The sequence below is a fragment of the Rhinopithecus roxellana genome, chromosome 13, assembly GCF_007565055.1.
Source record: "Rhinopithecus roxellana isolate Shanxi Qingling chromosome 13, ASM756505v1, whole genome shotgun sequence".
NCBI lineage: Eukaryota > Metazoa > Chordata > Mammalia > Primates > Cercopithecidae > Rhinopithecus > Rhinopithecus roxellana.
In genome coordinates, this window is record NC_044561.1 from 118,451,108 (window position 1) to 118,522,343 (window position 71,236).

At 43.6% G+C, this 71,236-nt stretch overlaps 3 protein-coding genes across 4 annotated transcripts; all 3 read right to left on the reverse strand.

Moving 5' to 3' along the window:
• Window positions 1-943: 943 nt before the first annotated feature.
• Window positions 944-10,878, reverse strand: KCNS1 (potassium voltage-gated channel modifier subfamily S member 1). Of its 2 annotated transcripts, XM_010384252.2 has the most exons (5): window positions 10,629-10,878; window positions 9,869-10,072; window positions 8,863-8,941; window positions 7,365-8,398; window positions 944-5,087 (listed from the first exon to the last, which is right to left on the reverse strand). In XM_010384252.2, the coding sequence occupies exons 3-5, from the start codon at window positions 8,936-8,938 to the stop codon at window positions 4,617-4,619; spliced, it is 1,581 nt and encodes a 526-aa protein (XP_010382554.1). In that variant the 5' UTR covers window positions 8,939-8,941; window positions 9,869-10,072; window positions 10,629-10,878; the 3' UTR covers window positions 944-4,616. The 2 variants fall into 2 exon arrangements, with proteins under 2 accessions (XP_010382554.1, XP_010382555.1); XM_010384253.2 differs by lacking the exon at window positions 9,869-10,072.
• A 7,959-nt stretch (window positions 10,879-18,837) lies between these two features.
• On the reverse strand, window positions 18,838-24,369 carry WFDC5 (WAP four-disulfide core domain 5). The gene is made up of 4 exons (XM_010384251.2): window positions 24,194-24,369; window positions 20,005-20,145; window positions 19,771-19,911; window positions 18,838-19,383 (listed from the first exon to the last, which is right to left on the reverse strand). Exons 1-4 carry the CDS (start codon window positions 24,276-24,278, stop codon window positions 19,379-19,381), a joined length of 372 nt encoding a protein of 123 aa, XP_010382553.2. The 5' UTR covers window positions 24,279-24,369; the 3' UTR covers window positions 18,838-19,378.
• Window positions 24,370-32,854: 8,485 nt separating this feature from the next.
• Window positions 32,855-46,803, reverse strand: WFDC12 (WAP four-disulfide core domain 12). Its single transcript, XM_010384250.2, has 4 exons — window positions 46,717-46,803; window positions 33,366-33,622; window positions 33,117-33,274; window positions 32,855-32,952 (listed from the first exon to the last, which is right to left on the reverse strand). The coding sequence occupies exons 1-4, from the start codon at window positions 46,801-46,803 to the stop codon at window positions 32,855-32,857; spliced, it is 600 nt and encodes a 199-aa protein (XP_010382552.2).
• Between the last annotated feature and the right edge of the window lie 24,433 nt (window positions 46,804-71,236).

Sequence of the window (71,236 nt, forward strand, 5' to 3'; positions counted from 1 at the left end):
AGGTAATCTTATGACCCATTGTGACCAACTACGATATCATCCATCCAGATAGAAAGTCAAGCATGCCTATAAGGACTCCATCATCAAGTGTATCCATGGGTATATGGGATTTGGCTCACGTAGACCCTAATGGTGTAAGTTGATTGCATGAGAAGTTTGCTTTCAATCAAGTTGCCTATTTTCTGATTAAACCCAATGACCCACTTGCAAATCTATTGCTTCCTATCCCTATGACTCTGAGTTCTGCTTACTTAGAGAGACTGTCACCTGGACTTTCTGAGCTTTTCTTTTCCCTAGGTGTGTATAAAGGGAGTTACAATCTTGATTAGGGTAATCAACCACCCTGTCAAGGGGAAATATGGTTACTGCTACACAAAGTAGGCAGAAAGGAATGCAAGTAACTCCATGGAATTCCTTGGGGAATCTTTACATGCCAGCAGGACTAACAAGTGCTCAGATTCTCTACGAATAAAGGTTTAGGTTACCCCATCAAACAAAGAATCCCAACCAACTAAAGTGCTGGCCAAAGGCAGGGGGCATGACATTGTTCACAGAGAAGGGATGTTATAAATGCCAGCGGCAGCCTTATGACCATTACAGAAATGAGGACATAGCAATGACCTGTTTTCCTCCTTGCTGTGTTTTTCTTTTCCTTTCCTCTAGTATATATAGGGTATGCTGGTGGCAGTTACATTTACTATTTATTCCTTATATTACAGGATACTGAGACAGAATTAGTGGTACTAGTGGAAGAATGAACTTATAGCTGGATTCATGAATAGGATATGCCCCATAAGATGTCTTTCCTTTGGGGAGATCAGTATATTTTCGTTATATATAAGAGAGTTTCCTTATGTTAGAAACATGCATAAGTCTGTGTGTATGGGAAAAGGATGGGAGTGTATGGTATGCTATTTTTGCCTATTAATACCTTTTGCCTTTATTTTGGTGACAATACGTGGTCTTTTCTTTGGGTAAGTACCTTTCCTCCAACTGCTGCAAATACGAATACGGTACCTTGCCCTCCATCCCTCCCGAGAGAGGCATATGACTCAAGTGAAATCAGACTCTCTCCTGGGATTGGAACTGTGAGCAGGATGATACAGGGAAGGAAGGTGACTGGAGGCAGATCATGTGGGTGGCAGTGTTTTAAACAGAAGGTTCATGAGTCTTGCTACTGAGGTCCCTAGAGCTCCCCTCATTCCTATATTTCCTGAGGCCTCGTCAGTCAGCTCTTCCTTTGATCAGGTGAATTTCACAGATATCCTTCTGTAGTGGGCCAAATGGTAGCCCCAAACATATGTCCATATTTTAATCTCTGGAACCTGTAACTGTTACCTTATTTGGGAAAGGGTCTTTTTGCAAATGTGATTAAGTTAAGGATCTTGAGATGAGGTCATCTTGGATTATCCTGGTGGGCCTAAGTGTCATCAAAAGTGTCCTTGTAAGACAGAGGCATTGGAATACTTGACATACACAGACAGTGAAGTGAGATCAGAGGCAGAGACTTGAGTGATGCAGCCACAGCCAAGGAAAGCCAAGAATGGTGGCAACCACCACAAACTAGAAGAGAAAAGGAGAGGGTTTCCCCCTAGAGCCTCCAGAGGGAGGATGGCCCTGCTGACATCTTGATTTTGGATTTCTGGCCTCCAGAACTGTCAAAGAGAGTACGTTTCTACTGTTTCAAGCCATCAGGTTTGTCTGAATTTGTTACAACAGCTGCTGGAAACTAATATATCTTCCAACAAATTCATTTTTTGCTTAATGTCAGTTTCTTTTGCTTATACCCCAAACTCTAATTGTTAACAGTTATTCATCACTTTAATTATTCAATAAATTATCCTTTTTGACCAAGTTTGTTCCAACTGAATTCCTGTCACTTGCAACCTGTTCTGGCTGGCACAACCACAGACAAAGACTGTGCCAAATCCAGGACTGGAGCCTGAGAATGTGGATTCCAAGTCACTCCACATATTACCCACCCTCTCCAGGCATTCAGGCAGCATGTCAGGGAGCCATCTCCACACAAGCAGAAACACGTCCTGAGGCCCAGCTCTTTATTTGCATAATGGTTTTCATTGATACATGGGAAGGGGAGCGAGTTGTTGCTTTTCTGCCAGGACCACAAACAGCCTCACAGTGGGCTCAGGCCAGATGGTTCTCTCTTGAGCTTTCTCCACACCAGTATTAGGGACCTGTTCGTAGGGTCAGAAAATCTGGAAGCCATTGGGTTTCTTGGTGTGTTCGGCAAGACCATAAGGGTGGTACATGCAGCCCTTCTGATCTGCCCCTAAGCTGGGTTCAGCCGGGCCTTGATGTAAGGAGCGGAGTGTGCAGAAGGGCTGGTATGTGTGTGGTGAATTCATGAGAAGCCCTTTCCTGCTTAGCTCCATCCTCTGTTCCAATCTGGAGACCCAGAATCCATGCATATGTAGGAGGCCCACTATGTACTAGGCCCTGTGTATGACACACATGTGCCATTCTCTCTGCTTGGAGTACTCCCCCCTGGAACCCCATTTGCTTAATTAGCAAGTTATCATTTGGATGGCAGGTTAGATTGTCACTTGCTCAGGAAAGCCTTCTCACTTTCTCGGGCCATGGTCCCTGATACATCATACACACCCGTACTTAGTAGAGCTCACTATGATGTATTTGTGTGATTATTGCATTAGAGTCTATCTTTCCTACTAGTCAGTAAGCTTCATGAGTATAGGGATATATTTTTCCACCACTGTATCTCTTGAGACTAGTAAGCAGTCCACAAGTCAGAAGCCAGTAAATCAGAGTGGCTGGGCATAACAACAGCATGTGCGTCTGTGGATGGCAGCGGGGGAGACGCTATGGGGAACCTGAGAGCGCATGCCTCACGCAAAGGCATTCAAATTCTTAAAATATAATAAAGTACTGTTGGACTAAGCCAAAACATGACTGCAGACCACACATGAAGCCCCAGTTTAAGACTCTTCCAATGAGTATTTGTTGAGTAAGCGAGTAAACCTACAAGGAAGATATTGTAAAAATTTTAAGAACCAAGCAGGGACAGGGCAGGCAGAGCTGAACAGACCTCCTTTTCAGTCTTGTTCACACCTTTTTGAGGGCCAGGTCTCTCTCTGGCTATCTTTTTTCCCCCCTCTGTGCTTGGCACCCAGTGGGCTGTAGGAATTATCTATTCAACATTTACCAAACACCTGCTCTGCACCAAGCCCAGAGTTCAACCAGACAATGTCTTCCATCTTGAGGCTCAGGGTGATGGGACAGAGACAGCCACAGTCAGACAACAGTAGCACAGTGCTGGGTGCTGTAGCCACAGTATGTGGAAAGGGCTACTGGACCCCCTCCTCTGAGTTTCTCAGCAAGTGGAGAGAAGATTCGGCAGATGGGTATGAGAGATATGCCCCCAACAGGGATGACGGGGCTGGAGCTGGCCAGAAGGGACAGGACTCTCACACATGGGCCCAGATGGGTACTCTAGGTAGGGCTGGACAAGGTAGGGCTGGACGTCTGTGTGATGGGCAGAAAGGAACTGCCAAGGTCAGACTGCGGGGGGAGGGCCTGGGAAGCCAGTATTCATATATGTCAGCCCTCTGCCACCAACATTTCAGAGCTGAGCCGGCTTTAAGTTAGAGACCCCTCTGCTCTACTTGGCTTTCATTGCCCTCTGGGTCATAGATTCTGACCGTTTGACAGAGGGGCTGGAATCTGGACTTGGGGGCAGGGATTGGACCACTTTACACAGCAAGTCTTGGTGCAGCTGGGTCTCCTAGACCTCAGGCCAGGGCCCCTTCAGATTTTCTTTCTCTCACATCAGCCCTGGGAGGAAGATTGGAGGATTATTGCTTAGCAAATCTTGCATACCAGCTAAAGAGGCAAGTACAATGCTATTGTACTTCCTCCCAGGACTCATCCTCCTTCCCTCCAGGACTCATCTTTGAGAGCTGACTCCTGTTGGATGCTCCTAGAAAGGAACCATAGCTGAGATCCAGAGCTCCTATATCCAAATCTCCTGTCTGGACCTTTCTCTGGCTCTGAAAGGGATTTCTTACCTTGTGGATCAACTCTGGGGATCCATGGATCCCCAAAACCCACATGCAAACTTCATGAGGGCAGAAGAAAGATGGAGTTGATGGAGCATTGCTCCAGGCCCACCAACAAGCCCAGATTCCAAACCTGTCTCTGCCACTTCTAATTGTGACATCTGGGAGAGGCATGGCTCATCTCTTAGCCTCGGTTTTCTCATCTGTGAAATGGTGATAATTATTTTTCTCCAACACAGGGCCAAACGTGACCTGGCTCATGTACAGGAGGAGCTCAGGAATCATTAGCATCCTTTCAACTTCCTCCCTCTGGCTCATGCCTGCTTCATGAATGGCTTGGAGGAAGGTTTATAAAGGTTTCTGAGTTGCTCGCAGAATCTCACAGAATCTAGGGTAGCACTGTCCTGCCCTGGGCCTTTGGAGGAAGGAATGGAGGAAGGAATGCAGCTTTTAGATCTCATTTCTCAGGACAGCATGAGTGATCTTGAGAGGCTCACTACCATGAAGAACTTTAGCAGGGGAGGAATCTTGGCTGGCTCAGCTGACTGTAGGGGCATGGCAGGGGGTCACAGATCCCTGGTTTTAATACATCTGAGGGTGTGGAGTATCACTGGGGGCCTGGGTCTCTAGATCTGCAGACCGTCCCTCCTGAGAGGTTTCTCGGGATGTCTCCAGAGATGCCTCCGACACCTCATCAACGCTGCTCAGCAAGTCCTCAAACTCCTGGTGGTTGCTGTTGCGCACGGCTGCCTCCAGAGCCTTCTGGCGCCGGTAGAAGTGGGAGAACTTGTTGAAGATGATGGTGATGGGGAGCGCCACCACCAGGATGCCCCCTAGGATGCAGCCTGAGGCTGCCAGCTTGCCAGCCACCGTCACTGGCACCACATCCCCATAGCCCACGGTGGTCATGCTCACTGTGCCCCACCACCAGCAGGCTGGGATGGTGTTAAAGCCCACGTCCTCCTCCTTTTCAGCTGTGTAGGCCACACCAGAGAACACTGACACACCCACGGCCAGGTACAGCAGCAAGATGCCCACCTCACGGTAGCTGTGCTGAAAGAGAATGTAGAAAGCCAAGTCAGAGTGGATGGGCTTAGAGGCCTGGTATTAGGCATATGGGGAAAGTGAGGCCCAGAGAGTATAAGGGACAGGTCCAAAGTCAGAGCAAGATAGAGCTGGTGCTAAGACCCAGGTCCCCTGACTTTAAGATCTTTGAACTACAGTTGGTAGCAAAACTCCCTGGTATTCAGCACAGGCCTAATTTCTATTGTCCAAGGTATCTGCTAGGCTACAGCTGTTTTTTCTAACTCTGGGTTACTGGTGGCACCACAGCCAGGGAATGAAGAGCTTGTTGTTGCAGAACCAAGAGAACCATAGTTTATATTCCACAATGCAAATAGTTGGTTTCATGTACTTTTGACTGATCTGAAAAGTATAAAAATTTCTTTTGCTCCTCCGGGAAGCTGAGAGGACATAAGTCCCCTGGACCACCTACAGAATTCACTTTCCTATGGCCATGTATGTTTGCTTTGTCCCTGAGGCCAAGCTCTAGGGCAGTGATTTCAAACAGGGTGGTTTTGCCCCCCTCCCCTCTACCCCTGAACGGACATTTGGGAATGTCTAGAGACATTTTTGGTTGTTGCAACTGGGACAGGTGTGCTACTGTCCTCTAGTGGGTAAAGGCTAGGGATGCTGCTAAACATCCTAAAATGTACAGGGCAGCTCCCAAATCAAAGAATTACTTGATCCCAAATGTCAGTAATGCAAGGCTGAGAACCCCTAGTCTACAGCAGACTCTCTCCAACTTTAATGCATGGAGGAATCGTGCAGGGGTCTTGGCAGAACCCAATCGTGTAGTCTTGGGTAGAGCCAGATAATCCACATGTCTAGGAAGCTTCCAAATGATGAGAAAGCTGCTGGTGGTCAGGGGCCTCACTTTGAGTAGCAAGGCTCTCATCTGGAGTATTTTACACCGGCATCTTAGACCCTGGCAGCCCTGATCAGCAATACTCTTCTCCCCTACTGAAGACAAAGCTAGTAGTGTTGGGCCCTGGCTCTCTGCATGGAGGAGACAGGGCAGCGTTCTGGGGCACAGGGATCTTCCCTGGGGAGATGCTGAGCTCGGGATCTGGTGAATGTAATTCCTTATACCTGCCCAGTGCCCTAGGATTCTGCCTAGGTCATCTGCCAGTACCCAGTATCCTGAGGGCATACAAGAGGCTTTACTAAGCCTTGGGTTGAAGGGATCTTTCTTTTAGCATTGTCTGGGGATTATCAGCAGAGTTGCATGGAGCTTTAGGAGAAAGAACATGAGGTGCTGGAGACAGGCACAGCTGGGTTCTTCTCTGGGCTCTACTGCTTATTGAGGAACCTCCAACAAGCACTGTCACCTCTTGGAGCCTCAGTTTCCACATCTGCAAAGCAGTGACAATAACACTTACCTCTGTTTAAACCTCTCAGGAACTCTCCTATACCCTCAGGACCAAGTCCAAAATCATATGCCAAGACTTCATGGCCCTTCGGTACCCTGCCCAGCTCACCTCTTCAATCTCATCTCTGGGAATCTCCTTCCCTCCATGTCCTCCTCCCAGCATTCATCCTGTTCTCTCTCCAGGCCTCGGCACATGCCGTTCGCCTTGCCTCCCTCTTCAAACCAGGCTGATTTCACCCCCTTGAGCGCAAGCTTGCCAGGGCAGTGATTCACCCACAATGCAGCACCTGGCACAAGGAGGATGCTCAGTAAACTGCAACCAGGCTTTAAAGAGCCAACCCTCCAACCTCAGCTTCTTCATCTACGGGAAGAGAATAAATAATAGCATCTTCCTGAGGAAGTTCTCCTAAGGACTAAATTGATAATGGATGTGAAATCGGCACAGATTGAGTGCTCAGTGTTAGCTCCTGGGGCTATTCCTAGACTTTACCTATTAAGAGTGACCTATGATTATCAGAGCCCCGATAGTGCCAGAAGAAAGGCTCTAGCAGAAAGTCAGCATCCTGCTTGGCACATCTTTATGATACATATAATTTGATGTTTGATAGATATATCAAAAGTGATCTTTGTCTTTTTTCTTTGCTTTGAAAAAGAAAGACAAGCAAAGCTATGCTCCAGTTTTCTCCCCAGGAAAAAGGTAAACCCTTCTTTACAGAGCTATTGGGATAATCAGACTGCATGTGAAACATACACCTGGTGTCCAGCCCTGTGCCTGGCACAAAGGACGGGGTCTCAGTTCAACGTGAGCCTGGACTTGGGAGGCTTGTAAGTTTACCTGCTAACGTGCCAGATGGCTACACCCGCCTATTCCCGCTCCAACCTGGCCTCAAAGGCCGTACCTTGAGTGTGGCTCCCAGCGAGCGCAGCCCAGTGGAGTGGCGCGCCAACTTGAGTACGCGGAAGATGCGCATGAGGCGGAACACCTGCACCACCTTGCCCAGGTGGCCGAGCTCCTTGCCGCCCTGGTCGCCCAGTGCCACACTAGCCAGCAGCGTGAGATAGAAGGGCAGCACAGACACAATGTCGATGAGGTTGAGCGGGTGGCAGAAGAAGTTGCGCGTACTGGGCGCCAGCAGGAGGCGCGACGACACCTCGAAGCTGAACCAGGCGATGCAGAAGTACTCGAGGCGTCGCAGCACTGGGTCGTCGCGCACGCCTTCCGGGCTGCGGCCCGCGGCCACCGCAGCCACGGCGGCCGCCGCCTCGCGGGCCTGGTACTCGGGCAGGCTGTGGATGCACATGGCGGCGATGGAGGCGAGCACCACGCTGATGGAGACGCAGCTGAAGAGCTTGCTCGGCAGCGAGTAGCCCGGGTTCTCCATGGTCAGCCAGAGGCGGCGGCGCAGGCGACCACAGCGCGCCGCGCCATAGCGCGCCAGCTCTCGCTGCACGTCGGAGATCTCGTCGGGGCACGGGTCCACGCTGCTCGGCGTGTCGCTGTCCTCGTCCCAGGCGCGCGGCTGGGTCAGCCGCCTCTCCAGGTAGCGCGCGCGGCAGCACGCGGCCAGCGCGTTCTCGCCGAGGCCCCAGTAGTCGGCCTCCTGGCCAAAGGCGAAGACGCACAGCTCGTCGAGCACGTGCAAGTGGCCGGTGCGGTAGAAGTGCAGCAGGCCCAGGAAGAAGCCCGGGTGCCGGTCGAAGTAGAATTCGCGCGCCGCGGCATCGTAGTCGTCGCACAGGCGCCGCGCCTGCTCCTCCGACGCCGCGGCCTGCAGGCGGCCCAGCCGCGTGCCCGGGAAGCGCGCCAGGGCTCGCGCGCTCAGCAGCCGCCGCACGCCACCCACGTTTACGCGCAGCACCTCGTCGCTTTGCCGCCAGCGGATCCCAGTGTCAGGGCTCGGAGACTCGCTCACCAAGACTTCAGTGCCCCTCCCTGCGGACACCGGAAGGGCGCGCTGAGGAGTTCCTGGGCTTCCCTTCCAGGAAGACCAGGTTAAAATCCCCTCCTCCATCCAACCAGCTAAGGGGTGTTGGAGACTCTGTGTGAAGCACCTGGTATGCAGGAGGCGCTCAGTAGGTGGCAGGTGCCCTCTGGACTCAGAGTCAGGCCTGGCTTTGACTATCCTTCATCCCCATCATTTGACTTTGGTCAAATCACTGACCCACCCCACCCCCATTTCATTTTTCTCCTTTGGAAAATAAATGCTGAGATCTACCTGGAAGGATAGGAAAGCAATGGAATCGCAGGATGTCCTGGCACCTAGTGGGTGCTCAATAGGATGTCTCCTTTTCCAGAACAAACTTGGATTTATTTACAGCAAAGTTCTACTGTGGGATCTTGGGCCCTCCAACCCTCTGAACCTGTTTCTTCTGCAAAATGAGGATAGTAACACTTACCTCCTAGGGGTGTTGGGAGCACCACTTTAGACCGGAGGTTCTCATAGTGTGTTCCCCGGACCAGCAGCATCAGCATTACCTAGGAATTCGTCAAAGATGCAAATTCTCAGCCTGCCATCGATTTACTGAATCGGGAACTCTAAGGGTGGGGTCTAGCAGTCTGTGTTCTAACAAGATTGGAAAGTGATTCAGATACATGGTCAAGTTTGAGATCTCCTGCTTTAGCTTATGTAAAACATCTGTAGAGTCAGCCAGACATGACCTTGAACTTTGGCTCTCTTGTGTCACCTTAGGCAAGTCACATCACCTCTCTGAGCCTCTGTGAAATGGAGATAAAAATACTCACCTCAAAGTGTGGTTATGAAGATAAAATGACCTAATGTCTTTCTTGGGCTTGGCTAACAGAAGGAATTTAATAAATTATTCACTGGTGTCACTGTCTTCTGGAGTCAGGCAAACCTGGGTTTATCTCCACCCCTGATGCACCGGGGTGCTGGAGGAAGCTATTTATCCTCCAGGTCTCAATTTACTGCACATTGTAGACAATAGCACCTACCTCTGGGGATGGCTGGAGGATGAAGGTAGATTATAGAAAGTGCTTAGCCTTAGTGGATACTCAGGGAGGATTTAGGTTCTTCTACCACCCCCTGACTCCTGGCTCTGCTGGAATTGGAGGCTAGTGACACCTCCTCACCACTGGCAATCTCATTTGCATTGTGGGTTCAGTAATGCCTAGACTAGGGATTAAGTGTGTGTAAAGCACCTGGGCTTGGTGTTGAATGAATTTGGGGTTCCACCCTTAGCTCTGTCACTATTAGCTCTGTGACCTCAGGCCAGTCTCCTTCCCACTCTGGGCTTTAGCTCTTTTACCCCTAGAATGGGGGTAATGTTGCTTTGGATGAATCATTATTGTGGTATCTGTTCAAAGCCCTGGGGAAACAGTAGATGCTCAATAAATGTTAATCCCATGTACTTCCCTCTGGTCAGACCTCAGTCTGCCACTTACTAGCTGCTGACCTTGAGTGCATTCGTTGCCCTCTCTGGGCTTGTTTCCCTATCTGTGGAACCGAGTAGCATCATACTTTCCAGGAGAGGCTCAGAGGATTAAATGATGCAAGATATTGACTGCCACCATGGTCCCTGGCACATAATCAATGCACAATAAACATGTGTGATGTAGCTCCACTCCCACCTCCACTTGGATCTCCACCTGCATTTGGCCTCAAAAAATGAAATTTCTAATCCAGTTCCATCACCCATTAGAAGCATAATATTGGACAAATCCCTTCATCTATCTGGAACTCACTTTCCTGCTCTGTGAAATGGGATAATTAATTCAACAAACATTTTCTGACAAGAACCTGAAGATCAGTAAGAAAGATTAAGTGACTTGTTCAAAATCACCCAGCTAGTCCATGGCACAGCTAAGGTTGGACACCAGGTTTTTTCATTTCATTCTCTCTCCACACACTTATTTTGAGCACCTCCTATCTGCTAGTCACTTCTCTGGGCTCCATGCACACCTCACTTGGTTTAATCTCTACACCAACCCTGCCGGGGAGGTTTTCTAATCCCATTATACAGATGAGTAAACTGGACCAGCCAGGGTCTCCAAAGCGCGGCCACCCCACACTGCTTCCTCCTTGTGGGGTGGGGGGGTCTCATAGAGGGGGTAAGAGCACCAGGAACCCCAGGCAGCCCCGCCTCCCACTCTGGCTGCCCCGGACTATCCCGGAGCCCGTCCCTCCCCAGAGGAGACCCCTTACCTGTCGTGGCACCTCCCAGGCGCCTCCTGTGTCTGTCCCAAAGGCACTGAGGCTGGGGGCCGCTGGCTATACTCGGTCTCGCCGCTGTCCCGCCGGCCCCGCGGAGCCTCCTACTGCAGGCGGCCCCGCTGCCCTCTCCTTCCGTCTTACTTGCCTAGTCCCCCGCGGCTGAAGGCCGCATCGATCGCTGCCGGAGGAGGGAGTGAGGCCGCTGGCGGCTGGAGGCGGCGGTTTCTATTCCTGACTCGGTTGGGGGGTGGTGGTGTCAGGAGACTGGGCCTACCTGCAGGGGCATCCTCCGGAGTTACGGGACCGGGAAGGAGGGGTCATTTAGGGCATGAGGATTCCCCCTAGAGAGGGATTTCAGCAGAAACTTCTCTGGCAAAGGAACAACAGTAATCATGATTTGCTTAATTGAGTGTTTAGTATGTGCCAGGGTACTTCAGCTGCCATAAGTGATTGATCTCAGCTATTCCTGGCACACTCTTGACAGGGCCAGGATCTTATGTCCCCCATTTTAGGGGTGAGCTCCAGTCACTTCCTCACACCGTGGGCAACTGAGTGAGGGAGCTGTAGAAGGTGGCCTCATCTCCCTTGGAGTCCCAGGTTCTTCCTAGGTGAGCTGTGAAACTTGAAACGATCATTTTACCCCTGAGGCGCAATGTCCTTACCTGCCCACGGGCTCCTAATTCCAACCTGCCAAGTGGGTTGTGAGGGCAAAGAACATATGCCAAAGAGCTTTGTAGAGGTTGTGAAGTTCCCACACGTGTACCTATTGTGTGGCTGCTGTGTGCCTGGTTGGGGAGAGGCTACTGGAGACTAGGGCCTGGATAAGAGCCTTTGCAAATATTGTTATTAACAATAATGATAATTACCAACATTTATTGAGTACTTACCTTGGGTCAAGCGTAGACCTCAATCGCACTCAAACTGCAAATTTATCTGTTCAGTAAGTGCTACTATTATTCCTATCTCACAGATAAGAACTGCTTTGAGAGGTGTGGTGACTTGCCAGAGGTCCCATGGCTGACTTCTGAGTCCTCTAGGCCAGCACTGTCCAACACCTTTAATGTGAGCCACATATATTATTTTATTTTTTATTTTTTGAGATACAGTCTCACTCTGTTGCCCAGGCTGGAGTGCAGTGGCACTATCTTGGCTCACTGCAACGTCTGCCTCCCGGGTTCAAGCGATTCTTCTGCCTCAGCCTCCTGAGTAGCTGGGATTACAAGCATGCACCACCACGCCAGGCTAATTTTTGTATTTTTAGTAGAGAGGGCGTTTTGCCATATTGGCCAGGCAGGTCTTGAACTCCTGGCCTCAAATGATCCACCTGCCTCGGCCTCCCAAAATGCTGGGATTACAGGCATGAGCCACTGCACCCAATCCACATATATCCTTTTAAATTTCTGATTGCAACATTTTAAAGAAGTAAAAAGCAGGTGAAATTACAGTTACCCTTGAACAGTGGGGGTAAGTGAAACCACTCCTCCATGCCTAGAAAATTAGAATATAACTTTTGACTCCCCTGAAACTTAACGAGTAATAACCTACTGTTCACCAGAAACCTTACCGATAACATAAACAGCCGATTAACACATAAATAATATCTGCATATATCTTAGGCATTCACGACGTATCTAACTTTTTCTTCAGGCTTTTGATAATTCTAGGCTACATGGTTCATCTGTAAGTTTTTTCAAATTGTCACAAATCTCCAAAAATTTTCCAATGTATTTATTGGAAAAAGATCTGCAAATAAGTGGACACTAGCAGTTCAAACCTGTGTTGTTTCAGGATCAACTGTATTTTTAGTAATATCTTTTATTAAATCTAAAGTATTATGATTTCAACATTGGAATCAGTAAAGAAATTATTGAGATATTTTACATTTTCTTTTTTTTGTACTAAGTCTCTAAAATACAGTGTACTGATTTTTCTTATTGTTACACAACAAATTACCACAATTTAGTAGCTTAAAATGATACAAATTTATGATCTTATGGTTCCTATAGGTCAGAAGTCTGGGCATGGCCTTACTGGACCCTAGGGTTCTCACCAGGTTGAAGCCAAGGTGTTGGCCAGGGTTGAGGTTCTCCTGTGAGCTTCAGAGTTTTCTTCCAAGCTCACAGATTGTTGGCAGAATTCATTTCCTTGTGGTTATAGGACTGAGGTCTCTCTTTTCCTGCTAGCTGTCCACTGGTGATCAATCTCAGATTCTAGAAGCTGCCTACAGTTCCTGCCCCATAGGCAGTTCATAGCATGAATGCTTGCTTTCTTTTGGGCACATGAGAGTGCTGAATTCCTCTCCTGTAACCGGTCAGAGAAAAATCTCTAACTTTAAAACTCTCACCTGATTAGGCCAGGCCCACCCAGGGCAATCTCCCTCCTGTCATATAACACACATTCACGGGCTCCACCTACACTGAAACAGGAGGAGATTATATAGGGATGAGGATCATTGAGGGGGGGGGTCATCTGAATTCTGCCTTCCATATATAAATCCAGTGTACTCATTTATTTTATTTTATTTTTTATTTTTTGAGAGAGATTTTTTGAGATTCACCTATAGCAAATCTCTGTTTGGACTAGTCACATTTTCTGTGCTCAGGAGCCACACATGGCTCGTGGCTGCCATATTAGACAACACAGCTCTAGGCTGGGCCACTTCAGTTTTTCCCTCGAAAGAAGAAGTTAGAGGAAGAAGCTGCTTAGTGAGCGTCTTGCCCAATTCCCTCATTTAACCAACAGGGAAACTGAGGCAGATTTGCCGAGAAGCAGGTCTTCTATTTCCTGGCATAAGAGTTTGTCTGCAGCCTTCGCTACCCGTTAGGACTCAGGAGTTTTCCCTGGATCTGCAGAGACAAGTTTCCAAAACTGAGAAAAGACAGACCTATTTCCCAAGGGCAGAAGAGAATGAAACCAGGATCTGGTTTCATCCCCAGATGACACAGTGAGAGGTAAATGAAGTTTTGGTGGAATTTGTGAGCCACAAGAGTGGGAAGGTGGGCATTATGGGTGGGAAGGATGGGGTATCCCTGTCCTTCATGTATCATGGATGGGCTGTCCCCCAAATTCTCCCCCAGTTCCTGGCCAGTTTTAGCCATTTGAATCCATGCAGTTTTACCTTCAGAGTAAGCTTGATGTTGCAGAAAATACAGAAATGTTTGGAATTAAGTAGACCTGGATGTGACGGGCACCTTCTAAGATGTCTCCCAGTGATGTCGGCCTCCTGGTGTTCATGTCCTTGTGCAATTCCCTCCCCTTGTGTGTGGACAGGTCTTACTGATTTGCTTCTAATGAACAGAATATAGCAAAAGTATGGGATGTCACTTCTCTGATTAGGTTACTTAAGGTTGTGACTTCCAGCTGGCTTTGATGAAGCAAGTTGCCAGGCGGGAAAGGTAAGGAAACGAGGGTGACTTCCAGCCAATGACTAGCCAGGGGCTGTGGTATTCAGTCCATTAGTCCTCAAGGAGCTGACATTCTGCCAACAACCCTGTGAATTTGAAAGTGGATCCTTCTCTAATTGAGGCTCAGATGAGACTCCCACCATGGCCGACCCCTCGAGTGCAGTCTCGTGAAGCAGAGAAACTGAAACAAAAGACCCGGTTAAGCTGTACCCAGGTTCTTGACCCATAACAACTGTGAGATAATAAATGTGTGTTGCTTTAAGCTGCTGCATTTGTGAAACCTTGTTACACAGCAATAGATAATGAATACACTGGGTCTGAATCGTGCCTTTGCCACTAAACTGCTGTGTGACCTTGGGCCAAGCACTTCTCTTGGATCCTTATCTTCCTCATCTGTAAAATGGGAACAACACCCACCTTTCAGGATTGAGATGAGGATTAGCACATGCTGTTCCCTCTCCATGAACAACTCTTCCTGCCCTTTCTTTACCCTGCATATCAGTTAAAATTTAATTTTGCTGCAGGAACAGAAACAGAATTACAGTGACTTCACTAGAAAAGAGTTTACTTTTTTTTTTTTTCTGGCAGGCCAGGGTAGGTGCAGCTGCTCATGAATAGCCCTGAAGACCCAGGCTCCTTGTCACGGCTCCTTGTCACTTCCTCCTCCACCATTCTTATGTGACTCATTCGTGCCCACAGCTCCTCTGGGATCCTTTACCACTTTTGTGCACAGAGATTCCTGGTATGTTTTCCCTCCTGACAGCTGGTATCTGGGGCTTTCCTGAGGCTGCCAGAGCCTGCTATGGCTCCACACAGGGAGAACCTGAAGTACCTGAGAATGCATGCGCTCCATGTATGCTTGTTTCTAGAACTGCCCTGGGAGACTTCACTGGATTTCACATCACCACTGGCTTCTCTTCATGGTGAACTTCTGTACTCCTATAGCCACTTTTCCTGAAAACATTTTCAAAGCATCACTGCCATAGGATTCTTCATCTCAAGATTTATTTTGGGGGAACCCAACTAAGACAATCCTCAAGGACAACAGATGGCTGTTCTAGTGGCAGCAACCATGTTCCAGGAAGGACACAGGGTAAATGGATGACAGACAAAAGGCCAAGTCCATCTCCTTTTTTAGGAAAACTATAGCTTGCCAGGAGGACCCTCCTAGTAGATTTCCCTTGCTTCTGATTGGCCAGTCTTGGGTCACATGATCATTGTTTGGTGCAAGGGAGCCTGGAGAGGAAACATATTTTTAAATTTTTAATTTACCTTTAAAATTGAAATATACTGTTCCCATGGTAAAGTGCACAAATGTTAAGTTACAGCTGAATGATTTTTTTTTTTTTTTTTTTTTTTTTTTACAAATGTATGTATCCATTGTGACTACCACCTGGGTCAAAATATGGAAAGTCTCCAAGAGCCTGGGGGTGGGGCGGGGCAAGTATTTCTAACCGGGGACGTTGCTATTGGTAAGGAAGAAGGGGAGAATGGATAATTAGAAGTGTTCTACTTGGCTAGCTCCTGCTAAAACTCAAGGTCTTGACCTGGATATCATCTTCAGGAAGACTTGCCTGGTTTCTAGGCTGAGTTAGATCTCTCCTGGCCTCCCAGGCCTCTCCAGTTTGGTATATGTCATGCAACTCTCTAGCTAGGGCTTTGTCTCATCCATTAGTGCATGAGTTCTGCAAAGCACAGCCTAGAACCTATATTAAGTGCTCAACAAACATTTATTGAATGAGTGAGGGAGGAAAGCAAGGTTAGAGTCTGCAAAAGGAACTACCCTCCTAGGAGACTTTCCAGAAAGCCAGCAGAGACAAGCAGTAGAGATAGAGCTGATTGGGTTGGAGCTGAACTTGGAGCTGGCACTGCATAGACCAAGTCACAGAACTGCTGGAACAGGGAGTGAGTTAGCCAGGAAGCTGAGCAGGGAATCTAGAATGGGCTGTATAGATGCTGCTACCTATAGTCAGGGAAGCCATAGTCTGTGACCTGTCACCTCCTGCCATTCCAAGGACCTAGCTCAGAACTCAGAGCTCCAGGGTAGTCACAGGGCTCTTGGCAGCCAAGTCTTAACTGGCTTACCTGGGAGCTTCCTGCTGTGACCCCCTAATTTTCCTCCTGATGCCTTTGAAGAAAGAAACCTGGGGCAATACGCTGTGTATCAACAGGCTTGGGTTCCAGTTGTCTAGAATTAAGTCTGGTCACTTAAACTTTTTGTGTCTTTGTGTCTTCCTTTCTCAGATGTGGGCACTGAATCTTCAGGTGGGAGGAATCTTAAGTGGGAGGAATCTTCAAAGACCGATTGTAATTGATTGGTATAGTCACTAGGGATGTAAAGTTTATGGTTAGACTCCTTGGGGTTGAATCCCAGCTCTAGTACTTACAAGTTGGACAACTTTGACCAAATTAACCTCTTGGTATTTCCGTTTCCTCATGTGTGAAATGGGGAAAAGTAATGAAGCCTACCCGATAAGGATATGAGGATTTAATGAGATTATACAAGATTATACATGTAAAGGGATTAAAATGATACCTGGTGCATGGCGCATGATCTGTAATTGTTGGCTGTTGCTGCCTTTATTACTCTCAAGGGAGGAATATGGTGTGGTTTAATCCTGGCTACATCATTTCTCAGCTGGGGGTCTTGGGCACGTCACTTATCTCATAGCCACTATTTCTTCACTGTCAAATGCAAATAGCCTTTCTCAGGGTTATGGGTTGGATGAATGAAATGATGTTTAAAAGTGGGAGATCTACAGTAGCCATTCATTACAGACTAATAACCAGAATCTGAACTAGTTAAGCTCTTACTGCGATGAATCTGTGACAAACAACCCCTGAATCTCTGTGTCTTCTTACCACAAAGATTTATTTCTCTTTGGCAAGTTTGAGGCTTGGCTGGTCTGACTCAGCTTCAGGCTTGCCCTAGGTGTCTCTCCAGCAAGACAAGTGGCTCCGGGCAAGCTCTTCTCATGGCAGAGGGCAGAAACTCCAAGAAGGGTGGAGGCCAGGTGCAGTGGCTCACACCTGTAATCCCAGCACTTTGGGAGGCTGAGGCAGGCAGATTGCCTGAGGTCAGGAATTCAAGACCAGTTGGGCCAACATGGTGAAACTCCATCTCTACTAAAAATGTAAAAATTAGCCTGGTGTGGTAGCAGGTGCCTGTAATCCCAGCTACTTGGGAGGCTGAGGCAGGAGGATCACTTGAACTCAGGAGGTGGAGGTTGCAGTGAGCCAAGATCATGTCGCTGCACTCCAGCCTGGGCAATAAGAGTGAAATTCCATCTCAATAAAAAAAAAAAAAAAAAGAAGAAGAATGGTGGTGTTTTTCTTTAAACAGGCTACACTGTCACTGCCACCCACATCCCATTAGCTAAAACAGGTCTCGTCGCCAAGCCCAAATCACTGGGGCAGGATGTACACTCTCCAAGGGAAGCCACTGTAAGCATGGGGTGGGGAGGGGAAAGGGAAAATTGTAGGCAAATAATCCAATCTACCATATTATCTGTGTTAACTATATGAAGCTATATGTAGATGGAGAAACTGAGGCCCAGAAAGAGGAAGAGAAATATCTAAGGTTGTTCGGAGTCAGTGACTCCCAGACAGTTCTCCTTCCCCTCTCCAAGACCTCATTCTATATCCATGTAGTTAGCATCTGGCACTTTTCAGTCAATGGTTCAAGCATTTGAATCCCATGGGAAGGACAAGGAGGGTGAGGAAGTAGAATTCCTTCCATCTCCCAATAGGGCAAACAGAAGCCCAGAGTGCAGAAGGATGCACCTGTCATCACACTGCAAGGCCAAGAGAACAGGGAAAGAAGACCGAAGATTCCCAAGTTGACCTCCACCGTGGACCGCCCAGTCCCTCAGTCTTGTGCTGGATACATGAGGCCCAGCAGATACAGCAGGGAATTTGCCACCTCCTTCCTGAGAGGAAAGTGGGAGGAGAGTCAGGAATACAGCCATCTGGGTCCAGGCATGTCCCTCGCGATGGCTGTCATCCCCTCATTGACCCCTTCTCCCTGCAAGAAACACTCATTAAACCCTGAATGCATACTGGACCCAGGAGAAATTGAAGTGAGTGAGGTGGAGAGAGGCACCATAATAATGACATCCTGACTACTTGAGCAAAATTTCCCCAAATTTGGGGCAATTTGAAGTGATCTTAGTATGTACCTGGATGCAGTGGCACATAACATGAACTCCTGAAGTGAGAAAGCCATTCCCTTCTCAAGCCTTCTGATTGCCCCAGGGAGAAAGTCTCAGCTTAGAGGTTTGCATCTTTAACCCTTTAAATCTTCATTGATTAAAACATAGACTGGCCATGTGCGGTGGCTCACATATGTAATCCCGGCATTATGGGAGGCTGAGGCAGGCGGATCACTTGAGGCCAGGAGCTTGAGACCAGCCTGGCCAACACGGCAAAAACCTGTCTCTACTAAAAATACAAAAATTAGCCAGGCATGGTGGCGGGCACCTGTAGTCTCAACTACTCAGGAGAATTGCTTGAACCAGGGAGACGGAGGTTGCAGTGAACCAAGATCGTGCCATTGCACTCCAGCCTGGGCAAGAGAACGAGACTCTGTCTCAAAAAACAAAAAAACATAGACCGAGTACAGGCTTCAGGCTCAGTCTTGGCAGGTGGCTGTTGCTAGCTAGAGTTTAATAACACTATTTAATATCATTTAATCTGACATGATTTACTTTAATGGAATTGAGCTGTTTCCATTGTATTTGTTTTCGTAATTCCATTTGTGGCAATTGATCTCATTTATGGTAGTGATATCCATTTTCTTTTGAAATGAATTTATTTATACACAAAAGTGAGTCATTTAAAGAAAACGTTAAGTAAATGGTGGCACAGGCAGCATGCAGGCCATTGTGGTGCTATTTTGTAGTTATGGTGAAAATCATGAAAGAGGTGAATGACTGATATTTGGAAAACTCTGCTAGAATATTCATTCTGGGTGGTTGGGTTGCCTGAGGGAGAGGTCAGGGTCTGCCTGAATTGGGCATTCTTGGTGGAGGAAGCAGCATGTACGGATTGGTGTGAATGTGTTGGAAAGGGTGGGAAGCTCATATGGCAGTGGTGCAGGGTGCTGGGGTGATACAGAGGCCTTCCTCCGAGGTCAGGCTATGGACTTTGACTCCCAGGGGGAGAATCCAGGGGCGGATGCGTTGCAGGGAAGTGACAGCAGGCCAGTGTTTATCAGAAGGCTGGAACCACCGCTAGTAGAGATAGTGCTGTCCAGTGGGCAGGGCCCCAGGCCTCCCATCGTGAACTCTTTCCGTTGGTCCCCAGCTTAGGTGCAGAGCCACGGATCCTAAATCAGAATTAGCCTGAGGAGGGAGAAAGAAAGGTTTCATTCCTTCCCATAATAGGGCTCTGGTTTCTGGCCTTGGTCTCCCATCCATGCCCCACCAGCTCAGCTCTGGTTGCCACCAAGGCTGGACTCCTCCGCCCCCTTCGAAAGGGCAAACTGAAGCCTGGAGCAGTTTAGGGCTGTTGTCCAGGTGCCACAGTAAGCTCAAGAAGAGAACCAAGGACTTCCAGGTCCTCTGTTATCCTAGCAGGACTCCCCCAGCCCCTATCCAATTCCCCAATCCTAGCCACGGGAGGCCCTGACTTCTGGGGAGGCATCCTGTTAAGCTTGCAGCAGTGAAGAAAGTATTAGAGCTGGGGCTCGGAGAGGGAAGGCACCTGCCCCGGGCACCCAGGAGCCACACCTCTGGCAGGATCTCGGCAATCCCGGCCACAGGCGCTGTGGCAGCATCGTTTTTTGCCCGAGCAGTCTGAGTCCTTGTGACACAGGTGGTTCATGGGGCTGAGGCAGCGCAGTTGGTCCTGTGGGCAGCTGCCCGGCTTCACTGCAACACAGGGAACTGGGTGAGCTCTGCCTGTGCCCACCGGCCCTGGAGCTTGGGGCTTGGGTGGTCAGCAAGGTGGAGAGGGGCATTTACCAGAGACCCTGGGGACGCACTGGCGGAAGCAAGCTCTGTAGCAGCACTTCCTGGTCAAGGGACACTGGCTGTCTTCCACGCACTGGTCAGGCACCGATAGGAGGCACGGCCCATCATCTGCTGGGCAGCCTCCCCATTTCTCTGTAAGAGAATCTCTCAATATTGCAGCTGGAGGAAGCTCACGGTTATGTAATAAGCGCTGACCTGGGAATGACAAGATCTGAATTCTCCATCCCTTGCTTCTTGCCTGTCTTCTGGTTAGTTTTTTGTGGTTGTTGTTGTTGTTTGTTTCTAATGACTCCAAGCCTCAGTTTTCTGGCTGTGAAATGGGAATCTGGGCTAGTTTGAGACTCAGATGGCACAAATGATAGGGGAAATGAAGCCCAGCATCTCCACTGTGGCCAATAAGGCCATGCCTGGTCTGGGCCCTGCCCATCTCTCTAGCCTCATCCTCTACTGCCTTTCCACTCAGTGGCTCCAGATCTGCTCCAAGCCAGCTCTCTTCGCAGGGTTCTGGCTCTGGCTGCATCCTTTGCCTGGTGCACTTCTCCTGTACTCCATTCGCCTGGTGAGCTCATTAGGACTCAGCAAAAACATCACATCCTCAGAAGACTCTACTTCTCTGACCCTACATTAACTAGGTTAGCCCCCACCCCCAACACACACACACACACACACACACACACACACACTCAATTCTTTCCTCCAGAGTTTGTGACGCTGCATCTATTTGTCTGTGTCTCTCACTTGGCTGGAGGTTATGGACAGTAGACACCCTGCTAGCTTTGCTCACCATTGGTCCATATCACAGTACTTGGTGCACAACAGTAGGGGCTCAGTGACTTGGAAAGAAAGGGTTTTGAAGTGAGGCACAGCATCGCACATGTGTCAGCAGCGGCCAGCCTGGTGCACTGTCACAGCCACAGCTGGCCACGTCTGCACTATTGCGTTCACCACTGTTGCAAATGGCATGGTTTCGAGGATCAGGCATTAACTCTGTCTCTCAGGTATTCTTCTGAATGGCTGTAGAGTGTTCTGTCCCAGAGCTTACCTAACCACTCTTCTTGCTGGGATTTTGGGCCATGTTCAGATTTCATGCATAAAGCTGGAAATCAGTATCTTCCTCCATGTAGAGGAGGAAATCAAGGCCTGAAAGGGGCAGTGACTTGCCCAGACCCACATGGGCTGGGGTTAGGCCTCCCAGGGCCTGGCTCCCTCTGACCTCTATGAGTCTCCATCCACCCTGAGCTGTAGGCATGGAGCCTTTAACCCAGACCTTCAGTTAAATCCAGCATCAGAGAAAATGTTCAAGAGCTCCGAGGGGCAGCTGGATCTGGTGCGGTGACTTTATCTCCGTGTCCGCCACTCCCCCTCAGCCCCCTGCCTGGGTGCTGGCTGCACACGTAAGTAGGCACCTTGCTCACATCCTACCTGCTCTAAGTCAACCTCAGTTGTCAGAGCGGGTTGGTTTAAATTGAATTGCTGCCCCCTGCTGGAGAAAGAAAGGCTTGGCCTGGGGAGGGGGGAAAAGTGTGGGTTTGGGGTGGTGGGAGTGATGTGAGGGTTCCTGGGAAATAGTCTGAGGTCCAAGGTTTAGCCCTGAATTCACCAGTCCAAGCCAAATGTGCTCAGGCCTCAAAGAGTGGGCCAGACGGAGCTGCCTGCACTCAAAGCCAGTGGAGCCAGGTGGGCCAGGCAGGGAGAGTTTCTGTACCGGGGGCCTGGAGCTGAACCTTGGGGAATGGCAGATAGGGAGAGGGCATGACAGCTGGCATTTCCGGTGGAAGAACTGTGATAGCTGCAATGTGGAGGTGGAGATAAAAGCCTGGCGTGTGCAGAGCTGGTGTGAGAGGCTCTAGGTGGTCACACTCACTTTGTTTGCCTGCCTTTCCTAACAGTCCCTCCAAACGAGGTTCTTCACTCACAGATGTGTACATCGAGACAGTCACACACACAGATGGTCATCCGGATGCATTCACCATGGGTGTGTAGACTTAGAGAGCAAAAGAATTGTATCCAAACATGGTGAAATATATACACTTGTACACACAGACGATACACACACTGTCAAATACACAAGCACATTTAGATCTAGACACACAATTAGCTACGGGCTTAACAATAGGAAATTGCAGATAGTCAACTGTTTTATCTACAAAAGTAGCAATTTTACATGGTTCAACTTAATACACACATATATACATACGGACATCCATCAGATAGTTATACATATGCAATATATTTATAAACACATATAAAAACAGGCAGTCACATATATACATATGAGCTGGAACATAATCACCGTAAATACACAAGCATACTGTCATATACACACGCCTACCCACATAGATACATACACAGACACTCAGACACACACACTTGTGTATATAAATATATAGCATATGTGTGTGAACAGAGAGACATATATACGCATACACAGTCATATACACAGAATCATATGCACAGGGCTACACAGACACGTATATTTTCCCAATACCACATAACCGCTGACAGCATTTAATTAGGCACTTGCTGTTTATCAGGGACTATGCCAGGCTCTTTGTATCAGAGACACCCAGACGTTTGAGTGAGAAGGGGCGGAATGGGAAGCTCTTATAAACAGAGGTGGCTGGGCTTCCACAGGCAACAAACTGAGACTTCCCTTCCCTTGGCCTCGTCACCTTCCTCCATTGTCTGAAATTCTACCAGCAGCCAGGCAGATGTCTCATGGGAGAGAAACCAGTGGGGGACAAGGTGTGGTGAACTGGGGGAGAGACAAGCGTGTCACACCTGCCCATGCAGAGTGGCCCTGCGCAGGCTCGGTTTCTGCTGTGCCAGCTCTTTGTCTCTGAGCAGCCAGGTTGAATACTGGGGTGTGCTCCCTGGGAACACAAGGACTCCCCCAAATTACCCACTTATGCTGTGCTTACTGTGTGCCAGGCCCTTATTCCTCGAGACACCGCTTACTCCTGAGAGAGAGGCATGGGACCTCATTTTACATGGAGTAAGTCTCCAGACCTGTCCTGCTGCCTTCCGGGAGTGCCCTGTATGGAGGTCCTAATAAACTCACACACTTGCCAATCTGGCCTTGTCCAAGTAATTCTTTGGTCTCTCGGCTCCTTCCTAGGTTGGGGGTGCATTCTTCTGTACAGTCCTGGGGTTTTGCTGTAACAGTTGGTAAGGTGAATCTCTCTGATTTCAAATACCTGCATTCAAATGCCACATTTGGCACTAACTCAGAGTCAGTCTTTGATCTTGTTAAGGGCTTTCCTACCATGCCTCAGTTTTCCTCATCTGCAAAATGGGGATAAAAATAGTCCTGTCCTCACAGCATCACATTGAGGAGTTATGTGGTGATGGTGCATGAATCACAGCCAACACAGGGGCCAGCCTTGGAGCCCACCAGTGTGCTTCCTTCCTCAGCCTGTCCCCATTACTGTCCCCTTTCTTAAAGGCAGGGCCAGGGTTGCACAGGTGAATGTAGGTTAGAGTGTTCCAACCCCAGAAGAGGATGGAGGTGGAGGCCTCACCCAGAGCAGGAGTCACCTGTCTAGTCACTCAGCGGCCCTCCCTCACCTGTCAGCAGGCCAGCCCCAGCCTTGTCAGGGGTGGGAATGGGGACAGCAGGTTGGGGGCGATGAGAGCTAGAGACAGAGCTTCCTCCCCACAAAGCCCAGATCCCAGAAACCACACCCTCTCCTCAATTCCCAAGTCCTTTCCACAGATGGGACGGTGGACCCACCGACCTAGTCACACCACAGACCAGCAGGTACAGACAGGGTCCCTCCCCATACCTGGAGGCACAGAGACACACACGGATACACATGGACAGGCACCAAGTTCAGACGTGTGCATGCAGCCATTCCTAAGTGTACGTGTGCAGACAGAGCTTTGCACAGACAGGCGGGCACAAAGACACACGTCTACACAGAGACAGGCACATGCATTCCCCGCCCCGCCACCCCTGACATATAGACAGGCACAGACAAGCACCGAGAAACTGGCAGAAAAGACACGCACAGATACTAGCACAGGCAGGTGAATCAGGCATCCACACATACACACACGCACGCACACACACGCACACACACCCCACACATGGAATTACCTGCCTTCTCCCAAACCCTTACTCTCCCTAGAGAAGTAGGGACAATCTGGTCCCCAGAGCAGAGGGATTTCCCACACTCACCTCCCTTCTTCCTGCCAAAGACAGCAGGCAGCTGACTCCCCACAGCCAGGAGGGCCCCCAGGAGGAGGAGGCTCTCGATCCTCATATTTCTGCTGCCGGTTCAGGGCCCAGGGCCCCCCAGATTAACACCTGCAGCCTCAGGGAAGCCAGAGAAACTTAGTCAGGAGAGGAAAGAGAGGGGGTGTGGAGTGACACCATGCTTGCTTCATCTTGGCCCCACCCCCTGAGGTCCCAAGGCCTCAGTGCAAGGGATGCTGTCACAATAGCTGAAGATAGGGTGACAGCACATCCTGCATGTGGGGGACTCAGATCCAGTCTTGCCTGTATCGGTGACTTGGGCTGCGATCTTGGGCAAGTCTTGTCTCTCTCTGAGCCTCAGTTTTTTCATCTGTTTACAGGGTGAAGGTTGGTGAGTCAGATACTTGCTTTCCTGGCTCTCAAAGATGTTGAAACCCCAGCAATGTCTAGGCAGTGGATAGAGGTCAGCTTTGAATAGCAAAGGAGTGAGGGTTTGCAGAGTTCTGGGTGCCTAGGAAGGGAGAAGGCATTAGGGTTAGGCCAGAGTTTGCTGCCAAAGAAGGCTGGCCCAGGTTGGCATAATGAGTGAGGCCAGCCCTGTCTTCTCCTCTTGGGTCCTGTGGATGGGAGAAAGACCACCCCGCCTTTGGTGAGATCACCAGTGGCTTCTGGTAGAACTGCCCTCTTCCTGGGACTGGCTTGGCTGTTGAGGGTGGGGGAGCATGGCTTTTGGCTTGGCTAAGTTTGCTGGTCACAGCAGATGCATGGCCACTGGAAACTCTTCTCTGGCCCTAAGGGATCCTGAGCAAAAAAATGTCATCTCATCCAGGGACCCCCTCCTTAGATTTCTCCAACATCTCTGATGTTGGCTCCTGCATTTGGTGGAAGAGAGGGAGCTGAGACTTGGCATCATAAGGGACATCCTAAACAGAAACTCCACTGAAGTACATTTTCTCAGTCTTTCCATTTGAAAGACTAGGAAATTGTGAGATAGAGATGAGAGGGGACTTGCCCAAGGACACACAGCTAAGTCCTGACTAAGCTGGGACTTCCCACTGTGGCCTCCCTATCATCCTCATTCAGTTCCCGGGTTTTAAAAGCAAGTCAATACGTCATCTGATCCTGAGAAAGGAGGGTGATATTACAGGGCTTGTCTCACTTACCCATTCCAATCCAGGACAGTCCTCGCAGCAGGAAGTTCTTCCTTGGGTTTAATATGAATCTCTCATGCTGTCTTCTAAGCTAGCAAGATAGGAGAGCCTCTGTCTTCTATGATCTGGTGTTACTTTTGGAATGCTAGCTCCTCCTTGGAAGCTTTATCTTGGAGGAAAAATACATGAGTCCTTCCTTCCTCTCTCTCTCTCTTTCTCTTTCTTTCTCTTTCTTTCTTTCTTTCTTTCTTTCTTTCTTTCTTTCTTTCTTTCTTTCTTTCTTTCTTTCTTTCTTTCTTTCTTTCTTTCTTTCTCTCTCTCTCTCTCTCTCTTTCTTTCCTCTCTCTCCCTCCTTCCCTCCTTCCCCCTTCTCTCTCCTCTCTCTCCCTTCCTTCCTTCCTTCCTTCCTTCCTTCCTTCCTTCCTTCCTTCCTTCCTTCCTTCCTTCCTTCCTTCCTTCCTTCCTTTCCTCCTCCTCCTCCTCCTACTCCTCCTGCTCCTCCTCCTTCTTCTTCTTCTTTTCTCTCTCTCTCTCTCTCTCTCTCCCTCTCTCCCCCTCTCTCTCTGACAGGATCCTGCTCTGTTGTCCAGGCTGGAGTGCACAGTGCCATCATGGCTCACTGAACCCTTGACCTCCTGGACTCAAGTAGTCCTCCTGCCTCAGCATCCTGAGTACCTGGGACTATAGGCGTGCACCCCCATATTCAGCCAGTTTTTATTTTTTGTAGAGATGGGGGTGTCTTCCTATGCTGTCCACGCTGGTCTCTAACTCTTGGACTGAAGTGATTCTACCACCTTAGCCTCACAAAGAGCTGGGATTATAGGGGTGAGCCACTGTGCCCAGCCATGAAATGCTCTTTTTTCTTTTTATCTTTTTTTTTTTTTTTTTGAGACGGAGTTTTGCTCTGTTGTCCAGGTTGGAGTGCAATGGAGTGATCTCTGCTCATTGCAACCTCCGCCTCCCAAGTTCTAGCAATTCTCTGCCTCAGCCTCCTGAGTAGCTGGGACCACAGGCACCCGCCACCACACCTGGCTAATTTTTTGTATTTTTAGTAGAGACGGGGTTTCACCGTGTTGGTCAGGCTGGTCTTGAACTCCTGAACTCAGGTGATCCACTCGCCTCGGCCTCCCAAAGTGTTGGGATTACAGGCATGAGCCACCATGCCCGGCCAATGCTTTTTAAATTAAAATTATTTTGTAGACATTTTCCTGTGCTGTGAAATGTTCTGTAAACATCATGTTTTCTGATGGCTACATGCTATTTTGTTAGATCTATATGTCAAAACATCACTTCAGTAAAGTTTTTAGGGAAAAAAGATATGCCAAAGTATACATAATCAGTATCCTATTATGAGGTTTCCAATTTCCCACTTTCGTAAATAAAGCTGTGATGACAATCTTTTTGTGTACGTTTTGGAGTCACATCTCTGACTGTTTTCTTAAAGTAAATTTGTCAAAGTTAGAAATGCTAGGTCAAAAGGCATGGTCATGTTTCCAGGCTTTGGATATATCTGGTCAAATTAAATTTCAGAAAGGAAGTGAGTGAGTATACAAGAGCCTCCAACTGCCCTGCAATAGACGTCTATTGTTTTGTCTGCCCAGCATCTCTTCCTTTGGTGGAACCATTGCTCCCTGACTCCTGTAATTCTGGTTGGTTGCCGATCAGCAGGTATGTCTCCTATCAAAGCTGAGGGCACTCTATCCAGGTTACACCCACTGCACTCTTCTCCCGCCCCTAACTTGCCCACTCCTTCATTAGGGTCTTGAACAGAGAAGCCAGTGCTCTAAACAGAACAGTCCAAAGCTCAGATGCTATTGCTCACAGCCAAAGATCCTTAGTGGATATACTTACTACCTATAGGATATTTTAAAAATTAGTAAATAAAATATTTGCTAATGGAAAACAATATTTCATTTTCATTTGCCTCCCTCTTAATACCCGTGATGGTGAGCATTTCTTCATATTCGCATACTGACTGTATCCTTTTTCTGTGAATTGCCTGTTTTGTATTTTGTTCATTTTATTGCTCATTTTTATTTTTGCATTTTAAGAGCTGTTTATATATTAAGAATCTATTAACCTGTCATATACAAGGGGCAGTATGGTGAAGTAGTGAACAGATGTATATTGGAGTTAGGCAGACCTAGTTTTCAATCTTAGTGCCATAGGCTCTATCTGTGTGACATTAATTTTATAAAACCTCTGTTTATTCTTGTATACCAGTAGAGATAGAGATAATCATATATATTTTATAGGATGGTTCTGAGAACTGAATGAGATAAGTTTGATAAATACTTTAATGCTATATTGCAAATATTTGTTTCCTCGTTTTTGCTTAGTACCAAAGGATTAAATTTTTGGGTAATCAAACTTTTCATTCATATTTTCTCCTTTTATTTTTATGCTAAAAAGGCTTTTGGACTCTGATATCAGATAAATATTCACTATATTTACTTGTTATTATTTTGTGATTTTTGAAATACATGCTAATTCTTCAATCTAGCTGAAGTTTATCTTAGTATAGAGCATGAAATAGGAAATATCTTTTTTTGTAAGTAATTAAGCAATTGTCCTATGATCATTTAGTGGATAATTTAAACTTTTGCCATTAAGAATTAAAACTTTTCAATAACTTAAGTCTTGTGTGTAACAGGGGCTGCTTATGGGTTTTCATTTTTTTTCTTTTTTTTGAGATGGAGTCTTGCTCTGTTGCTCAGGCTGGAGTGCAGTGGCGTGATCTCGGCTCACTGCAACCTCCACCTCTCGGATTCAAGCAATTCTCCTGCCTCAGCCTCCTGAGTAGCTGGGACTACAGGTACATGCCACCACATCTGGCTAATTTTTGTATTTTTAGTAGAGACAGGGTTTCACTGTGTTGGTCAAGCTGCTCTCAATCTCCTGACCTTGTGATCTGCCCGCCTCAGACTTCCAAAGTGCTGGGATTACAGGCGTGAGCCACCGTGCCTGGCCCATTCTTTTCTTATGACTGTTTATTCTTGTGCCAGCACAGGCGAGCATGTATTGTGGGTTCCTGACCTCTGAAATAAAGAGAATATTGCAATAATATTTGGCTAGTTTTTATTTTTTTGTAGAGGCAAGGGTCTCCCTATGTTGCCCAGGCTGGTCTCTAACTCCTGGACTCAAGTGATTCTCCCACCTTGGCCTCCCAAAATGCTGGGATTAAAGTGAGCCACGTGGATATTTTGGTTTTCCAGTGTATTTAAAAGTTATGTTTGCACTGTAATGTAGTCTATTAAGTGCACAACAGCATTTGTCTAAAATAAGTATATACCTTAATTTAAAAATACTTTATTGCTAAACTATGCTAATAATCATGTAAGCCTTCAGTGAGTCATAATCTTTCTGCTGATGGAGGGTCTTACCTTGATGTTGAGGCTGCTGAATGATCAGGGTAGTGGTTGCTGAAGGATAGGTTGACTGTGGCAATTTTTAAAAATAAGACAACTATGAAGTTTGCTGCATCCATTAACTCTTCCTTTTTTTCAACTTTCATTTTAGAATTAGAGGGTACATGTACAGGTATGATACAGAGGTATATTGTGAAAGGTTTCTCTGTAGCATGCAATGCTGTTTGATAACATTTTATACACTGTACATCTTCTTTCAAAATCAGAGTCATGGCATGGTGCAGTGGCTCATGCTTATAATCCCAGAGCTTTGGAAAGCCAAGGCAAGAGTATCACTGAGCCCAAGAGTTTGAGACCAGCCTGGGCAACATAGTGAGGCTCTACCTTTACAAAAATTTAAAAATTAGCTGGATGGTGGTGCATGCCTGTAGTCCTACCCCCTCAGAAAGCTGAGGTAAGAGGATTGCTCGAGCTCAGGAGTTCAAGGTTACAGTAAGTTATGATCATGCCACTGCACTTCAGGCTGGGCAACAGAGCAAGACCCTGTCTCTGACAACAACAACAACAACAAACAGTTGGAACCAATTCTCTCAAACCTATTGCATTATCAACTAAGTTTACGTAATATTTTAAGTTCTTGGTTTTGTCATTTCAGCAGTGTTCACAGCATCTTTACTAGGAGTAGATTCTATGTCTCAAAACCACTTTCTTTGCCCATCCATAAGAGGCAACTCCTCATTCATTCAAGTTTTGTCGTAAGATTGTAGCAATTCAGTCACATCTTCAGTCTCCATTTCTAATTCTAGTTCTCTTGCTATTTCCACCACATCTGCAGCGACGACTTCCTCAACTGAAGTCTTGAAACCCTCAAAGTCATTCGTGAAGATTGAAATCAACTTCTTTCAAACTCCTATTCATGTTGATATTTTGACCCACTCCCATGAATCATGAATGTTCTTAATGGCAGTTAGACTGTGGCAGCTATGGCCTTACAAGATGAATTTCTTAAATAATAAAACTTGAAAGTTAAAATTACTCCTTGATCTGCAGAATAGATGTTGTGTTAGCAGGCATGAAAATATTAATCTTCTTGTACATCTCTATCAGAGCTCTTGGTCAATCAAATGCATTGTCAATAAGTAGAAATATTTCAAAAGGAAAGTAGAAATCTTTTTTTTTTTTTTTTTTTTTTTTTTTTTTTTTTTTTTTTTTGTGAGCAGTAGGTCTTAACAGTGGACTTAAAATATTCGGTAAACTATGCCATAAACGGATGTGCTGTCATCCAGGCTGTGTTGTTCCATTTTTAGAGCATGGGCAGAATAGATTTAGCATAAGTCCTAAACTCTCTAGGATTTTTGGAATAGTAAATAAGTATCGGCTTTAACTTAAAGTCACCAACTACACTAGTCCCTAATAAGACAGTCAGCCTGTCCTTTGAAACTTTGAAGCCAGGCATTGACTTCTCTCTAGCTAAGAAAGTCCTAAATGACCTCTTCTTCCAATGAAAGACTGTTTCATCTACATTGAAAATCCGTTGTGTAGCGTACCCACCTTCATCAATTATCTTGTGTGGATCTTCTGGAGAACTTCCTGCAGCTTCTCCATCAGCACTTGCTTTACTTTACACTTTTGTGTTATGGAGATGGCTTCTTTCCTTAAATCTTGTGAACCGACCTCTGCTAACTTCAAACTTCTCTTATGCAGCTTCCTCACCTCTCAGCTTTCATAGAATTGAAAAAAGTTAGGGCCTTGCTCTGGATTAGGCTTTGGCTAAGGGGATGCTGTGGCTGTTTTGGTTTTTTTATTCAAACCACTAAAATTTTCTCCATATTAGCAGTAAGTCTGTTTCACTCACCATTTTTGTGTTCGCTGGAGTCGCTATTTCAATTGCCTTCAATAACTTTTCCTTTGCATTCGCAAGTTGACTAACTGGTAAAAGAGGCCTAGCTTTGGACCTATCTTGGTTTTCAACATGTCTTCCTCACTAAGGTTAATCATTTCTAGCTTTTTTTAAATTTAAAGTGAGAGACGTGACTCTTCCTTTCACTTGAACACTTAAAAGCCACTGTAAGATGATTAATTGGCCTCATTTCAGCATTGTTGTGTTCCAAGGGAGAGAAACAGGGAATGACCGGTTGGGGGAGAAATCAGAATATATACCACATTTATCGATCAAATTCACTGTCTTATATGGGCACAGTTTATGGCACCCTGAGACAATTAAAATAGTATCATCAAAGATCACTGATCACAGACCAACATAACAGATGTAATAATAATGAAAAAAATTGAAATATTGTGAATATTACCAAAATGTGACACAAAGACACATAGTGAGCACGTGTTCTTGGAAACATGGGCTGATGTACTTGCTTGGTGCAGGGTTGCCACACACCTTCAACTTGTAAAAAATGCAATGACTGCAAAGCACAATAAAACAAGGTATGCTTGTATTGTGGTTGTAATTGTTGTAGCTCCCTAATATGTTTTAGTGACCGGTGGTATCCATTACCCTTCATTAGTCTACATTTTCAATTTTCTAGGTTACAAGTATTTTATTGTTCCGTGTGAACCTAATGATCATTTTGTTAAGCTGCAAAAATAAACTCATTGTTTTTATCATAAAATGTTTTCAAAAATGCACAAAAGAACAGCAAATACTTTTATGGAGCCTACATACCTATCAACCAGATTCAACAATAAACCATTTTACAACAATTCCTTCATGCATATCCCCACCCTTTTTTTGGCTGAAGTATTTTAAAGTAAATCCAACCCATCTTATGTTTTACCTTTAAATACTTCAGCATGCATCTCTAAAAACTAAGGACACTTTCTCACACAATCACAATACTACTGTCACAGCTAAGAAAATTAACTGCAGTTTCTTAACATCATCTCATATTCTATTTGCATCCTGTTTTTCTTATTGTCTCAAAAATGACTGTATGGTTGTTGGTGCACACATTGCATTGGCTATAATGTATCTGAAGTTTCTTTTAATCTAGAGCAATCCCTTCAACTCTTTTTTATCCTCCTTTCCTCCCTCCTCCTTCTTCTTCATGCTATTGACTTGTTGAACAAAACAAATTGTTCTTTAGAATGTCCCATGCTGCTTCCCCGTGATGTCTTCCATCTTCTTCGTCCTTCTTGTTTCCCATGGACGAACGCTAGCTGTACAGGCTTGGTGAGGTTCATGCTCAACTGTCTTGGCAGGAGCCCTTCTTGAATGATGCTGTGTGTTTTGTGTTGCATCAGCTCAGGAGGAACAGAGGTCTGGCTTACCCATTTTTAGCATTGTGGAGACAGATTAATGTGTTTTAGGCGTGTACTGGAATCCTCATGTTGTAAACTTGTGCCCCTCTTACGAACTGTATATATACCACGGGGTGATGAAATGGCACCCTGTAAATATTCAGAAGCCATGGATGATCATTGCCTGAATCAATTATTTCATTAGGATTTGTGAAACCCAATGGGTTTTAATTTTAATTATATTTCAGGCATAAATTATGCTGACCGAGATGAACATTTTGTGGAGGCTTCCTGCTTGGGGAAGAGCATATCTTTTTAAAAACATTTATTTGTTTGTTTATCTATTTATTTATTTATACGTACAGTAGAAAAGTTTAGTCTATTTATCCAGATCTTTTAAAATGTCATTTATTAAAGTTTTAGGGTTTTTTTTTTTTTTTAGAAAATTTCTGTCCATCTCTAGATATGTTTATTTGTAGGCATTTTATATTTTATTCACTTTGATAATGTTGAATTGGATTTTTTAAACTATTAGGTTGTCTTAACTGGTTTGGGCTGCTATAACAAATTACCATAGACTCGGTGGATTGTAAACAGCAAATATTTATTTCTTACAGTTCTGGAGGCTGGGAAGTCCAAGATCAAGGCACCAGCAGATTCAGCATCTAGTGGGGGCCAGTTTCTCATCTCATCTCATCTCCCTGGGGTCTGGACTTTTTGTGACTCTTCCCTCTGTTTAGGGAAAAGGACTTCAAATTCGGATTTTCTTTGCTGGGGTTCAGTATTGCTTCTTCCATATTCCAAGTCTCAGGACCATCAGGGGCAGGTACTGGGTGAGAGTGACCCCCAGAGGTGGAAAGGACCCGGCATCATTTCTGAGGACACCCAGTGGAGGAGGAGCCTGGAGACTTGGCCTCCCATCCTGGCTCTGGGCATGGCCCTGACACATCTTCATCCTTGTTTCCTCCTTTGTACAATGGAGATGTTCAGACTAGTTGGTCTCCGAGGGCCCTGCCAGCTTTAGCCATCCCTCCCCAAACCAGCTGAAGAGACTAATTCCTCCGAAGTTTCATGGGCCAGATAGAGGCAGGGGAAGGCACAGCCCCAGTCCTGGGAGGCAGGTCTCCTTACCTTCTTCCACTTTCTTCACAGGAACCACACACTTGAAGCCACAGTGCAGGTAACAACACTTCCTTTCCCCCAGACGGTCCTGGTCTGTGTGACACTGGGGAGGATCAGACTTGAAGCAGCCTATGTTGTCAGCTGGGCAAACCTCCGCTTTTTCTATACTTAGTGGAGGAAGCCACAAGGTGAGGTGAGAACTCCAGCCCCAGAGGGCCCCTCAGGACCTCTCCCCAGCCCAGCCCCACCCAGCTCCACCATGCCTGCTCACCCCCTTTAACTCCTTCCGCGGTCACCAGGGTCACAAGAGCGAGAGACACCATGAGGACCAAGAAGCTGCTGGACCCCACGTTGCTGGGCAGGTGCTTGGCTGGGAGCTGGGCTGAGCCTGGCTTTATAGTGTCCCTGCTGAGTGCGCCAGTGGGTGGAGCTGAAGGCTCAAAATGGCAAGGGAGGCTGCACTTCCCAGCTCTGTTTGGAAATGGCCACTTTTGAGGAGGGATTTGGGGCTTTCCCTAAGGTCTCCTCACTGGAATAGATGAAGAAATCAAAGAGCGACCCTCGTTCTTCACACAAGGAGAAGAAATGGCCACCTGATTGACCATTAGGCACCACCAGGGCCAAACTGTCTTATGGAAGGAGGAAAGAAAGCACAGAAAGGGCATGAAATTACTCAAGTTCACACACAAGGCAGTGGCAGGGCCAGACTTCCTCAACTCCACCATGTTCTCTAACAGTCCCTGTTCATGCCTGATTCACCTGGGACCAAAATCTTCCCTCCTTCCTGTGTTGCCCCGGATTTGTTCTCAGTTCTCTCCTCACCCCAAGGAAGAATCTGAATGGCAGTGCTTAAAATGTCTGTCCTGAACATTCGCTCTCAGCCTTGCGTTCCAGCCCTGTGTGCTCCTGCCCCCACCAATCTCATGTGGCCTGGAGGAAAGCAGATTTTGGACCTGTCACCAGCTGTGTAACTTTGAAAGCGGCTTCACCTTCCTAAGCCTCCGTTTCCTCATTCATACAATGGGCATCATAATTATACTGTATCGCTTCATAGGATTTGTTTTCCCTCCTTTGCCCCTGCATCCCCCTACATTCCTGGATTTGGAAGAAGACATGGATGTGTGTGTGTGTGTGTGTGTGTGTGTGTGTGTGTGTGTGTCTGTGCGTGTGTCTGAGACCAGGCTTTTGGAGTCCTTTCTTTGAATGGGTACTAAAGAGAGGGAAATCCTTCCTGTTGGAAAAGTTGCAGATATGAGCCCAGAAACTCCAGAAATTTGGTCCCAGCCCTGGTGAGAGAGAAATTCTGAGAAGATAAATCTAAGTTGCTGATAAGAAGACATGAGAGATGGGCGGGGAGTAATTTTGAGGAAATCTAGTCCTTTACTAACCTTTTTCCTGAGATCAGCCCCACTCATATTCAGGGTTATAAATTCACCTTTCTGGCTAAGCTGATCTGAATTGGATTTCTGTCATTTACTAATAGGACCTCTGAGTAATGCAAAGATTTGGATTTGGGGCATTCCACATACCAAAGTGTGGAAGGGACTGAGTTGGGGTTAAGTGGAGGCAGGGGAGGATCCCTCCATTCCTGGAAGTGAGCCAACTCCTTATTAGATGGTGAATCTTTGGTTACAATTTCACCAGTTGTATCCTTGAGCTCAGATCACTTGGATACCAGGGATGGAGTCTGGGAAGTTAATAAACAAATACTAGAATGTTGGAATGTATTGGCTATTGTCTCCTCCAGCTTTTTATTATGAACTTTTTAAACATACAGAAAAATTGAAATATCAGAACAATGATACTTGTATACGTATAACTGGATTTAACAATTATTAATATTTTGGGATATTTTAGAATACCTATAGCTACATTTGCTGAAATATTTGAGATGAAATTGAATACATTATGTTCCTATTTCCTAAATACATCAGCATGCAAATTCTAAGAATAAGGACTTTCTTCAATATAATCACAAAGCCATGATCCTATCTAAGATAATTAATGGTTTCTGCTTGTCATCTCATAGCCAGTTCATATTGGTTTCTCCAGTTCTCCTCAAAATGTCGTTTGTAGTTGACTGTTGATGATACTTCTTTTAAAATTATTGTAAAATAAATCCTACATATAAAAGAATGTAATAAACTTTCTATACCTTTTGAAAAAGAATAATAAACACCTATGAACCTATCAATTTAGAATAGGACATTACCATCCCTACTTCAGAGGTAACCACTATCTTGAACTTTCTGTTAATCATCCTCATGTTTTCCTTTAAAGTTTTGCTCTCTTGCTATGGCTTGCTTAATGGTGCATGTTGTTTAACTTTATGTAAACATAATTACGGCCTAAGTATTCTTTTGTATTTTGCATGCTTTGCTCAACACTGTGGTTTTAAAAATATTGTGGTAAGAAATATATACTATAAGACATGACCTCTTAACGTATTTTTTTTTTTTTTTTTGAGATGGAGTCTCGCTCTGTCACCCAGGCTGGAGTGCAGTGGTGTGATCTCAGCTCACTGCAAGCTCCGCCTCCCGGGTTCATGCCATTCTCCTGGCTCAGCCTCCTGAGTAGCTGGGACTACAGGCATTCACCACCACACATGGCTAATATTTTGTATTTTTAGTAGAGACGGGGTTTCACTGTGGTAGCCAAGATGGTCTCGATCTCCTGACCTCGTGATCTGCCCGCCTCAGCCTCCCAAAGTGCTGGGATTACAGGTGTGAGGCACCATGCCCAGCCCCAAAATATTTTTAAGTGAATACTACAGTGTTGTTAATTGTGGGCACAGTGTCATACAGTAGGTCTCTAGAAGTTTTCTGTCTTGCATGACTGAAACCCACTGAATAGCAACTTTTCCCTCCCCCAGACCCTTGGAACCACCATTCTGTTTTCTGCTTCTATAAGTGACTACTTTAGACACTTCATAAAAGTGGAATCATGCAGTATTTGTCCTTTTGTAACTAGCTTATTTTGCTTAGCATAATGTCCTTAAGGTTCACCCATGTTGCAGCATGCGACAGAATTTTCTTCTTTTTTATGATTGAATAATATTCCATGGTATCCATATATATATATGCGTGTGTGTGTGTGTATGTGTGTATGTATATATATATATATGTGTGTGTGTGTATATATATATATATATATATATATATATATATATATAATCTTTTTTCCTTCCCCCATTTGTCTGTCAGCGGGTCAATGCACATTTAGGTTTCCATTTCTTAGCTATTGTGAATATTGCAGCAATGAATTTGCAGGTGCAAATATCTCTTTGGGATCCTGATTCAAATTCTTTTGGATAATAACCCAGAAGTAGGATTGCTGAATCATGTGGTAGTTCTATTTTTAATTTTTTGAAGAACTTCCATACTGTTTTCCATAGTGGCTATACTCCTTTAAATCTCACTGACAGTGCAGGAGTTCCAATTTCTCCACATTCTCACTGGTACTTGTTTTCTTTTTCTTGTCTTTTTAAAATAATGGCCACCCTAACAGGTATGAGGTGATCTTATGGTTTTGATTTGCATTTTCCTGATTATTAGACATGTTGAGCATCTTTTCACATACCTGTTCGCCATTTGCATATCTTCTTTGGAGAAATGTCTGTTCAAGTCTTACTCACTTTTAATTGGGTCTTTATATATATATGTGTGTGTATGTGTGTGTGTGTGTGTGTATATATATATGCATATGCACACACATATTTATAAGGAAAAAGAAAAGAAATATGTATTAGAATGGAAGAAGAGAAAAGCCATTGTTTGCAAATAATACAATAGTCTAATAGAAACTCAAAAGAAACTACAGATATATCATGACAGACAATTTTTTCAAGATTAACTGACACAAAATCAATATATAAAAGTCAACTGCATTTCTGTACACTAGAAGTATCGGTTAGAAAAATGTAATACTCCAAAAGCAATAACATGTAAAATATTTAGTAATAAAGGCAACCTGTGAGATGGGAAAAATATTTGCAAACTACATATCAGATAAGGGGTTAATTTTCAAAATATATAAAGAACTGCAACTCAATAGCAAAAATAAGTTTACACACATACACATATACATAGCAAAAATATGTTTATATATTTATATATATAAATACATTTAGGCTTACATTTAGGTTACATTTGTCTAGGAAGCAAGCCCCATAAGGAACTTCTCACAGTCTTATTATAAGAAGGTAAAATTGCAGGGGACAATGTTCCTGTTTTGCAGTAGTAAACTACCTTCTCAAAAGGTGGTTATTTTGTCCCCAGGGGACTTTGGCAATGTCTGGAGACATATTTGGTTGTCACAACTGGGGCAGATGTGCTTCTGACATCCCGTGTCTAGAGACTGAGGTTGCTGCTAAATATCTAACAATGCACTGGACAGTTTTTCACAACAAACAATGATCTATCTCCAAGTGCCAGTAGTATTGATGTTGAGAAACGCTGCTGTCCTGCCTCACTGACACATAGCTGTGCATGGCCTCAGAACACCTCAATGTAGGCTGAAGCGGGTAATGATGGGAGTGTCTGCTGGGAGTATCCCATGCTTAGGAGTGCTGATCCTTGGCTCACTGGTTTCACCCAATAAAGGCATTCCTTAGCTCATGCCATGTGACCTTGTGGAATTCATCCCATGTTCTGCTGAATCAGGCAAATAAAGTTCCCTTTTAATTCTAGTTAGCTAAGAGTTTTTCTCATGAAAGGATGTTGAATTTTTATCATATGCCTTTTCCTCATCAATTGAGATATATCTATGGATTTTCTTTTCAACCTGTTATTTTGTGAATTACATTAACCAGATTTCACATTCATTGTCTTTTTTGGGCATCATTTATTTATATGCTTCAAGAAAGTGGAAAGCCTTGAACCGAAATGGCCTAGCCTAAAACAGACAGAGAATAAAAGGGAAGATATATTTCTAGTAAACATGGAATATACATTCCTGAAAATCATTAGGTTACAGAGTTTTGCTTGCTACAAATAATAGGGCTTCTGGAAAAAATAGAGTTGAAGTAGAACATTCAAAACTTGTGCAGTCTCATAAGTAATACATCAGACAAACAGAACCCACACCCAATAAAAACATGACCACAGTTTTAAACATCTTCAGTTACTAATAAAGAAATTCTGTAGTAAATATAGCACTTTACTTTGACAAAAGATGGGGAGTTTGCTTGGTAAGTGGGTATGGTGAAATACTGTGGCTTTTGGGGTATGCACAAAAGGCGGAATGAAGGACATCATCATTCTTGGGACTAAATGTTATACGGGAAGTCATTGTCTTCTATCTCTTACTTCTGTACTGGCTTAAAATAGCAATCTGCTGTATTGACTTGTCAGTTCCTCCCTTTTGTAAGGAAGCTGTATAACCTTGGATGAAACTGGATAACTGTAAATTTCTATCCTGATGCTCTTGACATTAAAATCTTCTTTTTTAGTCTTTTTTTTTTTTTTTTTTTTTTTTGAGATGGAGTCTCGTTCTGTCACCCAGGCTGGAGTGCTGTGCCCAGATCTCAGCTCACTGCAAGCTCCGCCTCCCGGGTTCACGCCATTCTCCTGCCTCAGCCTCCCAGGTAGCTGGGACTACAGGGGCCGCCACCTCGCCCGGCTAGTATTTTGTAGTTTTTAGCAGAGACAGGGTTTCACCGTGTTAGCCAGGATGGTCTCCATCTCCTGACCTCGTGATCCGCCCGTCTCAGCCTCCCAAAGTGCTGGGATTACAGGCTTGAGCCACCGCGCCCGGCCAACATTAAAATCTTGATCTTTGGCTGGGCATGGTGGCTCATGCCTGTAGTCCCAGCATTTTGGGAGACCGAGGCGGGCGGATCACTTGAGGTCAGGAGTTCAAGACCAGTTGGCCAACATGGTGAAATGCTGTCTCCACTGAAAATACAAAAATTAGCTGGGTGAGGTAGTACATGCCTGTAATCCCAGCTACTTGGGAGGCTGAGGCATGAGAATCACTTGAACCCGGAAGGTAGAGGTTGCAGCGAGCTGAGATCATGCCACTGCACTCCAGCCTGGGCAACAGAGTGAGACTTTGTCTCAAAAAAACAAAAAGCACAAAACAAAAAACAAAACAAACAAACAAAAAAAACTTGACCTTTAATCCACCACAATTGTTTATCTGTCTCACTTGAAGCTGATAGTAACTGATGTGTTAGGCTCACTAGCGGTCTCATCTCTGATGGAGTGCAACGTTTAGCTTATTGCTGTGGCAAATAGCATATGCTCTCATTTATTTGAAAATATTTTATTATTTCAAACTTGTCAATATTTAAGGCATGTCTTTTATTTATTTATTTTTAAATTTTTATTCATTCATTTTCTTGAGACGGAGTCTCCTTTTGTCGCCCAGGCTGGAGTGCAGTGGTGCAATCTCCGCTCACTGCAACCTCCGCTTCCTGGGTTCAAGAGATTCTCCTGCCTTAGCCTCCCAAGTAGCTGGGACTGCAAGCTGGCTAATTTTTGAATTTTTCGTAAAGATGGAGTTTCACCATTTTGGCCAGGCTGCTCTCAAACTCCTGATCTCAAGTGATCCACGCCCGTTAGCCTCCCAAAGTGCTGGGAATACAGGCATGAGCCACCATGCCTGGCCTTAAGGCATTTCTTTTAAAATCGTATTTCAGATTCTTGTTTCCAGAACATTGAACACAGTATTAAATACTTCTATCAAGATAGAACTCAAGACAACAGCATATTACACACTTGGTAGGGAAATGCCTATAGGTAAACTGAGATAAGAAGGGGGAGATGAAGTGTGTGTATTTTGTGTGTCACTCCAGAGATACCATGTTCAATATTTTTGCATTTGATTGGCATTATATGACAGGACAAGGCACAGTCACCTTATGAAAAACTGTATTAACCCAGTTTTACATGTTAGTGATTTAATTCCTTACTTATCTACCATGTTTGAACATATTCTGCTTGTTAAAGCACTTGCTTCAACAGGAGAGACTCGTGTGTGTGTGTGTGTGTGTGTGTGTCTGTGCACGTGTACCTTTCGGTTAATGGGAGGTGACATCACAGTAATCTTTGCCCTGACAGTGTGCCTGACTGAATAGTATAAGCTGAATTAATGCCCTTGTTAGAGATTGTGGGATCCCAAAATATTTAATGCCTAAAAATCAGGTAACCTGATCATCTGAACCCCTTCTCCACCTTCCACTGAGCCAGACAAAGGTGCAAACGCTTCCTTAAAGGAAGATCAACCAGGAAAAAGTTATGCCTATTCTTTAGCTACTTTTCCCCTAGTTTTAAAGATATGAAATTCTATTTAAAGTATTATCACAATAATATATGTACACAGTATAAAATGTAAAGTGTAAAACCAGGTTTACAATGGGAATCTCCTACATTGCTCCTATTTACCTTGTTTCCTGATACGCAGAGGTCCTGATACGAGAGGTAACCACTTTTAGCTCTTCTAGCTGTTTCTAATATCTATCTCCATGTTTCTAAATAACATTCTTATGTATTATTAATATTCTTAAATTTGTATTCTAAATTATGTATTATGTAATATTCTTAAATTTCTGAAAATTTGAATTTGGATTAAAAATTATTTTATTGTGCTAAGAACACTTAGCATGAGATCTACCCTTGGAACACGTTTTTAAGTGTGTAGTACCGTATTAACTGTAGGCACTATGTTGTACAGCAGATCTCTAGAACCTTCTCATCTTGCATAACTGAAACTACTCATTGAATAGCAACTCCCCATTTCCCCCTTCCTGAAACCCTTGGAAACTACCATCATACCTTTTGCTTAAATGAGTTTGACTTACTTTAGACAACTCACGTAAGATACCTTATAATAGTGGAACTGTGAAATTGTTTTCAAATATACTTATGGGTTATTTGTATGTATTCTATTGAAACTATCTATTCAGATTCTTTGTTCACTCTTTAATTGGGTTATATTTTTTCTATTGAGTTGTTTGAGTTCCTTATATATTTTAGATATTAATCCCCTATCAGATGTACAGTTTGTAAATATTTTCTACCATTTCATAAGTTGTGTCTTCAATCTGTTGTTTCTTTTTTTTTGTGCAGAAGCTTGTTAGTTTGATGTAATTTCATTTGTCTATTTTTGCTCTTATTGCATATATTTTTGGGGTCATATCCAAAATATTGCCCAGACCAATGCCGTGGACCTTTCCCACTATATTTTTTTCTAGTAGCTTTATAGTTTCAATTCTTATGTTTAAGTCTTTAGCTCACTTTGTTGATTTTTACTTGTGGTGTGAGATAAGGGTCCAATTTTAGTCTTCTGCATATGGAGATCCAGCTTTGCCAACATTGTTACTGAAGAAACAGTCTCTTCCCCATTGGGTATTTTTGGCACCTTTGTCAAAACTCAGTTGACTGTAAATGCATGGATTTATTTCTGGGATGTCTATTTTGTTCTATTGGCCTATGTGTCTATTTTTATGCCAGTACCATGCTATTTTGATTACTATGGCTTTGTAGCATATTTTGAAATCAGGTAATGTGATGCCTCCTGACAAAAAGATTTGTCACTTTTGCTCAAGATTGCTTTTGTTAAAGCAGTCTTTAACAAAAGGTCTTTTGTGGTTCCATGTAAACCAAAGGGTCTTTTGTGGTTCCCTGTAATTTCCTAGAATTTCCCTGTAAATTCTAGGGCCTTTTAGTTCTATTTCTATGAAAAATATCCTTGGAATTTTGATAGGCATTTCACTGAATCTGTAGATTACTTCGAGTAGTATGAGCATTTTAACAATATAAATTCTTTAATTCATAAACATAAAATAATATTTTTATTTACTATGTCTTCCTTAAACTGATAACAACTTAACTTTGATTACATTAAAACTCTATACTTTGATTCCACCCTGTCCCCCTTTTTTAAAAGATGGGGTCTTGCTACATTGCCCAGGCTAGTCTCAAAGTCCTTGGCTCAAGTGATCTTCCTGCTTCAGTCTCCTGAGTAGCTGGGATTGTAGGCATGAACTACTGTGCCTGGCTCCCACATTAAACATTTTAATGTTACAACTTACATCTTTTTATATTCTGTACTCTTTGACAAATTATTGTAGCTTTTATTATTTCATAGTTTTGTGTTTTAGCCTTCATACTAAAAATATTTGATTTACCCACCACCATTATAGTATTAGAGTATTCTGAATTTGACTATGTACTTACTTTTATTAGTGAGTTTTATACTTTCATATGTTTTCATCTTACTTATTAAAATCTTTTTCTTTCTGCTTGATGAACTTCCTTTAGCATTTTTTTGGTAATACTAGTCTCGTGCCAATAAAGTCCTCCAGCTTTTGTTTGTCTGGACAAGTTGTAATTTGTCTTTCATTCCTGAAGGACAGTTACTTTTTTTCCTTCAGCACTGTGAATATATCATTTCACTTTCCTGATCTTTAAAGTTTCTGCTGCAAAGTTCACTGTTAGCCTTATAGGAATTCCCTTATTTCAGGATCCTCTCTCTGCTTTTGATTTTTGACAGACTGATTGTAATATATCTTGGTATAGTGTTGTTTGGTTTAAATTTTATTGAAAGCCTTTGACCTTCCTACACCTATATATTTATGTCCTTTCCCAGATTTGGAAAGTTTTCTGCTGTTATTTATTTAAATAAGATTTCTACCCCTTTATTATGTCTCTTCTACTTAAAATCTCATAACTTGAATATTTGTTCTTTTGATGCTGTCCTAGACATTTCATAATCTTTCTTCACTACTCTTCATTTTTTTCTTTTTTCTCATCTGAGTGTATATTTCAAAATAACTTTTCTTTGAGTTTACAGGTTCTTTCTTCTGCTTGATCAATTCTGCTATTGATGCTCTTTATTGAATTTTAAATTTCATGCATTACATTTTTCAGCTGCAGAATGTCTGATTTTGAAAAAATGGCCTTTCTCTCTCTATTAAATTTCTCATTTTGGTCATTTACTCTTTTTCTGATTTCATGAATTATTTCTCTGTACTAGTATTATTTTTTGAAGTCCATCAAGCTTCCTAAGAACAATTAGTTTGAATCCTTTGTCAGGCAGTATTGTATTTCTCCACTTCTTTGAGGTCAGTTATTAGATTACTGTGTTCTTTTGAAGGTATCACACCTCTCTAATTTCTCATGTTTCTTGTTCCCTTATGTTACTATCTGTACATTTGACAAAGTAGGGACTTATTGCAGGCTTTTCAGAGCCCTTCCCCAGTCAGTCTGTCCAGAGATTCTGGGGAGACCACTGGGTGTGGTCTGTGGGCAGGCTTGAGTCCTTGGGCAGCCTAGCCTGGTGTCTGGGTCAGCAGGTGGTTGGACCTGTTACCTGGGTGAGGTTGGGCCTGGAATCTGTATTCATAGGAGCTAGACTGAAACCCGGGTCCATGGGGGTTGGTTTGGTCTTGGGGTGGCCGTTGAGCCTGAGTCTGAAGGGACTGACCAAGTACTGAGATGAGCCTGAAACCTGGGTCCACTGGGCAGGCCTGTGGCCTTAGTCCATGGGATTGGGCCTGTTTCCTGGGTCCATGGTGTCTGACCTTGAGCCTGGGTCTTCAGGGATGGTACTGGATCCTCAGTGCATGGGGAATTGGCCTGGTATTTGGGTCTACTGGGATGGACCTGGATCCTGGGTCTGTAGAGCAATCCTGGACCCTTTGTATTCTAGACTCTGAGAACACAGAATCTGGCCTAGAGTCTGGGTTTGGCCTGGTGTTGTGGCAGCTGTAGTGACGGGGTCTGTGGGGGCTTGTCTGGATCCTGGCATTGCAGATGCTGGCCAGTTTCCTGGAGATATATGTGCTGGCTTAGAGTCTGGATCTGTGGAGACCTGCCTGGAGCCTGGGTTTACTGGGGCTGACCCTGGGGGGTGGGTGTGTGGGAGCTGGCCTGGAGACTATGTTCACAAGGGTTGTCCTGGGTCCTGGCCATAGGGGCTAGCCTGGAGCCTGGGTCTCTGGGGGCCAGTCCAGTGTTGTGTTCTGCTGAGATAAGCTAGACCCTGGGTCTACTAAGGTTTGGGGCCATAGGAAACATCATGGTACTGACTCAGAGACAGCTAGGGACAGCACCTTTGCCTCAGAGACCACTGAAATTATTCAAACTGGCCAATCTTGAGACACTTACCCTGCCTCACCTGCTCCTTCTTTCAGGAACCACAGAAAAGGTTTGCCCACATTTCTCCCTCACTCTCTCTATCTCTTGATGGAAAAAGGTGCTTCCTATGTGCCCCCCACCCTACCCTTCCCGTGGCAAGGTGTGACTCTCCTTTGAGATATGTGAGTATAACAAACTCTCTTTTAAATGGCAGTCATCTCCTGATATGTTGGCTTTGTTATATGTAAATAATATTAAATACCTAAATAATATTAAAACCCAGTTTTTTAAAAAGGAGCTTGGGAGGCAAAGGACTAGAAAATCAGTAGCAAGGATGTCTGTGGTAGGGCAAGAGGACCGACATGTGAGCGGACACTTACTGTGAAGCTTTGTGTATTACATATTAACACCCATTGGGAAGCATCTATGATGGATTAGACACTGACAGTCAAGATGAAAAACTCAAGAAGTTGACATTAAGCAGCTTTCCTTTCTTTTCTTTCTCTCTCTCCTTCCTTCCTTCCTTCCTTCCTTCCTTCCTTCCTTCCTTCCTTCCTTCCTTCCTTCCTTCCTTCCTTCCTCTCTCTTTTCTTTTCTTTTCTTTCTCTTTCTTTCTTTTGACAGGGTCTGGCTCTGTTGCCCAGGCTGGAGTGCAGTGGTGCGGTCTCCTCTCACTGCAACCTCTGCCTTCCAGGCTCAAGAGATTCTCTTCAGCCTCCCAAGTAGCTGGGATAACCAGCCTTCATTACCATACCTGGAGAAGTAACTGTGCAGCACAAGGTAGAGGACAGTGGTGAGCATGGAAATGCACCACTCAGATCTCCTGCTGCTTCAGGGTGTGTAACTGATGGATGCCCCCAGCTACTGTCCTCTGCATCTGCCACTATGTCTGTGCAGAAGTCATGGATGCTTCCCTCAGGTTACTCCCAGTCAATGACTGAGTGCGGCCCAAACACTAAGGCAGGCCCATTCTGAGACCTGGGTCTCTTCTGATAGGTGACTTCAGTTCAAGCCTTGTCTTTCAGCCTGGCTGGCACTTTACTAATGTTGTACTTCATTCTGAGACTCTTACTCCTTCCTTCTCTCCTCCCTCAGAGCAGGCAGCCCTGCATCATGGTCTCATGCTGTCCTTGCCATTTTGGCTGCTTCCCTTTGCCCCTCACAGGCATTTTCCCTGACACACACTCTTGATTGTCTAATCCTGTCTAGACATCTGCTTTTCAGAGGGAGGCTTAAACAAACCTACTCACCCATAGTTTTGGTTTGAATAGTTCAGGAAATGATTTAAAAAGGGAGAAGAAGAGCGAGAAGAAGGGAGAAAAGAGCATGCTTTTTCTTTTCCTTAATAGTTATGACTATCAAGTCAAGATGATTAAATTCCATTAGAAACATTAAAAAGATTGAGGTATGCTTTTTAAATGAAATGACAATATTCATCATATTCTTAAAGATTTATTCCCTGTAACTATTATGCAATTATGATAAAAATGTTAGATGTCAACTTAAAGCATGCTAGGGAATAATTGACTTTTCAAAATTTGTTTATAATAGTCACAAATAAAATTTTGGAAGACTTGTCCAGACTTCTACTACCTTTGTGGTCCTGTACTAAATGTGAAATAGTAATCGCATCCTTTTTTCAAATCCTAAGGGAAAAGGCCATAAAGGATGGAGAGAGAGAGAGAGAGAGAGAGAGAGAGAGAGAGAGAAGATTCAGCAGTCTTACAGATTTTTCTGTGGTTTAAAATATACAATGTTTTATCTCTTTGTCTTCTTGTCATATTAACAAGCATTTAACTCTGAAAGGACATCTTGGGCCTGGGAACATCATGGGCAAATTGGAGACCAGTTATCCAAATCTGAGCCTGTAACACCGGCGTCTCCTCAGGCTTGGTTAAGGAGTTTCCACCTTGAGAGAGAAGAGAGAATCAGGGATGTAGGAAGGTGCAAAGGTTCAGGGAAGGTTCAGCCTGGCTTGTACTTTGTCAATGCCAGGGGACATGGCATTGCAGGGAACATGGTTTTGTGTCCTGGGGCACTGTGGCAGAAATCCTGCTAAGTACTCTCCTTCAAAGAAAACTGAGATACGCTGCCCCAGAATCAGGGACTGAGGATCAGGGACTCTAGGCAAGCCATCCTAAGGAATGATGAATTTATAATCCCTTACCTTACAATGTAAATATGAAGAGAAAGGTGCTGTGAAAGGTACCATGAAAAATTAAAATAATAACGATAAAAATTCAATAACCCTTGAGCAGCTTAGGGATTATCTTGTCCAAATGTCCCCTTCATACAGAGGAGAAGGGTAGTGCCCCTTATGTGAAATGGACAGTGCATATTCTGAGCAAGGATATCTATTGAGCTGCCCCCTTCACTGTTCAGAGGCAGATCTGTGGGCCAACCCAATTCGAAAGCTCTGATCTCAATGATTTCCAGGGGCATGGGCAGTTCTCAGCTCCTTCTAAGATGAATGCTTCTGCAGGAAGGTTTCAGGGGCAGCCGAGAAGGGCAGATCTGGGGCTCCTCACCTCAATCCAAAGTCCACCAGGGCTCCATACACTGATGTTGACCGTTGAAGAAGCAACACTTCTTGACCCCCAGCCAGGCTTTATCATGCCAGCGCACAGGTAAGAGGGTGAAAGGGCAGGACAGAGTAAACTCTGGGCAATATCCAGGTTTCTGTGCAGCTGGAGAAAAATGCCACAGGGTGAGTCAAGGGCAACCATAAGTCACTTCCAAGCATCAGGGCCAGCTCTTTCCATGGATTCCTCAGAGGACATGTTCCCTAACCCCAACCACACCCAGGATTGCCATGCCTCACTCACTCAGACTCTTCAGGATTCCAGGCTGAACCACGCGGAGGCAAAGGAGGACGGTCACAGAGAGTAGAGAGAGGCTGCTCAGCTTCATGTTGCAAGAAAAGGGCGTGGGTGCCCCTGGAGGCTGGACCCGTCTATGTCAGTTCTGGCGGGGCTCTACCAGCAGGCGGCGCTGTGGCTCTGGGGGCTGGAGGTCAGAGGTGCCTCAACTTGACCCAGAACCATCAGCTGTTTCCTTTCACCTCCAGGAAGAGACAACGTGAAACAATTTGTGCGGTATAATTTATGAGAGCCCTCATGGACTGCCTCTCTTCAGGGTGTTGCAGGGATACCCTGGCTCTTCCTCATTCTGACTTTAGCCAGCGGATTTTGAGGCAATAGGAGGGCATTGTCTTTTCCCAGGCTTGCATCAGGTCTGACCAACTCCCCTCATCCCAGTGTGTATCCAGAACAATTGAAACCCACCCCTCCCAGTGGTGTTCACATATGGGTGCATTTGGGGTACCACATAGACGTTGAAACACACACAAAGACAAAGCAAGATACTGTGCTATTAGCAAGATAATTTCTAGATTCATAGGAAATATAAATGTATTATGAACTACAGAGAAGTAAGTTTCAGTTGCATTATTAGTGTTTGCTCCTTTAACTCCTGTCTTTATGTCACCATGACTCTGCCAAAACTTTATTTGTTGATAAAATTAAAAGTCTAACTAGGTCGTTTTGAAATGTGACCCCTAGGCTAAATAACCATTCTACCTCTCTGCACTCCTGTAAAAGTGTGTGATGTACCTACTCACTTGGTGGCTTAGAACATAGCTATCAGTAATGGTGAGAAATGGGTTTATGAGTGCACACAGGAAAATTGGTACCTGGTGTGGAAGAGAGAAATACTGAGGAAAAAGCTCTCTGAAGCAGGTGTTCTATCTATCTATCTGTCTATCTATCTATCTATCTATCTATCTATCTATCTATCTATCAATCATCATCGTCATTCTTTCCTCTCTTTCTAGTACAATCTTGTGGTTACCTCCCAGCTGTGTGTCTTTTTGCTGTTTTATGACACAAAGCCGGAGAGTTAATATATCCTTGAGGTAGGACAGTAAAGGTATATTGCTGGCCTTGCCAGCTGAAGGCAAATTGCTTCTGGTGGGCCTTATGGACAGGAAGGGAGGAAAAGGCATTTGCCAAATCAATGGCTGTACACCAGGTACCAGGAAATGTGTTAATTTACTCAAGCAATGAAACCACATCTGGTACAGCAGCTGCAATTGGAGTCACCACTTGGTTAAACTTATGATAATCCACTGTCATTCTTTAAGATCCATCTGTCTTCTGCACAGGCCAAATGGGAGAGTTGACTGGGGATGTAGAGGGAATCACCACTCCTGCGTCTTTTGAGTCCTTGATGGTGGCGCTAATCTCTGTAATCCCTCCAGGGATGTGATATTGTTTTTGATTTACTATTTTTCTAGGTAGCTCTAATAGCTTCCATTGGCCTTTCCCACCATAATAGCCCTCACCCTACCAGTCAGGGAGCCAATGTGGGGATTCTGCCAGCTGTTAAGTATGGCTATACCAATTATGCATCTGGCACTGGGGAAATGACCACAGGATGAGTCCCAGGACCCACTGGACCCACTATAAGTTGGACCTGAGCTAAAACTCCATTAATTACCTGATCTTCGTAAGCCCTTACTTTTGGTCCTGCAGGACCACAGTGATGTTTTGGGTCCCCTGGAATCAATGTCAGCTCAGAGCCAGCATCCAGTAGTCCCTGAAATGTCTGATAATTTCCCTTTCCCCAGTGCATAGTTACCCTGGTAACTGAAGACTGAAGCTGTCCTTGGGAAAGAATGGGAGAAAGATTCACTGTATAAATTGGCAGTAGGGTAGTGGGGTCTTTCCTCAAGGGGACCTGGCTTTCCCTTCATTCAAGGGGTTCTGGGTCTGTAAACTGGTTCAAGTCTGGAAATTGATTGAGGGGCCATGATTCTCTGCTTTTATAATTCAAATTAGTCTTTTGTCCATTCGACCTAGAAGTTTTATGTTTGTATAAATTAAATAGCAATGCAGTAGGCCTCCTATCAATTTCACTTTTTAGGAACACTACAATTAATTAGCCAGTGCCAGAGCTCTACATGAGTCAGACTGATTGATGCTTTGCTTCTGCTGTCCATTATGGTAGCTACACCCACCTTGCCTTTGACAGTTGAGTGCTGCCACTTGGCTCTTGCCACCTTGGGCTTCAGTTATTCCCATTGTATTTAAATTTTGTAGTTGAGTGACTGCGGTTCCCACTGTTAGATCTGACATATAGAAAAGAGCAATTACAGGGCTCTTCAAAGATGCAGGTGCTGCCCTCACAAATCTATTTCACAAGGCATTGGTCAAGGGTGTAACTTCTGGACCCTCCCAGCTGGTATGAGTAGGTTTAAAGTGACTAATTCACTCTACCATCCTAATCTCCCTAAGCCTTTGGATCCCTTCCTCTACATTAAGCCAAGGGAGATCAGGCATTTACAGCTCACTCACAGTGGGCCATCTTTTAATCCATATTTCAGCTAAACAAGCAAATAAACTATTAGAACCTTTTAAAACTCCCTGAGCTGCAACATTAAATGCAGAGTCCCTACTTAGTGGGCCTAAATAAATAAATTCAGCCTGATCCAACTCTGTGTTCCTTCCACCATTATCCCACACCCTTAATATCCATGTCCATGCTTGTTCTCCATTTCTGCTCATATAAATGAGAAAACTCAAGCAATTCTTTTCGAGTGTAGTACATCTCCTCATGGGTCACACTCTCAACTTCACCTCTAGGGGCCTGCTGGGACTTTAGTCTATTTATAGTTCTAGAAGCAAACAGGGGTATTGGGGATGACTCCTGAGGAGACTCAACATTATCTTGCCTGGCAACTGCCTCAGGGGAGGCCATCACTGTTGCATGAGGCAGCACAGGGTTAATCTCCCCAGACAAAGGTAGAAAGGCTGATGGCAGCATGGGTCGGGGAGGTGATGTTGCCACTACTGGGGATGAGGAAGCTGTTTCTTCTGGCAAAAAAGTTCACCAGAGTTTACAAACTCAGTGTCTCCAGCTTCATCAGGGTCCTCCCACATGTCCCTATTCCAAGTTGCAGGGTCCCATTCTTTTCCAATCAATGACACCTGGTGAGGCTGTGCATGCACCTTTCGTTGCAGGTCAACCACTCGCATGATAAGAGCTTGTGTGTTTTTCCACAATTTCAGCTCTTTCTCTAAAGGAGATAAGACTCTCACTCAGGGCAATCTTAGCAGATTTGATACTCAGTATCTGCTTCTGAAACTGGGAGATAGAATCCCTGAGTTCATCATTTTCTTTCATCACTTTGTCCACTGAACTTAGGAGTAACAAATCAGCTTCATTATGTTCCTTGGTTCTCCACATATGGTCAAAGGTACTATGTATAGAGTCACTAAACTCCTTGCCTTTCACAAGCAGTGAATCAGGAGGGTCAAATGAGTTTATTTTGCATAACTCTCTAAACAGTTAATGCCAAGGACTATCAGTGCTCTCCATACTACTATTAAAACTAGAGTCCTTAGCATTTTTTGGTCTAATCATACTAAGCAGCCAACTCCAGAAACCCCAAACCAATGAAAGAACTCCATTTTTAATATTCTGTTCCTCTAGAACCACTCTTGGTACCAAAATCTGTATTAGTCAGAGTTCTCTAGAGGGACAGAACTAATAGGAGATATATATATATATACACACACACACACACACACACACACACACATGGAGAGAGAGAGAGAGTTTATTAAGTATTAACTCACGTGACTGCAAGGTCTCACAATAGGCCATCTGCGAGCTAAGGAGAAAGGAGAGCCAGTCCAAGTCCCAAAACTGAAGAACTTGGAGTCTGATGTTCAAAGGCAGGAAGCATCCAGCATGAGAGAAAGATGTAGGCTGGGAGGCTAGGCCAGTCTAGTCTTTTCACATTTTTTTCTGCCTGCTTTATATTATAGTCACACTGGCAGCTGATTAGATGGTGTGCACCCAGATTAAGGGTGGGTCTGCCTTTCCTAACCCACTGACTCAAATGTTAATCTCCTTTGGCAGCACCCTCAAAGACACACCCAGGATCAATACTTTGCATCCTTCAATCCAATCAAGTTGACACTAGGTATTAACCATCACAGTAGTTTCATAGAAATAGCGTTGAATCTGTAAATTGCTTTGGGCATTATGGTCATTTTAACAATATTGATTCTTTCTATCCATGAGTGTGAAATGTTTTTCCATCTGTTTGTGTAACCTCTGATTTCTTTCAGCAGTGTTTGTCATAATTGTAGTAGAGATGTTTTACCTTTCTGGTTAGTTGTATTCCTAGGTATTTTATTTTATTTTTGTGGCAATTGTGAATGGGATTGCATTCTTAGTTTGGCAGTCAGGTTGGACATTACTGGCATATAGAAATGCTATTTACTTTTGTACATTGATTTAGTATATCATACAGGAGCTAAGGCCTGCCACAGGGCCCTCACAATTCTGCCTGGTGCCCTATACTACTGTGGCTGAGCTGGCACGCAAGTTGTGAGACAAAGTCCTCTTTACTCGTCCCTCTCCTCTTGTCAAACAGAAGAAAGAGGTCTCTTTCAGAGCCATGTGCTGCACTGCCTGGGGTTGAGGGAGGGTGATGAAAGCACTCCCTCAGCTGCCCAGACTGGTGTCTCTCTAGATTGCATGCACCCCATGTCCACTGGCCTCTGAACTCAGCACAGCACTAGGATTTGTCTAGGAGTTGTAGTCCTCGTGGCCTAGACTGCCTTTCAAGTTTATTTAGTTGCCCATAGCATTTCAGCCTGCAGTGGTGAGGCTTGCCAAAACTCATGTTCCAACTGCTGGAATGGGTGATTGTCCTCTGGCTAAGGGTCATCTAAATGCTCCCTCCGTGGGCATCGACTGAGTTATTTCTGGTGTTGACAGCACTGAGTTCCAATGCAGAATCCCACAATCACTGAGCTCTCCCTCTCCCAGTGCATGTATTTTCTCTCTGTGCCATGCAGCCTCTGCCGTGGGATGGGGAGGGGGTGGCGTCAGCAATTCGTGACTCTTTCATACCCTCTTCAGTGTATCTTTCAGCGATATGAAGTTAGATCCAGGTATTGAGATTACTCACCCGATTTTCTGTTTTTTGTTTGTTTGTTTGTTTTTTATGAAGGTATTCTTTTTGTGTAAGTAGTTGTTATATTTGGTGTTCCTATAGGGAGGATGATCCATGGAGGTTTCTATTTGGCCACCTTGCTCTGTCTGCAACCTTCTGTTTGTTTTTGTTTTTTAAAACATATAAACAGTTTGTGCTCAATTATACATTTTCCCCCGATCCATGGAAGGTATTCACTTAATTATCTGTTTGGGTATGTGAAACTTCCAACATGGTTCCAGAGTCAGCTCTATGCATAAAGGTATATTCAGAGAAGAATCAGGTATCCGTCTCCATTCTCTCTCTCTTTTCTACACCATTCCTGACACCTTAGGTGATCACTCTCATGGTCTCTTGGTTTTTCCTTTGTGTGTTTCTTTTTTCCTGCATTGTGTAGATAAATGAACATTTTCTTCTTTTGCATTATTTATTACAAGATACTGTCACTTTATAATGTATCTGGAAATCATACCTCAGTTTGTAGCCATCTTCACTGTTCCTCTAAACAGCTGCATAATACTTTGTTGCATAGATGTACTATTAACACCATTTACCCAACAACTCTCCACTGTATAGGCATGTTGGCTGTTTTCAATACTTTGCAGTTACAAACAACGCTGCAATTAATACATTTACTTTAATTTTCCACATTGGGGCTTGGATTGTCTGATTGGTCTGGCATTCCTACTGTAACTCTTTCAACCAGGGACAACCTGAGCTGATCAATGAATATCTTTTGTGAAAGACCTCTGTATCCTCCTGTCTTGGTCTACATCCTGTGGAAAGAAAAATTATTTGAAATCATAACAGATCATTTCAATTCCAAGCTCTGTTCTTGACTCCAAAATAATTTTCTCATTTATATGAGGAGGGCAGTTTTCTAGCATATGTCAGCAGGGATTTCATTCTAAATTCGGGGGTAAGTTTTGGCTCAGGGCATCTGTTACAAGCTGGAAAGAACCTGGAGCCTGTCCTGGCCCCTAAGTACTCTGCAATCCTGGGGTCAGATACAGATGGCTGGCTAGAACAGAGTCTGCAAGTGGCTCTAGTGTGCCTGAGGTCGTCAGTGATGCTCACTGCTCTACCCCTGAAATGTACCCAGAGCCTGGAGAGATGCTATCTGGGCTCCTTATCACAGAAAAACTTTGTAGTGCCGAGGTCTCTAGGTCTCCAGGGGAAGAGGGTGGTGTCAGTTGAGTTGTGCCTAAAACCACACTTTCTGACTTCTCTACTTAGAAGTCACACTGGACATTGCAACTGCCTTTTCTGGGTAATTTCTACCATTTTTTTAAAAAATGGAAATCTTTATTTTTGTTTCCTTTTTTTTCATTTCTCCCCAACAAAGAAGCCAAGGTTGCCCAAATGGGGCCATCAGTATCTGTACAATCAAGAAGTAACATAGTCAGGAATGCTCAGAGGGCCCCACGAATCTCAAATCCTTTACTTTTCTGTTAGTTTTTTTTTTCCCCAGAAGGTAATGTCAGCTTCAGAAATGGACAGAGACTGTCCAAAGTCCTGTATCAGCTTGGTAGCACAGATGCCCCAACAACAGATTTTGCTACAACAAAATCTGTGGAAGGAAAACACAAAGTTTTTCTTTCCCTGGGACCCAAGATGTACTGAAGGTGGCTATTGTAAACAATTTTCATTCTTGGCTTCTAAGTGTAATAATTTCATTCCTATTTTGGGGAAATTAACCACCATATAAGCCCTGGAAGCCAGAGGCTGTGCCACTCTTTATAACAGAGTGGGAAAATCTGGATGCTTGTTTTCTCTGCCTCCACTGAGAGACAACCTCATATGAGCACATGCTGGGTTAATGTCATCTGATGCACAAACTCTAAACTGGACTTGGGAGCTAGTGATAATAGGATGTGAACATTTATTCCTGGGACAGTTATAGCAATGTCAGCTGTATTTGGCTTTTCAGAAGAGAAAGGGAAATGATGATAGAGACATTGGCTGTGAGACATGTAACCGCCACCTGCTCTCAGGTGTCACCAATGAGCTCTACTGAGGCCAGTATCTGGCTGATTTTGCCTGTGATTCTGCATTCATAGCCTTGCTTGCTTTTTCCTTTTCTTATAACTTGGATTTATAGGTTCCTTAATGGTTTTGTGATCCATTTAATTTTAACTGAGCCAAGACTGACTTCTTTGTAATTAAGAAGTGAATGACTGGGTGACTCTTGTTAGGGAATAGATGTGTGGAGAGCTCCATGAATTACTCCAAATCAACAATCACGGCTGGTGAAAGTTATTTTTAAATTTTTAAAAAGATTTTATTTTTATTGTACACATTTAAGGTATACAACATGATATTTTGATATACATATACATAGTTAATTACTACAGTCAAGCCAATTAACATATTCATCATCCCACATAGATTTCTTGTTTTGGGAAGACCACATAAAATCTACTCTCTTACCAAATTTCCAGTAGACAATACTAATAATCGAGTGACCCAGTGACTTCTGCTCTGCAATAGCAGTGTGAGGAGCTCACACTGGGAGCTTAACCAAACAACCATCTGGGAGTTGTCCTACATGCATACATTTTAACCAAACAACCATCTGGGAGTTGTCCTACATGCATACATTTATTTTTTTATTTTTTATTTTTTTTGAGACAGAGTCTTGCTCTGTTGCCCAGGCTGGAGTGCGGTGGCCGGATCTCAGCTCACTGCAAGCTCCGTCTCCCGGGTTTAGGCCATTCTCCTGCCTCAGCCTCCCAAGTAGCTGGGACTATAGGCGGCCGCCACCTCGCCTGGCTAGTTTTTTTTTTTTTTTTTTTTTTTTTAGTAGAGACGGGGTTTCACTGTGTTAGCCACGATGGTCTCAATCTCCTGACCTCGTGATCTGCCCATCTCGGCCTCCCAAAGTGCTGGGATTACAGGCTTGAGCCACCGCCCCCAGCCACATTTATTTTTAAAACTCTACTACACCTTGAAAGAACACAGAGTGTCCATGCCATTTGAGCCATAACCTACTCTGTACTTTCTACCTCCTAGCTCAGCATGAGGGAAGCTGCACTTGGGGCATGTATAGCCAAGAACAGGGAAAATCCCTTTTCTCCTACCTCCCTGTCAAGGATTATGATGTCTCTCCAAGAAGAAAAGGCTGCAAGCATCTCTTAAATTCCTTCCCGGGTGATGTTGCAGAGGTTGTATTGCAGGTGTGTGTGACCAAGAGGTACGAGGCTCTATTCTTCCACCCAACACCACTTGCATTGTAGACGGTGTACCTCAGGCATTGGAGGTAAAGAATATTGTGACCCCCATTCCCCCTGGCACAGCTAATTAGTAGGGTAGAGTTTTCAAGTTAGGGAATGCATGCCAACAACATCAGAGACTACTGCTTATGCCTAGAACCATGTTGGTAAAACAAGGCTGTCACCCTGAGAGAAGTGGGCCACTATTTCCAAAAAAAAGCTCCACAGAAAAAGCTCACGGATTTTCCAGTGGTGAAAGGCAGGCTATAAGAACAGAGGGCTCCAAAATCCTCCCAAAGGAACTGACTATTATCTTGGAACAGAGTGTGAGGAATGTCTAGACTAATGGTGCTCTTGAAAACAATGGGAATTTTAGTGGTAAACCATGAAAAGGAGATTGGCAGCTCCATGGCAGAAAATCTAATGATTAAGGAAACTGAACATATCACTTGATAAAGTAGCATTTGAGAATTTCCAGAAATATATTGAGGGTAAATTGTAATAAAAAAGGGAGTTGCCCATGACACATTTTAATGCTACCAATTTTGTCATAACAATATGTCAACGTAATTAGAGCATATGGTATTATTGAAGGAAATACACACACATATCAACGGGAAAAAAATAAACTTGATGCCTTCAAACATCTAGCAAACAATAAAGGCAGAATCCTACATTATCCAAGAAATGTTAGATAAGACAGTAAATGATATATATATATATATTTTTTTTGAGACGGAGTCTTGCTCTGTCGCCCAGGCTGGAGTACAATGGCGCGATCTCGGCTCACTGCAAGCTCCGCCTCCTGGGTTCACGCCATTCTCCTGCCTCAGCCTCCCGAGTAGCTGGGACTACAGGCGCCCGCCACCTCGCCCGGCTAGTTTTTTGTATTTTTTTTTTTAAGTAGAGATGGGGTTTCACCGTGTTAGCCAGGATGGTCTCGATCTCCTGACCTCGTGATCCGCCCGTCTCGGCCTCCCAAAGTGCTGGGATTACAGGCTTGAGCCACCGCGCCCGGCCGACAGTAAATGATATTAAGACAGATTACCAGCAATTCAGGGGAAATACTAGATTTGTATCTTACACATGATCTCAAAGTATGTTTCAGATGGTCAAGAATTTAAATGTAAGGATTGAACTATAAAAGTATTCAAAGAACACATGAGTGAAGTTTTGTAGAATGTTGATATGGGAATGATTTTCCATATCAAATTCATATTGTTAACCACATGCAAATAAAAAACTTTTGTTGGGAAAAATCTAACATATAGTAATATAAACAATTAGAAATTCAAAAATATGAGTACAATCACGTGATGGGAATAAATATATTCTATATTATATTGAAAGAACTTTTATAACACAAAAGAACACAGATGATCCAATAGAAAAATAAGCATGGACCATGTATACATGATTTATGGAAAAAGTAATGTAAGTAGATAATAGATGTATGAAAATAAATACAACTTCAACCAAAATTAAATAATGTTATTTAAAACAAACACACAAGTCATTTTTTTTGTTTCTATGGAATGTTCTTCTTACTACTGATTTTGGGCAAATTTCATTTGCCAGTAGTCTACGTCTCAGTTATTGTGAAATGAATACCTTGATCTCTTAAGTCTTTTCTTACTATGAAAAAGATTTCAGGGATCTAAGCTAAGGTCTCTGCCAGGTGAAGAGTGAATTTGCAATAAAGGAGCAGAAAATTTGTGCAGTGGAATCACTGTAAGTGAGGATGCCAAGGTGATGTAGAAGACGTTGATGCTGGCAGATTTGACATTTTGTGGCATGTCACTTTATTTTTTATTTTTATTTTTACCTTTTTTGAGACAGAGTCTCATTCTGTTGCCCAGGCTGGAGTGCAGTGGCGCGATCTCAGCTCACTGCAACTTCCACCTCCTGGTTTCAAGCAATTCTCCTGTCTCAGCATCCCAAGTAGCTTGGACAACAGGCACACGCCCCCATGTCCAGCTAATTTTTGTATTTTTAGTAGAGACGGGGTTTCACTATATTGGTTAGGCTGGTCTCGAACTCCTGACCTCAGGTGATCCACCTGCCTTGACCCCCCAAAGTGCTGGGATTACAGGCATGAGCCACCATGCCTGGCCAGCATGTTACTTTATAATCACATTCCTTTCATCTTCATGGTGTCCCCAAATCTGTTTTTCTTTGATTGAACACCTTGGCTTGGTCATCCCATTACTCTGATTCCTGCTATTACTTTGCTTTCTGTCTTGGCAGAATGAATTCATCACAAGTCTTTCTTGAAAGGCTACCGAATCTTCCTTCCTTGGTCAACATCCTAGCAAAGAGAAATGACATATTAGAACAGGTAGTTCCCAGCCCCAACTCTGCTCCTGACTTCTAGAGTAAGCTTGATGACTCTCCTGGACTCCAGTTTTCCCATCTTCATGGTGAGGGTGTTTGTCTAGATTATTTCAAAGAGGACTTCCAACTTCAAATTCAACAGAAGGTTGTGGCTTAGGGATCTATTATAAGCCAAGAAGCACATGATGCTTGTACATGATCCTTGTGATTCTGGACTCCAGGAGACAAACACACATGGCTGGCTAGAACCGAGTCTCTCCATCCCAACATGTACTGGACAAGGAGAGCCTAAGAAGACTGTCCCAAAATTGTCATTAGCGATTCTCTTTACTCAACCCCCGTGGAGCACACAGAGCCTGCAAATATGATAGCAGAGATTTTAGTCTCAGCAAAAACTCCTTTGCTAGTGAAACTGTCTCTAGGAGGAGCATGGTTGCAGTGAGGCTGTCCCTGAATAACCATGTGTTTTCTGTCTGCAATGCAAATTCTGAGTCACCACCTGTGGGTAACTTCAGTATTACCATGCAGCCCCAAACTTCTCATCTTTCCCGTCGTTCTTGATCTCACCTCACCATTACACTCAGAGATAGGACAAGGCAGTAGGTAGTTTAGAGAATCCAGCCAAAAAGCCCTAGAGAGTCTACTATCTCCAATCTCCACTTTGCTTTTACAGTTGGGTAAACTGTAGGCCACAAGCCGGGGCTAGAACACAGAGCGGAGGAGAGCAGGAAACAGTAGCTGCTCTGGTGCTCACAGTGAGATGAGAACGGTCATGTGGACAACTTCATGTCTTGGTTTCTAAGCATACAAGCACCATTCCCAGAAGCTGCAAAGTCCACATGCCTACTTCCCTGCCTTCTTGGAAGCCCCCACATGTGTACGTACACTGGTTCATACAGTCAGAAGAACACACTCTGTGATGGACTGAGAACTGGGATACAGAAACAAGCAGATATGGAGATGGCAGGAAGTGAGTGTTTACTCTGGTAGCAGTGGCATCAGTGACTGGGTATCTACTTCCAGGGAGGCAAGTGGAAGAGGTGTCCAATTTGTCAATGTTGGTGGGCAGACGTGGTGTCACCATGCCTGGAGGCAGCAGTGGTGTGCTCTGTTGTGATTGGATAGAAAAAGGCTGTGGGACTGGTATTGTTGAGGTATGTGTGCCCTTAAAATCACTAAGCACTGGGCTGGGAGGACAAAGTATTATCTAGTGTGGAGAAGCTGAGGATGCAGCCTGTGATTAAAATACGGATAGAAAAAAGGGTCAGGACAATTAAAGGTGATCTTGTAAAATAAATTATTGCTGGTGGAGAAACTCATATAGGGATATCTCGCTGTCTCGCTCAATAAGAGAAAATACATTTTAGGGATGTTTTCAAGGTGATTGTAGAGTGTAGCCTTCTATTTCCAGAGGTGGCAACATTTTTGCTGTTTCTGATGCACCTGCCAATGTAAGGAGTGCCTGGAGTTTGATAGGGTGTTTGGAACCCTATGAAAATCCACAGTGTAAGAGAGATTTGTATGCTTTTGACTGCTCACAATGTGGCACTCCTTTGTTATATTGTGACACCTCCCTATTTGCACCATATCTGAGACTTGGTGAGTGACAGAACTGGCCTCTTGTTGCAGGAGTGAAACAGACCAGAGAGTTACTTTTCTTTACCCATTAGACCTAGGACTGTGCTAATATGCTTAGCAAATGATGCTTCCACCTGGAGCATTGAGAACTAAAAGACTAAAAGCAGCAACGATAAAGGGGCATTCTTTCTCAGCACAAGGTAGTTTTGTTGTTCACAGTCACACCTGATTTCAGGGTCATGGGTGACAGTGATGAGTGTCCAGGACTGTAGCAGTAGGGTCCATGTCACACAATTGTTGAGGGGTGGTTCTGGCTGTGATCATCCTGCTTGTGATCATGCTTACTTCTTACATTGCCTCTGAGTCTGAATCTTCCATCTTCTCAAAATTCTGTAAGCCACGTTTACAGATTGGGTTATCCAGAAAGCAGGAGCTGAGACAGAGTTAAGAGGACAAGTTGCCTTGTGAGGTCACACCTGTCACAGTAAAGGAGAGGAAGCAGGACTGGCAAAGGGCACCTTTGCCAACCTGACCTGACAACATCTCTGGCAACCCATCAGGGAGCTAGCTCTGAAGCAAGAATTTTCCGTTAGAGGAGTCCAACATTGGGCAGAAATGTAGACCCTTGTACCATAGCCTTACTCTACCCTTAGCTGGGGACCCTGGTTCTATGTGATCTGAGCTCAAACACTGATGGTTACTTCCTGTTCTAAATTGAATAGCAGGCTGTGTGATCAAGAGACATGCTAAGAACTGATAGACACTGGATGCCTGTTTTTACTTCCTAGTGCTGGCACCTGCTTTCCCTGAGAGGGCTGGGTCATATGACTGGATGAAAGAGAGTCTCTCTTTCCCAGTTCTAGACAGATCATAAGTGGCTTGAGTTTTCCTTAAGCTGTCCAGTAGCTGTTCTAGTATTCCTTCTCAAGGGCGAGGAATTAGCAGGGGCTCCTGGGCTCAGAAGGAAATCAGGGTCCTGGTGGATGTTGCATTGTTGGATCCAGGTGGTGGGAGCAAGAGGAGTGGGACAGATAATATGTGTCTCCTACTGTAACCAAAAACTTGACATTTGCTGTACTCATGAAGCGTGGCTTGAATGGCAGTTAGGCAACCTAAATGTGCAAGCCAGGCCCCAAATCCAGTCATTTTCCCCCTTCTTCTAACTTCCTACCCACATATTCAGATGTGCCTTCAGAAAGCTCTAGGCAGTTTGGAAGCTCTGTTAGAGGGGCTCAGAAACCTCCGCATGCTCAGGCCTTCACTGTTAAAGATGGTGCTACTGAGATCAGTGCGAACAAGGAATTTGTTGGTGTCTGTTAGGAGTAGGACTTAGGTCTGGGAAATGGCACAGTACTGCCAGTTTCTGAATTCCAGAAGGGAATCAGAGAACAAATGGTACCTGGAAGGAGGATGAAGCTGGATAAGTGAATGTGGGTAAACAGACTCTCTTCTCTACCCAGTTACACAGTCTTCTAGGTGGGGAGGACCATGTCTTGATAGGCCTAAAACCAAAAGACACATGTTCCAAAAGTGTATCTCTCCGAAATGGACCCTGATCATGCTGTGAATTCTTTTTTTCCTTTCAATTCATAATTTCCTTTGAAATTCAAATTAATTGGAAATAATGACAAACTCTAAATATCAGGAGACATCTTTAGGCATCAGTTGGAATCACAGAAATTACATTTGAAACAGTTTGATCAAGTAAGCTCTTTTCATACAATGGTACAATGAACCCATGTCTGGGAATCAGGGAGCCAGTTATATTCTGGGCTTGACTTACTGAGTGAAATTAGGAAAGGCATTCCTTTCTTCAGAGGCCTGTGCAATCATGATAAAGCAAAGAGGGAAAATACATCTCTGTACAGTGATTTTATTGTTCCTTATGCCCTTCAAGAATTGTTTTGTTAATCAAGTGTCAATATCTCTAGGGAGGCCATGCAGGGGCAGCAAAGTGAAATGTGTTGGGGTCTTGTACCTCTCTTTGAAGTCCTGGGTCTCCAAGCCCTTATCTGGTTCCAGCACTCTTTGGACAAGGCTGTCTTCACTAGTAACAGCACCACTCATTGCTTGGGAAGTTGGGAGAACTGGTACCCCATATGTGCCTTTGAAACCTGATTTGTGTCTGGAGGACACATCCAATGCATGGATCACATCCAGAATTATTGCAGAGGGAAGCGATGGAACGGCAGCAAGAAAATTAGCATCTTTTCAACTCACCCAAGACATTACTCACACTTTCTTTTTTCTGAGTTGATCTCCATCAAGTACATTAATAATTTTTCTCCAAGTTCTTTCAGTGAGCAATTTCCAGGATATCTTTGGCATAGTTGAAGACGATGGAAGGCAGAAGAGGAAGAATGAGTAACTTCCACAATCTCCTCCTCAAGTGGTATAAAATAACTCTATCATTAAGAAATTCCTAAGCAAAACCACACCCTCAACATAACTTGAAAACAAAGAATGCCAAAAATACAAAATACCTGTCAGTGAAAAGGGAGCAAACAACAAATCCCAGTGCTGGAGACTCACACTTACCTGCCCTTTCCAGCCCCACTATAAAGCTTAAAGCTTTGCAAAATTGACCAAAACAAACACACACCCACACCCACACACACACACACACACACCACTGCTGAGGAGGGAGTGACATCACCAAGATGGTGAAGTAGAAGGTCACCCAGTCATGTCCCACCACAACCATAAGAATTCTACACCCATTCACAGTTTAAAGTCTCTCTGAGGGAGCCTCTGGATCCAGGGAGGAATTGAGCCTTCCATCCAGCTTGCCCAATGATAAATCTAGGCTTACTCATTCTTCCTGGAAGGAGTTTGGCTATGGACTGAGTACTGCAATTTTTATAGCTCTTTCTAGATCTTAGGACAAAAAAGTTGGTTTTAAATGGGAGTGCAACAAATTCCAGGTGCTACTCCCCCTTGAAGAAGTACAGAAAAGGAGCAAGAATGTGCAGCTCTTATTTTCTCTCCAGAAAGGGCTTACAGCACACGCTTCCAGTGGCTAAGTGATGGCCTAGCTGTTAATGAACTTGCATTTGGGAGTTAATGGGGTAAACAAACAAAATCCCTCTGATGGCCAGGGTTCTCCTGCCTCAGCCTCCCTAGTAGCTGGGATAATGTCTGGCTAAGTAAAAAAAAAATTTAGTAGACAGAGAGTCTTGATATGGTGCCCAGGTTGCTCTCTAACTGTGAGTCCCCATCCCCCCACCTGGCCAATGACCAGTGCCTTGGCCTCCCAAAGTGTTGAAATTACAGGTATGAGCCACTGCTCTAAGTCAAGACTTAACTTTTGATGTGCTGGTGGGTTCAGTTTGCTAGTAATTATATTGAGGATTTTTGGGCATATGTTCATCAGGGATACTGGCTGGAAGTTTTCTTTTTCTACGTGTCTCTGCCAGATTTTGGTATCAGGATGGTGCTGACTTCATAGAAAGAAATAGGGAAAAGTTGTCCTTGATTTTTTGGAATAGTTCCACTAGGATTGGTAGGACCTCTTCTTTGTAGTTTTGGTAGAATTTGGCTGTGAATCCATCTGGTCTAGGGCTTTCATTGGTAGGTAGAGTTTTTTTTAATTACTGATTCAATTTCAGAACTAGTCATTGGTCTATTTAAGTTTTTACTTTCTTCCTTATTCAATCTTGGGAGGTCATTTGTTTCCAGAATTTTATCCATTTTCTCTAGATTCTCTAATTTATGTGCATGTGTTTATAATAGTCTTTGAGGATATTTTCTATTCTCATGGGATCAGTTTTAATATCATCTTTGTCATTTCTGATTGTGTTTATTTGGATATTCTCTCTTTTTGTCTTTGGTAATCTAGCTAGTGGTCTATCAATGTAGTTTACTCTTTCAAAGAACCAACTTTTGGTTTTGTTGGCTTTTGTGTGAATTTTTACATCTTAATTTGATTCAGTTCTACTTATTTTAGTTATTTCTTTTCTTCTACTAGCTTTGCGTTTGGTTTACTCTTGTTTTCCAAGTTTCTTTCAGTGTGATGTTATATTGTTAATTTAAGATCTTTCTAACTTTTTGGTGTAGGCCTTCAGTGCTATAAACTTGCCTCTTAACACTGCTTTAGCTGCATCCCAAATTAATAATGTTGTTTTTGTCTATTTTCATCAATTTCAAATAATTTTTAAATTTCTCACTTAATGTTGGGAAAATGGAATATCTACATACAGAAGAGTGAAAATGTGCTCTTATCTCACCCCTTATACAAGCATCAATTTTAAATGTATTACAAACCTAAATGTAAGACCTGAAACTATAAAACTATAGTTTTATTCATTCAGGAGCAAGTTGTTTAATTTCTGTGTAATTATTGACATCTTGACTGTGTAAATTCTTACTATTTAGGAGCGTGATACATGTTTATTCAAGCATTTTTAATGTAACTCCGAAAACAGGACATTGACCAGTAGACCTCACATGTTTTTTCTGGATATGATGGCAAAGGCCAGAAAGCGAAGGTGTGGGCTCCAGTGCTGCCTATTGCTCCAGAAGTACCACCTGTCTTGACCCAGGAGACTCCAGAGAGACTATTGCTTGTCCAACTCAGTCCCGTCAGGTCACCTATTCACTCATGTCCCATTGCAGCTGCCTCTACTGCCAGTGTCCTAAGGATGAGGACCACCATTGGGACCAAGAAGCTGCTGGCTTTCATATTGTCAGTAAGGTGCTTGACAAAGAGCTGAGACCAAATCTGTCTTTATGCAGTCCCAGTTTGGCCTGGCTCCAGGGGTGGGTCTGGTACTTACAGGGAAGAAGACATAGCCTTAGCTCTATCAGGAAATATCCACCCCTTTCTGGAGAGACCTGGAATCTTTACCCAAAAATTATTCATAGGGAGAAGTGACAGGCATTACGTTACATCTTATCACCACTGATTGTCCCAAGAGCTTTTCTACTTTCTTGCAGAGAAGAAGTGCTGGCTCACTTCTCAGGCAACATTGCAATCAAATTCTTAATGTTTTGAAACACTCTGAAACCCAGGAATAGAAGAGAGTTACCCAAGGTCATTCAGCTACTCACTGGGAGATCCAGTCTTGATTGTAAAGTCAGGATGTTTCCTCATTACGCCCTGATCCTACAAACCCCACCCAGATCTACCCTATCATTTTACTCCTTCCATTGTCAAACTGGGCTTTTCTTTCCTTCTTCCCTGTTCTTGAGAAAAACTTTGTAAGGAAGTTTGTTTTAAAAGATTAATGGCTAGTCAATAGCAAAGACTTGGAATCAACCCAAATGTCCATCTGTGACAGACTGGATTAAGAAAATGTGGCACATATACACCATGGAATACTATGCAGCCATAAAAAAGGATGAGTTTGCGTCCTTTGTAGGGACATGGATGCAGCTAGAAACCATCATTCTTAGCAAACTATCACAAGAAGAGAAAACCAAACACCGCATTTTCTCACTCATAGGTGGGAACTGAACAATGAGATCACTTGGACTCGGGAAGGGGAACATCACACACTGGGGCCTATCATGGGGAGGGGGGAGGGGGGAGGGAATGCATTGGGGAGTTATACATGATATAAATGATGAATTGATGGGTGCTGACGAGTTGATGGGTACAGCACACCAACATGGCACAAATATACATATGTAACAAACCTGCACGTTATGCACATGTACCCTAGAACTTAAAGTATAATAAAAAATAATAATAATAATAATAAAAAAATAAAAAAATAAAAAAAGTAAAAGATTAATGGCTAGTCATTGTGAAACTCTAAGCACAAGAGAAAGAAAAAATGTACTAATGAGATTCAAAATATTTGGGAAGGCAAGACAAAGTATCAGTAAACTTCAAGATATGTCTGTTGAAATGATCCCATCTGTAGAACAAAGGAAAAAGGAAGAAAAAAGAATGTGCCTAAGAATACTGTGGGACATCATCAAGCTTACCCACATAGGCATAATGGAAGTCCCAGAAAAAGAAAAAAATAAAGGGGAAGAAAAAATATTTGAAGTAATAATGACAAAAGTCACATTCTTGATGAAATATGTGACTCTATATTTCCATGAATCTCAAAGAACTCCAGAACTCCAAGCAGGATAAACTTAAAGAAACCTACATTTACTCATATTATATCCAATTGTTGAAACTCAAAGACAAAGGGAGAACCTATAAAGCAGCAAGAGAGAAGTAACTCATTACATACAACAGATTCTTAAGATACTAGCTTCAGATTTCTTACCGGAAACCATGTTTGTCAGAAGGCAATGAGAAACCATTTTCAAAGTGCTGAAAGAAAAAAACCTACCAGCCAAGAATTCTACATGTAGCATAATTATCCTTCAAAAATGAAGGAGAAATGAAGACATTCCTAGTATAAAAAAGTGAGAATTTGTAGTTAGGAGACTTACTCTGTAAGAAATGCTAAAGGGAGTTCTTCAGGCTGAAATGAAAAGAAACTAGACACTATTCAAAGTCGTACAAAGAAAGAAAGAACACTGGTAAAAGTAACTACACAGGTAAATATAGAAGCCAACATTATTGAATTACTTGTAACTTCCCACTTTTCTGTAGGATTTAAAGGCAAATGCATGAGAAAATTATTATAAAGCTCATTAATGGGTACATGATGTGACAATAAAAACATATAGAAGGTTATACTAATGTGTGAGTGAGCATGAATCCCACTGCCACTGCCTCAATGAGAATATTGGAATATTATGGCCAGAGGACTGGGAACACCTCAGCAATCCAGAGCAGCGTGTTTCTAACTTTGAAGGGCCCAAGAATAAATCCAGGGGCCTGTTACCACCCCTACTCTAGAGTTAGAGCATGCAGTCCAGGGGTCCTGAACTGAGCCTTGGGCCTTAAAATCTTACAGAAATGAACCCAGTTGACTGAACTCAACTTATAGCAATGGCATCAAAGAAGATAAAAGCAAACAAAACAAAACTAAACAAACAACTCATCCAAAGGACAGCAACTTTAAATGTTGAAGGAACATTGCCTGCAAAGATGAGAAAGAACCAATGCAAGAACTCTGGCCACTCAAAAGGTGGCAGTGTGTTTTTACCTCCAAATGACCACATTAGTTTTCCAGGAATGGTTCTTAACCAGGATTAAATGGCTAAAATGGCAGAAATAGAATTCAGACTATGGATAGGAATGAAGATAATTGAGATTCAGGACAAAGTAAAAACCCATTCCATGAAATCTTAGGAATACAATAAAATGATACAGGAAATAAAGATAAAATGGCAATTTCAAGAAAGAACAAAACTGATCTGATAGAACTGAAAACCTGACGTCAAGGTTTTCAGAATACAATTGCAAGTATTAACAGCAGAATTGACCAAGATGAGGAATCTCGGAGCTTAAGACCTCAAAGCTGTTTTGGATCTTCAAAATAAGTCAATCAGACAAAAATAAAGAAAAAACAATTATGAAGAATGAGGAAAATCTCCAAGAAATATGGGAATATGTAAAGAGACCAAATCTGTGACTCACTGGTGTTCCTGAAAGAGAGGGAGAGAAAGTGAGGAACTTGGAAAACATATTTGAGCATATTACCCATGAAAATTTCCCCAACTTCACTAGAGAGGCCAACATTCAAATTCAGGACATGCAGAGAACCCCTGAAAAATATCATACTAGATGACCAACCCCAAGACACATAGTCATCAGATTCTCCAAGGTCAAAATAAAACAAATAATGTTAAAGGCAGCTAGAAAGAAGAGGCAGGTCACCTACAAAGGAAAGCCCATCAGGCTAATGACAAACCTGTCAGCAGAAACCCTACAAGCCAGGAGAAATTGGGGGCCTATATTCAGCATTTTTAAAGAAAGAAATTCCAACTGATAATTTAATATCCAGCCAAACTAAGCTTCATAAGACAAGGAGAAACAATATTTTTCAAGGAAGGAAATGCAAAGAGAATTCATTACCACCAAACCTGCCTTACAAAAGGCCCTAAAGGGAGTGCTAAATATGGAAAGGAAAGACCATTACCAGCCACTAGAAAAACACACTTAAGTACATAAACCATTGACACTATAAAGCAACCACACAAACCAAATTGTGTATTAACCAGGTAACAATAAAATGGCAGGATCAAAACCACACCTATCTATATTAACCTTGAATGTAAAAAGGCTAAATGTCCCAATTAAAAGGCACAGAGTGGCAAGTTGGGTAGAGAATCAAGACCCAACTGTATGCTGTCTTGAAGAGTCCATCTGACATGCAATGACACCTGTAGGCTCAAAGTAGAGGGATGCAGAAAAATCTACCAAACAGACACAACACAGAAAAAAGCAGGTGTTCCTATTCTAATTTCAGACAGAACAAACTTTAAACCAATAGAGATTAAAAAACACACACACACACACACAAAGAAGGGCATTCAAGAATGGTGAAAGGCTTAATTCAGCACGAAGACCTAGCTATCCTAAATATGTATGCATCTAGCACAGGAGCACCCAGATTCCTAAGTCAAGCTCCTACAGACCTATGAAGAGACGTAGATAACCACACAATAATAGTAGGAGACTTTAACACTCCACTGACAGAATTAGACAGATCTCTGAGGCAGAAAAGTAACAAAGATATTTGGGACCTGAACTCAACACTGAACCAAATGAACCTAACAGATATCTACAGAACCCCCCACCCAAAACCAACCTAATATACACTCTTCTCATTTGCACATGCCACATACTCTAAAATTGACCACACAATTTGACATAAAACAATCCTTAGCAAATTCAAAAACACCACATTCGTACCAACCACATTCTTGGACCACACCACAATAAAAATAGAAATCAATGCACAGAAAATTGCTCAAAACCATGCAATTACATGGAAATTAAACAACCAGTTTCTTAATGACTTCTCAGTAAATAATAAAATTAAGGCAGAAATCAAGAAATTCTTTGAAACTAACGAGAAAAAAATACAGCATACTGAATCTGTGGGACATAGCCAAAGCAGTGTTTTTATTTGTTTATTTATTTATTTATTTATTTATTTATTTATTTTTACTATTATACTTTAAGTTCTAGGGTACATGTGCACAACATGCAGGTTTGTTACATATGTATACACGTGCCATATTGCTGTGCTGCACCCATTAACTCGCCATTGACATTAGGTATATCTCCTAATGCTATCCCTCCCACCTCCCCCAACCTGATGACAGGCCCCAGTGTGTGATGTTCCCCTTCCTGTCATTGTTCAATTTCCACCTATGAGTGAGAACATGCAGTGTTTGGTTTTGTGCCCTTGCAATAGTTTGCTGAGAATGATGGTTTCCAGCTTCATCCATGTCCCTACAAAGGACATGAAGTCATCCTTTTTTATGGCTGCATAGTATTCCATGGTGTATACATGCCACATTTTCTTAATCCAGTCTATCATTGAGGGACATTTGGGTTGGTTCCAAGTCTTTGCTATTGTGAATAGTGCCACAATAAACATACGTGTACATGTGTCTTTATAGCAGCATGGTTTATAATCCTTTGGGTATATACCCAGTAATGGGATGGCTGGGCCAAATGGTATTTCTACTTCTAGATCCAAAGCAGTGTTAAGAGAAAAGTTTATAACACTAAATGCCCACATTAAAAAGTTAGAAAGATCTCAAATTAACAACTTAAGATTGCAACTAGAGGAACTAGAGAAACAAGAGTAAACCAACACCAAATCTAGCAGAAGACAAGAAATAACCAAGTAAGAGCTGACTGAAGGAAATTGAGACACAAAAAAATGCAAAAAAATCAATGAATCCATGAGCTGTTTCCTTAAAAGAATAAAGAAGATTGATATATCGTTAGCTAGGGGGATAAAGGAAAAAAGAGAGAAGATCCAAGTAAACACAACCAGAAATCACAAAGATGATGTTATCACTAACCCCACAGAAATACAAACAACTCTCAGAGACTACTTGGAACATTCGGCTGACAAATTAGAAAACCTAAAGGAAATGGATAAAATTCTAGAACTGTGCAACCTCAAGATTGAATCAGAAAGAAATTGAATCCCTAGACAGACCAGTGAAGAGTTCAAAAATTGAATCAGTAATAAAAAGCCTACCAACAAGTAAAAGCTCAGGACCAAACAATTCACAGGCAAATTGTATAACATGTATAAAGAAGAGCTCATATCGCTCCTACTGAAACTATTCCAAAAAACTGGAGAGGAGGGACTCCTCCCCAACTCATTCTATCAGACATTGTCCTGATACCGAAACCTGACAGAGACACAACAAAAAAACTTCAGGCCAATATCCTTGGCAAACATTGATGCAAAACTCCTTAACAAATTACTAGCAAATCAAATCCAACAACACGTCAAAAAGCGAATCCACCATGATCAAGTAAGCTTTAACTTTGGGATGCAAGGTTAGTTCAACACTTGTGAATTAATAATTGTGATTTGCTACATATACAGAACTAAAAACAAAAATGTGATTATCACAACATATGCAGAAAAAGGTTTTGATAACATTCAATGTTCCTTCATGTTAAAAACCCTCAACAAACTAGGCATTGAAGGAACATACTTGAAAATAATGAGTCATTTCTGAAAACACTACAGCCAAGATAATAGTAAATGGGCAAAAGCTGGAAGCATTTCCCTTGAAAAACAGAACAAGACAAGGATTCCCTCTCTCACCTCTCCTATTCAACATAGCACTGGAAGTCCTAGCTAGAGGAACCAGGAAAGAGAAAGAAATAAGAAGTTTCCAAATAGGAAGAGAGGAAGTTAAACTATCACTGTTTGCAGGCAATATAATTCCATATCTAGAAAACCCCATAGTTTCTGTCTAAAAGTTCCTTGATCTGATAAACCAATTCAGCAAAGTTTCAGGATACAAAATTAATACACAAAAGTCAGCAGCATTCCTATACACCAACAAATCTAAGCTGAGATAAATCAGGCATGCAATCTCATTAACAATAGCCAAATAAGAAAAAAATTCCTAGGAATATAGCTAACCTAGGAGGTGAAACATCTCTACAACAAGAATTACAAACCATTGCTCAAAGAAATAAGAGATGACATAAATAAATGGAAAAACATTCCTATGCTCATGGTTAGGAAGAATCAATACTGTTAAAATGACCGTACTGCCCAAAACAATTTACAGATACAATCCTATTCCTATGAACTACCAATGACATTCTTCACAAAAATAGAAAAAACTATTTTAAAATTTGTATGGAACCAAAAAAGAGCCTGAATAGCCGAGTCAATCCTAAGCTAAAAGAACAAAGCAAGAGGCGACACATTACTTGATTGCAAACTATACTTCAAGGCTACAAAACTGCATGGTACTGGTACAAAAACAGATACTTAGAACAATGGAACATTAGAGAGCCCAGAAAAAATGCTGCAAACCTACAACTATCTAATCTTCAAAAAAATCAACAAAAAAGAAACAATGGGGGAAGGGACTTCCTATTCAATAAATGATTCTGGAATAACTGGCTAGCCATATGCAGAAGACTGAAACTGTACCCCTTCCTTAAACCATATACAAAAATCTACTCAAGATGGATTAAAGACTTAAATGTAAAACATAAGACTATAAAACCCTGGAAGATAACCTAGGAAATATCATTCTGGATGTAGAACCGGGTAAATATTTCATGATGAAGATGCCAAAAGCAATAGCAACAAAAACAAAACTTGACAAATAGAACCTAGTTAAACTAAAAAACTTCTGCACAGCAAAAGAAACTATCAGCACAGTAAACTGACAACCTACAGATTAGAAGAAAATATTTGTAAACTATGTGTCCAACAAAGGTCTAATATCCCGAATCTATAAGGAACTTAAACAAGTTAACAAGCAAAAAACAGACAACCCCATCAAAAAGTGGGCAAAGAACATGAACAGAAACTTCTCAAAAGAAAACATACGTGTCCA

Excerpts from the sequence above, each read along its gene's own strand:
- KCNS1 (XM_010384253.2), bottom strand. The coding sequence starts at position 8,938 with ATGCTGATGCTGCTGGTCCGGGGAACACACTATGAGAACCTCCGGTCT. Across the intron at positions 8,399-8,862 it reads GCTCCCAACACCCCTAGGAG|GGAGGGGCACTGAAGTCTTG; the intron begins GTAAGTGTTACT and ends CGGTGTCCGCAG. Across the intron at positions 5,088-7,364 it reads CGCTGGGAGCCACACTCAAG|CACAGCTACCGTGAGGTGGG; the intron begins GTACGGCCTTTG and ends ATTCTCTTTCAG.
- WFDC5 (XM_010384251.2), bottom strand. The coding sequence starts at position 24,278 with ATGAGGATCGAGAGCCTCCTCCTCCTGGGGGCCCTCCTGGCTGTGGGG. Across the intron at positions 20,146-24,193 it reads CTTTGGCAGGAAGAAGGGAG|AGAAATGGGGAGGCTGCCCA; the intron begins GTGAGTGTGGGA and ends ATTCTCTTACAG. Across the intron at positions 19,912-20,004 it reads GTGCGTCCCCAGGGTCTCTG|TGAAGCCGGGCAGCTGCCCA; the intron begins GTAAATGCCCCT and ends CCTGTGTTGCAG.
- WFDC12 (XM_010384250.2), bottom strand. The coding sequence starts at position 46,803 with ATGATAAAGCCTGGCTGGGGGTCAAGAAGTGTTGCTTCTTCAACGGTC. Across the intron at positions 33,623-46,716 it reads CTGGTGGACTTTGGATTGAG|GGAAAGCCCCAAATCCCTCC; the intron begins GTGAGGAGCCCC and ends AGGAGACCTTAG. Across the intron at positions 32,953-33,116 it reads TGTGAAGAAAGTGGAAGAAG|GAGGAAACAAGGATGAAGAT; the intron begins GTAAGGAGACCT and ends CATTGTACAAAG.